The sequence below is a fragment of the Paralichthys olivaceus genome, chromosome 2 (assembly GCF_024713975.1).
Source record: "Paralichthys olivaceus isolate ysfri-2021 chromosome 2, ASM2471397v2, whole genome shotgun sequence".
Lineage (NCBI taxonomy): Eukaryota > Metazoa > Chordata > Actinopteri > Pleuronectiformes > Paralichthyidae > Paralichthys > Paralichthys olivaceus.
In genome coordinates this window covers 23,143,918-23,216,006 of record NC_091094.1, presented here as the reverse complement: position 1 = coordinate 23,216,006, position 72,089 = coordinate 23,143,918, and the positions used below count along the sequence as shown (strand labels likewise).

General features: G+C 40.1%; 1 protein-coding gene and 1 non-coding gene across 2 annotated transcripts; one reads left to right on the top strand and one right to left on the bottom strand.

Moving 5' to 3' along the window:
- Positions 1–32,752: 32,752 nt before the first annotated feature.
- Positions 32,753–32,824, bottom strand: trnae-cuc (transfer RNA glutamic acid (anticodon CUC)). The gene has a single exon. It is a non-coding gene; the product is annotated as a tRNA-Glu (tRNA).
- A 19,888-nt stretch (positions 32,825–52,712) lies between these two features.
- Positions 52,713–66,063, top strand: lrrn1 (leucine rich repeat neuronal 1). Its single transcript, XM_020087158.2, has 2 exons — positions 52,713–53,228; positions 62,919–66,063. The coding sequence occupies exon 2, from the start codon at positions 63,080–63,082 to the stop codon at positions 65,231–65,233; it is 2,154 nt and encodes a 717-aa protein (XP_019942717.1). The 5' UTR covers positions 52,713–53,228; positions 62,919–63,079; the 3' UTR covers positions 65,234–66,063.
- Positions 66,064–72,089: the final 6,026 nt, after the last annotated feature.

The following is a 72,089-nucleotide window of genomic DNA, read 5'->3' as shown; positions in this document are numbered from 1 at the left end:
TGTATCATGCAGACACTGAAACTAGCCTCTGGTTGTTTCTGATAACATGTTGAGCCATGTTAATTATAAGTGTCTGGAGACATTTTGCCTGAATTCAAAAGGGGACATTTTACTAGAAGGTTTTCTTGTGTAGCTTTAGTCAGGATACATTTATTGAATCTCTTGTTTTATATAGCACTAATTCATGTTCCTGTGTTTTTAAACTGAGCTTGATAAGGCTTCACCAAGCACCACTGCACATTGCATGGATTCTTGCCATTTCCTGTCAAGCCAGTCCTTGCAAAGGGATTTTGAGATTTCTCAAGCACAACTTCACCATAGAATTCACTTAATAAGATTAGAAAGGAAACAGTTACTAAATGGACACTGAATTTTTTTATAAAGTATAAGTAAATGTCATAAAACTTGACCAACCTAAAATGTCTTATCATTTTTATAATGTAATAAAATGCTGAACATATGACACAATTACATACAATAATGTAATAACAGGACATCCCTCACTAGCTTCCCTCTTAGCAATCAAGATGGGACAGGACTTTCTCCCATGACAGGGAACATACCTCTGTTTGGAGGAAACTGTTTTGTTGATCAGCTTCCAAGAGGTGAGACTTCAGGGCCCTTGATTTGATGAAACTCACCATCTGCACAGCCTCATGAGCACCTCAGGCAAAGTTCTGCTTTGTTATACACCTCACCTGCACAAAGCTTACCTCCATCAGCTCATCAGACACTTTCACAAAACCCAACAAACATTTTTGCTGCCTCTGGTTCAAATCCTGCAGTCTTTTGAAGTTTCTCTCAAGATGGGAGGGATTGTTTGGCTTCCTAGTATTTTCATCAGCACGCTTGGCACCATGTTAGCATTAGCCAACTTCTCTTAACACTCTGAGAGCTGTGGGATGTAGACATCCCAGGTCCAGCTGAAGCCTTAAGACAGCCTTTGTGATATTGTCTACTGAAAGTATTCTCTTTAGCTGCCTGCACTGGTGATTTCTACATGGATTTCGATTCATTTCATTGCTGTCATTCTGACCTTTTGATATGTGACAGGTTGAATGAATGTACTGATGTAGCAAATTAAAAATGCATCCATAACATTTTGAATAGCCGTATATTGCAATAACAACATCCCATAGTACACCTGTACTTACCCACCAGTGTATTGTGGCACACCATTTGGGAGCTACTGCTGTGTAGAGATGATCGAGGTCTGAAGCGATCAGTCTTGTTTTCAGAGCACAGAGAACATTGAGACAGTAATCAACTGGTCTCTCATGTCATGCGCTTCCACTTGGTTCAGTGATGCCATGAATGAACCAAAGCAGTCCTGCTGTGACATGCCTCCAGCTTTTGACGCGTGATAGTGTATGCACTTAAATGCTCAGAGCTACATAGGAACTTAATTGGCTCAGAAGCTGTGTTGTGTTCTTCATAGAAAATAGTTTTTTTTTTTTAAATTGCCCTCAAATGGCTGTAAGAGCACATGAAGTGTTCATTCTGTAGATACTTCCAAGCTCACATCCACCCCCCACAAAGCATATTGTACTCTTTGTTCTGGTCCACCATTTCTTCAACACAGACGTTGTTTACAAAGTCCCAGCACTGTGAAAATTGTATAATTTTAATCAATTATTTTCTAGTTCTGAAAGACATTAAGCAAGTATGCTAACAATGCAATTTAGCAATGCATCATCACCAGAGAGGAGAGAGACGGTTTCTTTTCTTGACTTGATTGGGGTCAAAATGTGAAAAAAAAAAAAAATCAATAATACAAATTATAATAACAAATGACTTTAACAAGTGCCTCTAGTTATTTTCTTTTCTTCCACAAAGAAAGAGTGCTTCAAAGTTGTCATATTGATGTGACTGAAGTGGAAGGGTGTAACATGGTGTGATTAAATGTCTTAGTAACTCATTGAGCACGTAATGATTAGAATCTTTACTTGACAGAGGAGAGGTACCTAATACTAAGTGCTTGGTTTCACAGATCTGACAACTAAACAGTAAAAGTTCTCATGTTGTTCTTAGCATTGCATTTAGTTTTACTCAGATTTTTCTCAGCGTGAGAAGACACCAGACAGTGAGACAAACATTCCCCAGTTTACAAACTCATCTGCTGATTCAAACCAGAGCAATCAAACTGTAGGAGTGAAAAATCAAAAAAATCAAAATCAAAAAATCAAAAATCAAAAAAAAAAATCCCTTTTACATAAAAAGACAACAACATTCAATGTATTTGTGTTTACCACTAATCACTTCCCTGTTTTATTGATCATTTCATGGTGTTTCCTCCAAACAAATCTCTTCTCTATTGGCTCCACATCAGTCTCACTCAGTGTGTTGTCTATTATGTATGTTTTACCTTGACACAAGGGGAACATGCAACACAAAATGTGAAACATGTTGCTCTTTGCATGAAAAGCCTCCTGGAAAGAGCAGCTTGGCTACAAAAATGGTAGATACACCAGAAAAGCTGTCAAATATACTTTAAAAATTACAAGTAGTGTGTATATACAAGTATATACATATGTGTGTTATGTGTTAAGTCTGAAAGGGCCTGTGAGATACGTAGCCTCACATAACATCATGATCTCAAACATACTTGACACAAATGCAACTATATACATTTACATTTACAGGCACTGTCATTTGGTCATTTTGTAGTTATCACACCTGCTACATGAAAACACAAACATCGCTGATGCAAATCACGGAGCGAATATTGCCAACGAGTTTTCAGCAGAGCAATGAAACAGTGAGTACTGATGATTCATTAATCCAGCAACTTAGAGAACAACACAGCAGCTGGAGTGAGTGAGAATAAACACATCCAACTAATTAAGATCCACATTAAGCTTCCGGTCTTTTCAGCCAATCATAAATGACAAACTGGCCGAGGATGTAGGAGACATAGGCAGTGTCAATGACTTGATTGTCCAAATGTGTATTTGGAAGTATTTCATATTAACAAACCTTTCATTTGTTGTTAATATGCTGTTATTGTTTTCTTAGATATGATTATAATTGTCCCCAGAATACGATAATTTAAAGCCTCTGGTTCTAGAACATTTTCCACCCACTAACATTTTTATCTTGTTGCTCAGGGCAGAGGATTTCAATTTTTATCTTATTGGGGGAGCTACCACATATATGTCCTTGACATGTAGCCATTTTTACACAACTAGTTACTTATATGAAAGAACAATACACAAGCAAGGTCTTAAAAAGATATTCAACATGAATTAAAAACATTTTCACTATGTCACACAGAATATCTCCATATCATAATCATTTTAATGGCCAAATGTGGAAACTTTTCATGGCCTCCCTGGCAATGTAACATGAACCCCCATTTGAGAACTGACATAGGGTCTGCGCAATGCCTTCTGCTGTGCAACTGATGGGGGACAATCTTCTTGTTATGAATGTAATTCAAGTGTTTTCATTTATAGAAATAAACCCAGGGGCAGCCTTTATGGTTGGAAACAACGTTAATCGTCTTTTGCAATAATATAACATGTATCTAAATATTGTAGTGTATTCAAGTATATATATATGAGAGTTTTACTCAAACACACAAAAACGTCTTGTTACTCTAAATTGTTTTTTGATTATCTTCAGCTTTACACCTCATGAACACCACCTTGATTCCTTCTGATAAACTGTACAGTATATATCTGCTGGATCAGGTGGAAGACACTGTTGTGTTAAACAAAAAAGACATATAGTGCCCTCTTGTGGAAATTGCTCATCAACACATCACAAATGAGCCACCATGAAGTGATGTATAAATTCTGTTTTGAAGATGAATCTTTTATCACCTCATATCTCTGACAAGACCACACCATAGTATATACTACTATTATTATTAAATGCATGAATATACACAAAACAAATATAGTAGGATAATCACTGACAAGAGATCTCACTCACAATGTGTATGTTTCTGATTGTGGCCTTGGGTTTATTTGTTCCCTCTTGCAGGGACACTCTGTCCAGGAGATGTCACCGCTGTCTTTTGGAACACATAATGTGTCACGCACTGGATGGTGATGAGGGTGATGATCATTTACATAGGAGCTGCGGATAGCTAATGAGAAAATTGATCAGTAAGTATAATAATCCCTCCTCAGCTTCTGTTATGGAAACAACAAATGATTCTGAGAAAAACCGAGCGACTTCAGTTTGATATCAAAATCCTGCCTCTGACAGACTCAGTAGAAAGCCGTTTGTAACCAGGTGTCCATTTATTATACATTACATAATGTGATTCTGCAGTGGCTCTGAAGAAAACACACACATCATCAACTACTGTAGTTTTCCAGTGGGAATGCAGTCTGCTCAGTTAAGACCTAATAAAACCACAGATAAACACAAACATAACGCAGAGTAACAAAACACAGTAATGTGATCTTAGGCTGGATCTGCACTGGGGATCAGGATGAAGGCTTGGTGAGTCCTTGTGATCGCTCCATCTTTGCTGTTCTTGGCATCTCTCTGTCATCAATCAGGCAGAGGTAGACACCTCCCAAGGTCAGAGCCCAGCTTGTCAATAAGAGACATGATTCATCACTTTGGCAACAGGCAGCACCAACATGTGTCTGTCACATGCCCATGTGTTATTATTTCAAAGTTTAGGTAAAACTAAACAACACTGTAGGATTACCTTAGTCCAGAAGTGGTGTGAAAGTACACACATTCTTTAATTAAGTAGAAGTACAGATTTACAAATCAGGTCAATAAACAGATTCAACCTCTTTACTCCTGTATACAGGAACAGACTGTGAAATGTACTCAAAGTATAAAAGTATAAAGTTCCCCTCAGTGGGTCATCTCTACTGAATGAATCTGAGACTTGTGTCACATTAATATGGTTTGAAGACTATTTCTTGCTTTAAATATAATAAACAAAATCAATTTACAAAACCAGGTTAAAACTATGAAAGATTTGTGAGCATGAAACCCCCCCCCCCCCCCCCCCCCCCCCCCCCAAGTGTACAAAGCACTGAATGAAGTATCTTTATTTAAATGAGGACATGTTTTTTGCTCTGCCTCATTGTTGACATTATAAGTGATGGTGGCTGATTCTTCACTTTCTTCCGTGTATTCCTTGTTATGGACATATGCGACCCTTCTTCTTGGTTGAGTCTTCCTCACTAGTCTGTGTTCTCTTTGGATGTTGGGAATGCAGCGCTTGATGAAACATAGAAATAAAAACTTCCCTGATAAAATGTTTCCCTCGAATGTAATAAAATGAAACTTATGTGCTTGTTTTGAAAATGATAATTGTGATATTTGTGTTTAAAATGTACAGAGTAAAAATAAATACTCAAGTAGATTTTTGAGGTATCTGTACCACTTAAGTACAGTAAGTACTTTTTGTAATTGCGCTTTGTTACTTTCTTCATCTGTTTAAGTCAGTGTGTGGACAGAGGCCCAGTGTGATCAGCTCCTTGGATGAATACAGAGGAGGATGTGCCACAGCTGGCAGGCAGCGGCTGCCACTTAGTGTGCATTATTTATCCAGATTATTCATAGGGCTGCTTTCAGCCTGCCACACATGTGAGTAACTTGTGCTGATCCTTTGCAGACAGAGCCAAATTCACAGTACACACAGACTAAACTAGTAAAAAGCTCCTTATCCAGCTCATGAAGTGGTTCTGTTTGGAGCATATGGAGGGCTACTGACAATTTATTTCTCTAATATATATATATATATATATATATATATATATATATACATATATTGTTTATTTAATTGAAAGTCCTTGCAAAAGCCACCATTCAATATGTATGAGGTTTATTATAGTAAATAAAGGGATTTGGAGGTAAAAGTAGGTGGATTTAGTTTAGTTTTCTTTATACACAGCCAGGATACTTGTTGCGCCTTGTTTTCAGTCTAAACAAAGCTATGCTAACTGGCTGAACTTAAATTGCAGCATGCTAAGTTTATCGTGCAGTCATGAGAATGGTATCTATCTTCTTCTTAAGCAAAAGCAAAAATAAACATTGAAATGCTCTGGATCTTTCTTTTACATTCAGTACAAAACACATAAAATAAGACTGCAGCACATGAGTCACATATGATGTGAATTTCCAAACCTTGTTGAGATCAGGACACAAAACCAGTATTAGAGTGGACCAGAGCCGGCTGCTCTTGATGGAGTTGTGAATGAAGGAGAAGAGCAAGTGGTGGAGCGAATGAAAATGACAACTTCATGCTTCCATCACCCAGACAGAGGGAGGAAAGATGAACCGCTTTTTTCCCCAGCAAACTCTGTCTCCATTCGTCATCTCGTTTTAAACAGATTTGCCTGGAGAGAGCATGTCTCTGTCATCAATTACAGGAGATTTTGCCACAACAAAGCTGATCAGATAAAAATACAGCAGAAGTTTGCTCTCCTCCACTGAACACGTCAAGCAGCGCTCCCTGCTGTGAAGCTGCATGAATAAACTGATTTCCAGGATTCTCCGAGTTGCCGCAGAGTTCACAAGCTGCCATTTCCTCCCTTACTGTAACACAGAGGCACTGATTTGTGCCAACATTAGCTACGTGTGTTAAATCAGCTCCAGCAGTTCTATCTTTTTTAAATATTGATAAGCCACTATCACAACCAATTACCTAAAGAGCTGATAATATAATTTGATTTCTGACTCAGGGTAAATGTACTGATATTTGTCATGGGTAATTTCTGAAAATGTCCTCATTGTGGGACTATTAAAAGACTTAATGGGTGATGTGACTTTAACAGACGAGTTAACGGAGATTAAGTTGTGGATGGCTGCTAAATGACTTTACTATGTTCCCAGTAGAGCTGTTGATTGCCACAGAAAAAGTGACTTACATCAGTTAGTGCTAATACCTCCTCCACGTCCCCTTTAATTCACACACTCATAAATATCAGTTTCTAAATCTGCCTTATCTAGATCCATGTTGAACAGCACCCTACTTTACGATGTTAAAGAATTTTAAAAGACAAACTCCTATATTGGCACTAAAATTTAACAGGTTCTTCCCTGACCCATAACACATTCTTCTATTAAATCTCATGGTAATCCCTGCACTTGTTTTTGTGTCATCTTGCTTACAAAAGACAAAACCAAAAGCTGGGGGTAATAATACAACTTGGACAGACATCACCATGAGCTTCATCAGCAGTTTGAATGGAGATTGTGGTTAAAGTAAAGGTTGAGTCATTATATGAGCAAAAAGCTGAAGGGATTTTTATAGAATCTCATAAAAATCCCTTTTACATTTTATGAGATTAAGCATTTTTCAACATTGGAGCTATCAAGTAATCTAAAGCAGTTGCTCCATCTTTACCAGCTCCAACATGATAACAATGTATTTATTAATAGATCACTTCTCATACTGATGTAATATAACATTCATTATTTTGAGATGGGCCATTATCAAAAAATGAGCGAAATAGATTTTAGATGTATAATAATTTTATGTTATTAATTTTTGATAATGTAATTTATTCTGGTAAGCCTTTGAATACTTGACTTGTTACTTTTTCAAAATGTGGTGTTGGTTCTTTTACTTTTGTAAAGGATGTTTTCAGAAGAATTCTGAATATGGTTAAAAGCTAAGGAAGGAGTAATTGGAGCTTGAGTTGAGAGGATGACCAGGGCAACAATATGAAATTAAATCAGTTGGACTCCTGTGTTCAATGTTATTTCTGGATGTTTGTAAATGTAAAAAATAATTGTTAAAATTATTCAAAGTTTTAATTTCCTGTTGCAGTTCGCAACAAATGAAAATGACTGATAGAGACAGACTGCAATGCAAAAATACATTTATTATTTGACAAATCAAGTGAAAACTGAAAACGGAGTGAAGCTCCGTGTCACACTGTCCAGGATTGACTGAACCAGTTTATCCCTGGTGGAGCGGATGAAGCTGACTTCATGGAGCAATGAGGTTTGGTCTTTGGGAACTTGAGGAACTGTCGTGCCTCAAACTCAATGTCCCTCTTCTTCAAACTGTTGCTCACCTCCCAGACCTGAAACAAGGAATGAGGATGTGAGGAGGATATTGGACGAATGTACAGATAAATCAAGAGTCATGCAACAATTGAAGCCAAACTCCTGAGACGTCCCCTCAGGACTGTGGACTCACCAGAATGAACAGTTTGAGCAGTGGGAGGAACTCAGGGTCTTTGTAGTCCTCCAGCTGATACTCCCAGAACCTTCACACAGAAAGAAGACACAAGCTTCATCTTTACTGCTCCTCTTCCTCATGGTGTGACATGAGCAGAGTTGAGGTCAAGTGTTGTGATTGTGTGTGTGTGTGTGTGTGTGTGTGTGTGTGTGTGTGTGTGTGTGTGTGTGTGTGTGTGTTAATAACTTACAGCACTCTCAGAGACGTTTTGCTCTCCTTCTCGATCAGGTTCATCATGTCTTCACCAGACACCGAAGACGGGAGCTGATTGTTCTCCTGAAGTCTCAGCAGCTGAGTCATAACTGCAGTCTACACAACAGACAATAGTTCAAACGTCTTTATACATAAATCTTTGTTTTATGTATAAATAAAGGACACTGTTTATTTTAGTGACTTCATTTTGATGCAGACTGGAAACTACAGTGGGTCTTACTCACCTGTCCCGTGTAGGAGATGGTGTGCCAGCAGCACTGCTGAGACGTCTCATAACATGGAGTTTGAAACAATTCCTGTCATGAAATAAGAGAATGTCATTCTACAGTTTCATATCCCATTATCTCCTCTTCTCCCAACCCCTTGTGTTCGAGGGTTATCTTGCCCCTTGAAACAGAGTTAAATTTAGTAACATGAAATTATACATGCTTGTAAAAATAATAAATAATAATAATAATAAATAATAATAAATAGTATTCGTAATATCTTAGTTTAATATCGTTTCAATGTGTTACGCTCTTTTCCCCCCACAACAACCTGGGGTATCCTCACTAACCCAATTAAACACATAGCACCAAGTGGTTGGCTTCACTTAAGTGTCACTTGCATCAATAGGTGTGAACCAGCCTGGCACTCATCTATAATCAAGGTTTTAGGAAGCATGTTGAGGCCTCATCTTCATTTAGGCTCATTTATACTCAACATTAGATTTGTGCACAGATATAGAAGAAGCTTCTGTTCTAGCTCTGCCTTCATTTTGTTTGTATTCATGTATGTCCTCTGAAAACATATGGATGCAGGTGAAAGAGACAAAACAAAGCAGTACCACAAGAAATGGTGGGTGGGCAGTGTTGCCATTAGTTCTTCACTTCTGGTGGAACTGATCTCGTTTTGAGTGGAATATAAATGTTAAGGCTTGTGGACACTTGGATGAAACCACACAAGCAGTATGTTGTGTTTTTTCTTTTGTTTTATTACTGAAGATTTGATCACTAGTTTCTTCAATTGTATTGGATTCTGCTGCAATAGTGTTTACCCCTGAGACTCCTAAACTGTTTTGTGGACTCAAACACTTCACCCACCCCTCCATCAGTATAGAGGTGAGTAGATAATGATTGAATTTTAATTTCTGGGTGAAATATCCTTTGAAAACATACATTATCACAACCTCCTCCACCATCGCCATATTTGTTGTTGTCAGAAACTCGCTGCACCACCCTCTAGTGGATGTGCTGCTTAACATGCATGCCAACATGGAGGACAAATAGAAATACATGGACAGTGACAGTTACATAGTTTGAAATGGACGTATCTCTTTTTGTATGTAGACAGACTGCATGAATGAACCTTTGGATGAACTGAGCAGAAGTCACTGGTAAACTAGATCAGCCTGACGATGATCAATAGACACACGAGGTTCAGTGACTGAGGCGGATCTGAGGACAGGGAAGCACACACCCTGTCTCAGACAGACAGCAGGGGGTCCCCCATCACCAGCGCCACACTGTGGCTCCTACTGTGTAAGATGTTCTTAATGAGAAATGGGTGGAGGGGTTGCTGCCTTGAGCTGATCAGGGTTGTCTGGGTACAGAACTAATTTGAAACAACAGTGAATTTCAGCTAAATCAACAACAATAGAGAACACAAGGTGCGGTTTGACGTGGCATGTTGAAGTGTTGCCATGAGAACATCTGCCTACTTGTTGCATCTCCATTAGTATGATTGGACGTTAGCATACTCTCACAGCCAGTGATTATAAAGCATAGAGGAAACAGCTGATGCCAATAACTGACTGAAGTGCAACATCACAGCTCTGCACAAACGTTAGCAACACAGCTCCAAGTTGAACCATGATCGAGTATGTAAACTGTGACAGGCTAGGCTAACGGTTGGTTTTAAACCATGATCATCATTTTATTCCAATAAGAATGACAGCCAAAAGCATATTTAATGAAACCAGCATTTCGTCAGTGTCCATGTGGAATCAGTTAAAATAGTTTTACAATTGCTGAACTTTGGATTCTTTACTTAAAGAAAACACTGGCTCCGGCTCTCAGCCTCTGACTGTTAGACACAAAGAAAGGCATGGACCTTCCTTTGGTGCCCATTTTTATATTCTTATATATATATTCTATTCTTTCATAGGGCCCAAACTTCTAGCGGTGCCCCTGCGCACCAACAAAAGACCAGTTATGACAAGAGACCATGAATAACATAATACATCAGCAATCAGTACTGGGCACAATAACACAAAAAGGGTAAATTTGGCAAATTCAATAAAGCAAAACAACACAAATTAAAATGAAAATAAAATCTCCAATCTGATTCTCTGGCTCGTTAATTTTCATTGATCATCATCTATTGCCTTTGATTATCACAATTACCAGCTATTGTTGCACAAAGAAAACCAGTTCATCATGAGCAACATGTCCATGAACTTTGTCAGAGCGACTAAATATGCCAATTGGATTTCTCCATTACATTTCAGATTCAATAATACAGGACGTACATGTAGAGTTGGGTAATGGTAAATGTACATTTCAACACTACTGAAATAGACAGTTATAAGATAAGAAACAGATCATGTAAAGCAAATCTACAAGCAATGATAGGAAGTCAGCATTGCAGTAGTTTATAGCAACATTATCTGGTTTCCTGGTATAATTTCCTTCATGAATACTGTAATTGTTCCGCCATGCTGTGATTTCACCCTCCTGCAACACTCCCTGCATGAATATTGATGAGTCCAGCAGTTTTCTTACCTTTTTCATGCTCCAACCTGCCTCAGGTCCAGAGGCAGGTGTACTGCGGCTTCCTGTTGGGATCATCGTGGAGGATCCCCTTCGGATGAGTAAAACAGAGCGCTTTCTGTCTTTTGGTGGAGCCATTGGGGATACAAGCTAAATTACACGTGGGCCAGAGATCACAGTGAATTATTTATGTGCTTCCTGCCCTGTGCCCTGCTGCACATCTCAGTATTGCATTGCAGGGGGAGCAGAGTCAGGCCAGGACATGCCTTCAAGCTATTATTACAACCTTGTATTCCTCAAGCAGCCATCATAGCAATCGATACAGTCTATCCCCTGCAGGGTTTTACTGGACTCAAAAAGCAATTCAGGGAGGATGAGTTGTGTAAAAAAGGATGTCCATAAAACATTTCAATGGTTGTAATACAAAGCATCTTTTTAGCAAAGAACAAGTGATGAACTAATCGTTTTCCTGCCGTTTACAGCCAAACAGTCAGATTAGCCATTTATATCACGCAGTTCAATTATTTCCTCCAAGCGATCCATTGCATTTTAAAGATCAGTGGACAACAGTTCCCCCCTCTCAGTGACACTGACACAGATACATTGTGGAAGTGATTGGATTGTCGGATGTGGCTAAATTGGTTTGGCTGCGAGTGTTGTGGCCTCGGAGCAGAGCTTGCGGACAGCCGCTGAGGGAGGGAGATAAGGGACAATGGCACCTGATGAAGATGATGGCTTAAGGGGGAAGTCTTGGGATGAGAGCAGAACATGTAATGTTTGTCTTCTCAAAACCACGGCTAATCCGATTACTGTCTCTATGCTCTGTGGGATGTCTTTTGAGTTGGGTGCAATAACAGAGCCCAGATGTACGTGACTCAGGCTCAGGGCTCTGTTTTGATGCCTGTATGATTTACGTCAAAGGGCTTTGGCTAATAACTTATTTTTGGTGCTGGGTATAAAGAGACAGAAGCGAACAAATAATAATACATGATGTTTTTATTTGCAGACAATAGAAAATATTCTGTTTATTTTACCTGTGACATCAGGTTAAAGGTTAAATAGGCAATAAATAATTAACAGGTGTCAACAAGTTTAAAATGCTTTTAGATAATAAAAACTTTTAGACAGTGCTCCTAGTAATAGACTATTGCAGGGTCTCCTGACAGCCAGCTCTATATGTCAAATATTGCTTCCACAGTACGTCCACCCTAGACTGAACTGACATTCCACTATCCTGCAACTTTGTTAAAGTTGTTTTAAAGTATATCTTTATATCAAAAGTGGATTATATGACATATGTGAAATGTGAATTAGGTCAGAGATGAACACACCACGAGTCTGCAGTTTCTCTCAGTACTACGGAGCATTTAAGTTTCTGTCAGCTAAAAGTTTTGGTTTGTATTACAGCTGAAATGAGATTGAATATTAGATTTGCATAAGTTGACCAATAACACAACTCCAAATAAATACTTGTTGCTGCATGTCTGCTAGAAGTGGCAACTACTGCAGACATGTCCACCACATCCTCAATGGTATGCAAGTGTGTAATAAATATTAAGTTATTGTACATATTCTTGCAGTCTGTTCGTTTTATCTTTCTCTTTATGTGGACAAGATTGACACAGTAAAGATGAGAATGTGAGCACACCACAGGTGATCTTTATTTTCACGTAACATTTTTATACCTTTGAAATAATCTGTCAGATTCACAACATAAAAGATGTCGTAACCCTCGAGCAGCAGCAGCTACAACTCAACTCTGCCTCAGCAAACACTGCAAACCTTGAGAAAAGCGACAACACAGACACAATAAGGCAACAGCTCCATGATTTCAGTTCCAAGGAGCCGACGGTTTGAATCGTGCGCTCTGACTGGCTGTCAGGGAAGTAGACATTTCTTTGACAATAGCTCACATTGTGTTGAAGGTGCAATCTTCTTTTTGATCACTAAATTGTGCAGAGAGCTTCCACACGCCTCCAGTAAAGTTAGCAAAACATTTATTAGAACAAAATAAGACAGAATAAGAAAGTCATGCATTGACTGATGTTAAACAGAAAGAGGAAGAGTTTTTAATGGTGTCTTAAGTGTGCAGGTAAACTTAATGAGTCATAGAGGGTGAAACGAGAGAAGAACACAGTGTGTGTATCACTTCTAATTATAGAAAGATTGGTGTTTCATTTTCACTTCTTTTCACATCTCTGCACAGAAACTCATGTTCAACACTTATTTATAATGAAGATTGTTTCAGCTGCTAGTGTATTTATCTTTAATTTATTATTCAAGTCAAATCCACGTTAGTGCACAAAGAATTCCAAGCAACAAAGTTAGATCTCATTAGACCTATTAACGACCCAGCAGCCCGCAAGAGAACACCTCCAACACAGATCACATCTGCTGAATGTATTCATCATCATTCATCTGATTATGAACGTATCCGCTCGTCTTCCACTGTTAACTGACTTGGTGAAGAACATCTGTGAAAGACCCTGAAATAAAACCTCACATTTAAAATTCACATTATTCAGTTCAAGGAAATTTAAGCCATGTTTAATGTTTTACAAAAATATAATGTGAAACAAAAACTTAAGATTTTTTTTAAGTGGACCGAGGATGGGCAGAGGGTATTTTGGTTTTAATAAAATTGCCAATTCCTGATTCCCACTGGCCCGAGGTTAAATTTAGTAATGACAGTGAGAAAAAGTCAGAATAAGGCTTTTACCCAAATTCATAAGATGGAATAGATTTATTTATTTATAAAAAGAAAAGTCAAATAATATAAATAAATAAAAACAGGACCTTTGGGGATGAAACCATCCTGACAGACATGAGTCATACCAGAGTTCACTCACTTGAACACTACATATGCTGTTTTTGGGGCATTTGTTTAAGTGACTAATGTTTGTTTTTCTTAAAGGAATAGTTTGGTGTTTACTTTATATGGCCAATAAGTGTGTGAATAATGTGCCTTGGGGATGATTAGTAATCTGCAACAGGATTTGAGACTAAACAAACAGACTGGACATCGGTTGTCAGGCTAGAATATTGAGGTCATGACCAATGAGAGCACAAGCCAGTGCTTGGGGCTGCTTTTATTGTGCATGATGATTAGAGAGAGAGGGAGTGAATTTTTCAATATTGTGATAAATAAGTAAGATGTGCATGGAGGCTGGAGAGATAGATGATGTTGCAGCAACTTTTTGTGGATTTATTTGATATTTTTAACATGAAACAACCTTCTCATGTTGGAATTCTGTGGACAGCAACCTCACTTCATGGAAAAACTACATTTTTCAGGAAGCCAGAGGGGAAAAAAGTTTCACACTCAAAACGTCTAGAAGTTAATTGGCTGTAAGAACCTACCAGGAATAATGAGTGTTATCAAACATGCATATTTTTATTTCTTTGTGTAGAATTGAATGACAAGATTGACTTAATCTCATCAGAGCAGCAACCTGTTATTTTAGCTTATATCAACTCAAAGGTTTACTAAGGAACATGTTATAGGGACATGTCGTTTGTTTAATTTAAAATTTAACCTAAAACATGGTACATATTTGCCAGTTTACAGAAAAAAACTAGCTACTAATATTCAAAATAGTTACAATCTCTGAGAATACCTTGACAATCATTAATACAGCATTGTAATACACAGTGCAGTGAATGTGCAGTGGTACCTTCACTCAGAAGCACATACAGTATTTGCCAAATACCGTGTGTGTCCGCACTCATACACACGTGTATCACACCTGCAGGTATATACAGGAAAACCCATCTCTTTTTGTGACGCCCCAGCTGACAGCTTATCCAATTACGGCTGCAGAAACACTGGTTACAAGGGAGTCAACTCTGAAATTGCCTGGTGTGATTCAATGTGGCCCACACGACGCACAAAATTGACAGTGTGATTTCTGACTGGCCTCCCAGCAGAGAGAGCAAAGAGATTACCTCCCCAGGATCCTGCTGTTTCACAAGCTGGGGCTGTGTGCCAGAGCAGGCAGGTGAATGTTGGAGGTGGTTTGCTCTTCCGGCAGAAACCTGCAGTAAAAGCCATTTAAAAGCAGAGGGAGTTATCCTTGATCCTTGAATGTAATCTTAAACATTTCAGGTTTATTAAAGATAAAGTAAAATTTGAATTCTAAGACGATTGAAATAAAAACTATGCAGCTTTGTGCACATTCTTACATAGGATAAAACCTTCTCTGGACATGTTTGTGGAAACAGTGTCTGATGGTGTGTTCAGGCTGAAAGTGCAGGTAAAAACTGATGCATCAGCCATGTGTTCAGGAGTGTGACAGTTTCTTGTGTTCGGCTCAGCCTCCGTCTGAACTCACCAGTTCTTTCTCTTCAGGCTCTTTCCCTTTTCCCCTGAATTCTGCATTCCCTCCAATTGCTTCTTTTTTGTTTATGAAGCAGATACATACAATCTCAGGGCAAATATTTATTTGAAGTGGGTGAATCTATTCATGCTCGTCTGAGTATTTCTACTCTGGACTCTGGATACAAATGTGTAGCCTCTGAAATTCTGACTGAACATACATTTAGTTTGTTCTATAATCATTTCTCACCATCTAGTTCTAAGATCTAAGCTTTGTCAACTTTACTGATTTTACAGTGAAAAGTGGAGGCTCTCTCTTTTTCATCATTTTTCGTTTTGTTGCCGCCTCACACACATATATTGCAGGAATAAATTACAGTCCCATATGGTCAGTCAGAATGAAAAATTCATGCCCCCTCTGGAACATTAGTATAGGCAGTGCTATGATCACAGATTAATACATAATTGATTAATGAATAATTTCCTCTTCTTGGAAATCACACTTTTGACCAGATAAGGAAAAGAAAAAAGAGAGAAAAACATGATTTCTTTATTTTCCTAAAATCATTGAACAATAAAAAGAATGTTTGTATTAATAAGTATTTTTAGCGTAATAAAAAAAACATATAGATCCATTCATTAGTAACAGATATATCCAGTAAAAACATAGAAGGTACCTTGTCTTTCTGCTGTGCATCACTGGTTCTAATGAAGTTGGGAGAAAGTTACAAGACAAATGAGGAGTCTGATTATTATGAAATGATGATGGTAAACTGGTGTATAAAAATTCAGCAGCACATGTTCTCTTAGCTTCTCTAAAATGCATGAGTAGCTGTTCCAGCAGGCTGAGACTCCTGTCTTCTTTGGTAACAAATGGAGATTGTGCTTTTCTGTGAAGCTATTTTTCTTTTTTTTTGCCTTTGTCAACGTCGCTGTTGCCGTGCAGAATATTCATCAGTTTGCCTCAAAATGACGTCCCTTTTGATGTGCCTGACGCTTACACTGATTCGCCGCAAAGACGCTCCTCTCATTAGTGATTCGTTAAACTCACAGCCTCAAATCGCATTAGGCGAGCATGGCAGGATCCCTGGTGATGCAACCTCACACAGCTACTGTATGAGTGCACCTACTGCGTTCAAGGGAAGAGCGATTTATCATCACACACCCATAGGAAAGCTTCTGTCCCGTCTGTTTACCCTCACAAGGTCGGGCGAGTCAGACATGCATATTGACTATAGAGACGATAGAGACGATAGAGTTGGATCTGCCCCCGAGCAAGTGGTAATCAATGCATGGAGGAAAACAAATTAGCTTGACAAAGTGTGTGGCAGTTCAAGGCAATCAAAGCCCACACTCTCGCACACTTGACCCCCTGAAACAATCTCCACAAACACGAGTGTCATACAAAGAAACACAAGTGCAATATCTGCAGGTTAGCGTTGTTTTCATCGGGCAAACATGGAAAACAAAGTCCCAATAAATGTTCCAGCTTGCAAAGTCAATAATGCATGGAGCCGGGTAAATAATGAATCACACACTTCATATAATTTCAGTTCTTCTCTGTGTTGAATAATTGAGATGGGAATTGTTATCTTCTGGGGTACCCCGTCGAGCACGCTTCCCCGCAGAGATGTTTTACATTTCCAAGTGCCAGTTACAACACGGAGCCCAGTGTTTGGGATTAGAGGGCACCTCCCATCTGAAAACAGCCACATCCCTGCTGCAGCAACAACAGCAGCACTGACATGAGCTGAGAATCAGATTGGGTCGAATAAGGTAACTCCTCATGAGAGGCTGACACCACATAGCACATCATTTACCCACTGGTAATAATACTTATTATCTTATTATCATTATGCAGCTGAATTTTTCCCCTCACATCTGGTTTCAATGAGCAGTTTACTCCACATATTGATAAGTGTACAACTCCTTATATGAAATTAAGATGATTAGCAAATTGAACCCCGAGATGATCAAACTCTGTCACTGCAGTGGTTTATCTTCTTCATGTAGTTTCCTGCTGTGTGCTTTGTAATGAGTGCCGGCTACATTATTCTGCTTTGTGAGTGTCTCTATTGTTGAAGATTCTGCATCTTCTCCAGATGCAGGGTATTAATTAGCTCACCCAAATACATTTCCCACAGTTGGGACATTAGTTTTTATTCCTCTGTTTGTTGTGTTGTGAGAACAACATGTCCTATATGTGCAGATCTTATTGTGTTTCCTTGTGTTGTGTGGTTTTTGTGTACCGTATTGTTACAGCTGATGGTAGGAAAACTATTATATATACCATATTATACATTTATATGTCTAGTCTCCTCTAGGACTTGTCATCGTCAACCTGTCCACCAGATTTTTCCCAACCTGCTTGTTCATGCACACTTGTCCCTCCTCATCCAGCCATACCTGTGCTTCATCAATATATGTACTGATCACTTTGCTTGTTACCAGTGGCTTCACTCACTACCTACTATAGTCCACTATAGTGACTTTTCCAATTTATGGTCCGAATGTTTGATGAAATTTTTTATATCCTATATTGTGGACTCATCAGCTGTGTCCCAATACACGGCCCATGAAGACAGCCTCCTTCGTGAAGGCTGAACTGGAACGAGACGGTTTGGTCTACAGAGGTTTTCACCAGCTTGGCCCGCCCTCACTGCTGTTGCCTAGCAACAGAGCTGAAGTTGGACACTAGCAGAAAGTTTTGATACCCCTTGGTTTTTTAATCTGTGTACCGTCAGCTGTTCGGTTGAGTTGAAGTGTGACACTAAAAACGTCTTGTTGCAACAACCTGCTTGAACACTTCGTCACTGAAGTGCAATGAAGCCAAAGGATCCACCCATTGGAGACATTGTGTCTCTGGGATGAAAGGACGGCTGCATGAACCACTGTGACGCAAATAGTCTTTTTGTTTTGTTGTTATCATGTTCCGCCTCTTTTACTCTGCTTCCTGTTCCTGTAAAATTGACAGTTCTCACTAATGCACCTGTGTCTTTCACCAGTTTCCTTCTTCTGCCGTGTTTGGATTTAAGATGTCAGCCTCTTTACTTCTTCATTGTCCCTCGTATTCAAACTGCTCTCTTCTCTTTTGCCCCGTACCTGAACTGTGACACGTGGTTCTGTGATGTGTTGAGATGGTCATGAATAATTGATCTGTTTCAGTCTCATACCCTGTTGGATGTTTCCATATATAATGTGTTATTTGTGGACATGTGAGAAATCTTCAGAGGCTATATTCTCTATTTCCATTTTGCAAAAAGGCATCATTTCATTCAGTGCACAAATCTCTGTGTCTCTGCTCTGTTTCTTATTAATTCTGTAAATGTTGGTTATGGTCAGAGTTTAATATTTGTTGAAAACATAGTGTTAATTCTTATTTAGTTCTCAATGTACTCAGTTTTTAGCTTATATTTTTTATCCTGCTATCTTTGGGCTTAACTCACGTGTTCCAGTATCACAAACCTAGCTCACTTTTACCCAGGGTGCATCACTTATGATACACAGCTAATGTTCAATGGAACAGTCTGACTTCACAGGTTCAGATTCCGACAGGAACCTGATGGGGAGAAACGAGTTATAGCTAATGTGAAGCGCAATAGACATATTTATAGATGAGTCAAAGTGTTCTGTTTCTGTTCCACCCTCTTTGTCTGAGCCTCTAAAACAAATGTCGAGAGCATTAACCACTAAATACATACTGACATTTATCGCTGCGCTTTATGCAAATATTCTTCAATCTGTGTTGATTTATTTTACTCCGTGATTCAATCACCACAGCTCAGAGTATCAAGAGGAGTCGGTGATTGTAATTGGAACTAAAACTACTGCCTTGTGATATTTTTTATGAGATAGACCTCATTAGACATGAACTACTTTTCTCCTCCTCTCTCCTCCGTCTCTTTGCTTGGCAGCAGAAACACCATCTGTTTCTTTTATATGCATCACATTGTCATAAGTTTGTTCATCAGCAGACAAATATAATCACTGTACTTTAAATGTAAAATATTAATAATAATAATTTCCTGAGTTATTCACAGCATTTAGAAATGATTCATTATGTATTTACTGTGTATAATTTTACTATTAAGTAATCGTACTGTTTACATTCCACCCAATGGAATGACACATTTTCAGAAATTAACTCTGGAAAATTTTCTGGAGTTTGCCTTTCAGTAATGAAGAAGATTGTCCAGGTCAGAAGCATTCACAACAACAGGGAATGATCTGGAACATTTAGTCGGGAATGACTCCTTGGTAGACATCTTCATTTGCGTCTTCTACAAGAAAATATTGTAATGTGGACATTAGCATTCTCACATACAGACCATCCAGATAAGATCAGGAGACGTTTAGACTTCAGCTTTGGTGTAGTGCTTAGGATTCAGCATTTTCACTGCCTGGGTTCGCTTCCCAGTCAGGGAACATAATTACCATTTATATCTGTCCATGTTCACATGGTTGGATGATTTGGTTATTGTTGGATTATTATAAGTGGGGGTACAGTGGGTTGTCCTCTAACCAGATTGCTGGTTTGATCCAACACTTCCCTATTCATGTGTCCTTGGGCAAGAAACTGAAACCCAAATTGCCGTTCTCATACGGAGAGCTGCCCATAGATGAACTGTAAGAATGTGTGTGGATGGCAAAAAACCTCTAGCACGTGAAGGTGCTCGCTTGATAGATAAACCCATAGTCATGATGACAATGTTCCAGGACAACTGATGTTTGAATCAATGGAGCCCGGCCTCTCGTTTTTTCCTGTGTGCTCTGATTTTTGTCTCTGTGTGTTGACGGACAGCAGCGTGAATGGAACAAGACAAAGTGATGGAGCTGAGTGACCACAGGGTTAAAGTTTTGGAGGATTAAAGCGCACAGGCACAGCTGCTTGTCACTGTGAGTAGGTTGTTATGGGGGATTTTCTTTGTGCCCAACTCTGAATGAATGAATAAAATATGATGTGGTCTGTTTTGAGGGTGTTTCTCTGACAGTGTGAGGGTTTCTCAGCGAGAAGGGGCATGTTTGTGTTGTAGCACTGTGTTTAGAGATAAACAGGAGATGGAGGAGACCATGACCAGGAAGCTGACCAGTTCTCACACAAACATTTGTACAATCCATTTCTTCTTCATGAAAGTGATTAAACTAGTGCAGTGCCTGTTCTTAACCTGGCTGTTTGGAGTGGACTGATCTCTTGCCTGTGTTGATGCTCTGGAGCTACTTCAGAATTGTTCCTCGTCATTAGCGAGTCCTCCTAAAACAGTTCTACAATATACTGTCATTGAGCTGGATGTTGTGTGCAGAGCAGTTTATGGTGCAGAGTGAAGTTAGAAAACTTTGTGTTCATCCCACCTGGTTCATTTGCAATAAAGATTTTATTGTCAGTGTTTTTCATAAAATGAAACAGTTTGCTTTAGTACAGTTCATTTGTGTAGTTTTTATAGAAGTCTGAATGATTTACTGAACTGATGTTATGTTTTCAAAGACTGCATATCAGTTATATCAGAGGTCTGTTATACAACCGACACAATCTTCAGACCCAAGTTCACATTTTGAAAATAAGGCACTGTGATTCAGCTCGACATAAAGCTTTACAGCAGCACAGCAAACATTGTGCTTTTACTTTATAGACACGCTGCTAAAGGTGATTCTATGAATATTGTGACATTAACAGAGATCAGAACCTGGGATACCTGTGAATGTCTGTGTCAGATCAATATGGTAAAATAAAAAGAATCAAATATTAAAATAATCTGGTGGGACAGATATTGGCTGCAGGCTGCCAGTTACCAACCGCTGCTATAATTTATCCGAGGACGTAAAAGAAGGCATGTTCAACTCGGTCTGCAGACTGAAGGCAAACTGCCCCACCTCCACTGGCTGCGTGTGTGTGAAGTCAATCAGATGACCTGACAGACAGATGTTGGTGGAAGTAGTAAGTAGGTGATACTAGCTGTGAAATTTGCTCACTGAGGTGTAGTCAGAGAGACGTTATGGCTACAATCTTGCAGCACCCATCAGCCCTTATTCTACAGGTACTTGAACGTCTTCCTGTTTCCTCCATCAGTCCCTCAAACAGCAGTGGCACTGCAGTAAAATTCTTTATGGGGCCATACTTGTCTGTAATGTGATGCATTTAGCCTGGCCCAACTCCAAACGAGTGACGCTAAAAGCTTTTTATACGAAGCCACATTTCTAGGCTGGGGATGTGTCTCTCTGTGTGTGTGTGTCTGTCTTTGTCATGGACTATGTTTGGGGACAAAGACCAGTCAATTTGGGACAAAAGCTGTGTCTCTCATTGGGATAAAGTACATTTTTGAGTCAGTGGTTAAGATTTGGTTTTGGTTAATGTTAGGGGTAGGCTTAGGAAAGTAGTGGTTATAGTTTGGGTTCGGGGTAAGACAACATTTGTGTGTGCCACAGTATTTTGATGATTCAGCAAGTGACGCAGTACAGATCATTTGTTGGCTCTCTAATCACGTTCACCTTCACATTCACAAATGCAACACTTAATTAATCACCCTGTTCTATGGTTTATGATTCAATAAAATTCTTCTAAAAGGGTGTAATCTATTTTCATGGCCACCCCGATGACCCACTGTTCCGCTGTGGGCCAGTCTGCCTGCGGACAATACAGTAAATCTGAATTCATTTTTTATGCACAAAAAATGTCCTTGGATCCTACAGATTTACAGTGATAAAGCTTTTTAAATGTACTGCTGCATTTTCCCCCCTTCATTTCCAAAAATAGATGAAGTGACGGCCTTGTTTTCTGGCTCCTGCATATGAACTGTGTTGCCCTTTGAATCATGTCCTGTGTTCTCTTTAAGAAACCATATATCCTGTCACTGAGAGAGAACATGTTTTTATTCAATCAGCTTTGAGATATAACACAACGCAAAGCCACCACTTTGTGAAAAGTGAGAACTGAGATGTAGTTTCACACAAAAGTAAACATGTTGAAGTGAAAGAGGAATGATGTCAGACCTGTGAAACAGAGGAAAGAATTTCAGGCTTTTCCAAGCACAAGACAGCCACTATCACACACACACAACTTTGAAGTCTGTTGCAAGCGCCTCCTTTTTGGTGACTTAACGCAGGTCATCAAACTGAGATTTGTCAGGGAGCAACATGCAGTCCGTCAGAGGGACATGTTGAATCTGAATGAGCTGTTTCACGTGTTTTTTATACACTTTGCTGAGATTCAACACACTTTCACTGCATTACAGCTGCTTCTGCTTTTCTGACTGTAAATGGGATCACTGGGGCAGGTGTGCTCTTCAATCTGAAAGAGAAAACTTCCTGTATGAACTGTATCAGCGAGCCAATCACAAACATGAGTAGAGTTGGGAAGTTACATTTTTCAGGTATCTGTACTGTACTGAAGTATTTATTTTTCTGACTTTTTACTTTTACTCAAAAAATTATTGAACTTCTTTCTCCTTACATTTTCAAAACAGGCTTGTTACTTTCATTTGAATGCATATCAGGGGAATTAACCAGTGTTTTCCTATTTGCAACATCAAGTGCTGTTTTCCCAACATCAAGAAAGATTTCAAAAGATTGGACAGTAACAGAGAAAAGAGGATTGCTTGTTGTTTATCTATCAGTGCATACATAACACGATGTAAAAGACGAAGAGACAAGAGAGGGAGACTCAACCGTTACGAGAAGTGCAGCACATACAGTGTTTTGAAACATAAGCACAAAGGAGTCACTGTTAACTTGGTGTGGAACTTTATTAAAAACATTTTTTTCCATAACCCCTTGCCTCTCTAACCTGTCTCTTATTGGTCCTTGAAATAGGGCTTCGTATTGCAACTTGCAAAACATATATAAACAGATGATACACCAACATTTATTCTTAACACTACTATATACATACGTGTTTGACAAGGAGTAACAACATAGAAGAAAGTGAAGAATCAGCCACCATCACTGATAACAACAAAACATTCCTCATCCCCGTCTTTATTTAATAGAGAATACTTCAATTCTGTACAGGTCCCCTTCGAATTTTTATGCTCACAGATCGTATTTTTGTTAAAGCTCTGTCTTCACTAAATTGTTTTAATTTCATTTGAAGTAATAGTGGTTTAATTTAAATAGTCACAATATGACATGAATCCCAGTTTGCTTTCAGAGGGACACTTTTTACTTTCATACTTTGAGTACATTTCAGAGCTTGTGCTTTTTACTTGAACCTATTTTATATAAAGTACTTATATTTCACTATGTGATTAGGGTTAGGGTTAGGGATGAAAACCTATACCGATCCATTGGTACCACCCCCGAGCTTCTACGACCTTTGGAAGGGGTAGGGTTAGGGTTGTGATTAGTGTTTGGTTTTTGGGTTGTGATTAGGGTTAGGGTTAGGGATGAAAACCTATAGGAGTTCAAGATATTCTTCAATAACTTTTTTTCTGAAGGTCATAGAGACTTGGAAGTTGGTTCCATCTCCACTAATGTGGGTATGCCCGATCCATTGGGACCATCCCGAGCTTCAACGACCTTCGGAAATGTTGAAACCACCAAATCTAAAAAAAAAGGACAAGATATTTTTGAATTACTTTTTTTCTGATATTTTGGGCATTTCATGATTAATAAAGGGTAGCCTGCTTCACAACCACACTGCATTTCAGCACGTTCGAGCAAGCAGCGCAGAGTTATTCACCCTATGGTGAATATGGGTTAGGGTTGCAATTAGGGTTAGAGATGAAAATCTATAGGAGATAAAGATATTCTTCAATAACTTTTTTTCTGTAAGTCATAGAGACTTGGAAGTTGGTTCCATCTATGGTGAATATGGGTTAGGGTTGCAATTAGGGTTAGGGTTGTGATTAGGAGTTCAGTTTACTTTAATATCTGCTCTTCTTCTTGAGTAAATCATGTGTGTATTTTTGTCATCTCTGAACAAAGGGGATCTTTGTGTATTTGGTAATGATGTGTGAGAGCTGTCAGCAACGACATGTGGCTCTTGAAAAGTACATATGGATGTGTAGTGTTTAAACCCACTGGATTTGCATGGTGGAATCTGCACGGAGGACATTTATTTCCCTCTTCACAGATGTGACACTTTAACCCAGTTCTCTCTCACAGCTTGTCTGACGTAACAACTCTTCAGTGTGTGCTGATTGCTCAGTGGGGCTGTATTCTGCAGCAGTCCTATGAATTGTGCTCGGTCTAATTGTTAGTCATTTAGGATCCATAAAGCTGCAATGTTTTCTTCTTTCAGATGTTAATGGCCTCTCAAATCCCTCAGAGTGAGCTCTATAAGAGGGATATATATATAAGCCTGTTCAGGGATATGGCCGTGTGGTCCGCCTGACAAACTGTGCACCAGTAGTAGCCACAGCGAGGGAGCTTCCAAGACACATGCTGCCTGCGTCCCTTTGCTCTCATCAGCAATGAGCAGCCACCATCTCTGAACCAAAGACTGAGAGCCAGGATTTTTCTTCATTAGTGAATGTCGAGACACACAGAGCAGTTCACAGAATACAGGACAGTGTCTCCCTGCTTGTCCCGTTCACAGTTGATGTCTCCATGAGCAGATGATCATCTTAATGACAACAGATGTCCGGTCACAAATCTGCCGACTTGTCATAAGTGCTTAAATGACCCCATCTGTTGTGGGTATGGCTCTTTATGCTCCACTTCAATGGCTGCATTTACTTTTCTCTGTTGTTTACAGAGAAAATCTTGGCTTTTTTAGCTGCTATATGATTATATGTATATGTTATACTTCAGGATCAATTATTTGGGCACCATGAATATAATTATATTTATATGTTTTTTTTATATCGATATGGACCTTTTGTGTCTGCAATAAAGTTGAATTGCTTGTAAATTGTAAGGTGACTACACAAACACTTGTGCTGCTTTCAGACATGCACTGAGCTCCACACAATTTCCTGAACTTTCCCAAGTACTGCAGGCCCCTGGACCACAAGGCATGTTTAACTTATCTGTCTCTCTGGATTTTACCTGGCTTCACTCAGCCTAACATCGGCTGTCCTGGATCACATGTATCATGAATTTGGTTAACAACCGGTCCAGTTATCTGTGGGAGAACCTATAGCTGCAACTTCCTGCAAGCTTGTTCATGTGAGATAAGCAGAGTTGTTTATTACAAACGGCATCGTTAGAACATGAATGCTACTATGGCGTGAATAAATGAAGTGGCAGAACCTGTAGGTCCATTCAGCTGCTTTCAGACATTTTCTAGAGGGGCTGTATATGAGATGGTTTGATTTGCTCACTGTAAATTTTCCAGAACTTTTCCTTGCCCAAATCAGGAGAGAAAAAGGTGCCACACATGTACAAAATACCAACAAAGATGTCAACTTAAACTTAGAATTGATTCAAGTCCTGCCTCCTCTATACAACTATTAACCCTCACCTGAATGTTCCAGACATTTTCCTGATATATTGAACATGTGTGACCTAAATCTCCTGTTATGTTCTTCATATGTGAAAGACAATCTCTAGAAAGTGTGTCCAAAATGTTAGAAATTGGCTTTTATAATGTCGAACATGTGTATTTGTGTCAGTTTTTTCAATCAAGCTGTAAAATAAAAAATAACAATGCTGTGAACTAGTTATGTGCAGCAATATGCAGCAGGCAGTGAAATGATTTAATATTTTGGACTAGATGAAGAATCAAATTGCATATTTTCCACTGAAAAGTTTTCTGCACTGGTAACTTCCGTCATACATCGTGGTTCTCACTGTAAAATTAAATAGAAAGGAATCAGGTCCTTTAGGATTTTATGATGCATGCACTCATGAGGTGGGTGTTCAGCTGTACAGATTGGTTTTCAGACTGTGAAAGTATAGTTTTATAAATTTACCAAAGCTGATGCGAGTTTTCACCCACACACTGAACTGAACAGAAACAAAAACACCCTGGAGCCACACATTTGAACATGATTATCCAGTGAGCACCAAACCACACACATCTTAAAATATACAGCCACAAAGTAATTATATAGATAATGACAGCTTATTTGCATTGAGGAAGGATCTCTCCATGCAGAGATGATGGGAGTACAAAACCTCATGGTATACACCAGTATCTCAGTTTGAACTCTCAGCTTCTCTCAGAGCAGATCAGCAGGATGACTGTTCTGCATAGAGCAGGAAACACACGTTTCAGTGAGGAGGAGGAGGAGTAGAGCAGACATTCACTTTGACTCAAGACCTGGGCTGCAGTTAAAAAGTTTTATACAATAATAAAAGTCCTGTCCTCAACACTTTTCTCTGAGCTCATGGGGAAACTTCATGTGGTCAAAGGAAGATGTGGAGAGTTCAAGTGAATAAGATAAGTTTTTCTGTCCGAAAAATAATCAAATCTCACCAGTAATAATGTTTTTAATAAGATACATTGAACCATCAGCTACTCAGGAAATAACAAATAGATACAAATAAACACGGCGCACATTTTTACTTTTAGAATATGAAAGGGATACAGAAGTAGAGACAGCAGTAATTACATAAAAATATGGAATTGTCACATTTTATCGGGCCTCAAGAAGGGAAACAAACACTGGCGAACATCAGCATGTTATCATTGTCACTGTGAAGCTGCTTTCAGAGATTGAACTCACTGAACTCTGGAGATCCTCCACAGTTTCTCCGGAGGAGGTGTTTGCATGAAATGTCCGAGTGAGAGGATTTTCTGCGGACCTTCTCCACCTGGGTCCCTAGCAGCGAGTCCGGGGAAAAAGTCCACAGAAAGTCCGGGGAGCCACAGAAGAAAATCTTTTGCAGACACGTTTGAGCAGAGCCTCTCCTGCTGTGTTGTTCAGACCAAAAGTCTGAACCCAATTCTCCACAGTTCCTTCACTGGTCACGTTTGAAAACGACTTGGCATGCTGATGTTAGCATTAAGCTCAAAACACTGCTGTGTACAGCTTCATAGAGCTGCTCGAATAGAGGAGCAGACTCTTTGTCTTATGTCTTCAGGTGCAAATGAAATGCAACAAGGTAACTAAATATAACTTATTTCCAGTACGTGCTGCTAAAACTGTCATGGATACTGTCTAAACTAAAACAAATGAATAAAAAGCTTCAAATCTATTATATGAAATATAATATTTCAAGCCATTTTGACACTCTGTGCACTCCTCTGAACAACTGTAAAATAGTCAGGTGACAGTGCTTCATATTAAAAATGGCAGCACCAGTGTTAAAATAACCACATTCCTATATATTTCACAACCTCAGAGGCACTATAGTCACGAAGCGTTTTGATTATCTATTTGTGTCTTCTCAGTTTGCGCTGACATCTATTTTGGGGACGGAGATGATTTTGTCTTTCTGTTCTTTGCCAGCTCGGTTGCATCTCTGTTGCTCTGCTTTCATGAGAACTTTCAAAGCCGTCAGTGGGACACGGAGTGGAACACATCATTTGAATTTCAAAGGCCTGACAGATCATATTGCCTCGATCAGCAGAGTAAAGGTCCTCTTGACAAGAAAGCGCCTTCAGAATTAATCATCCACACTGAGAGTCCTCGTGGACGCTGCTTCCTCCGCCGGCAGAGCGAGCAGCCAATTTGGTGGTTGGAGAGAGCAGGTAGTCGTCGCCAGTCTTCATAAAAAGAGCAGAGAACCTCCTGCCCTGCTGTAGCTGCCATTCTGACAAAGACCAAACATGTGCTTTTATGGGATGAGCAGCATGAGGTTATCTTGTTCTCATTTGTGCTCCCTGCTCACATCAGAGTATTTCAGTGTTTTGCAAAAACACATTTTAAACTGTGTCATTTTCAGTGCACCCCGGGGAGACGTAAAATGACCCATGAAAACACAAAGCTGGAGCTTCTCCTGAGCTGCCGCAGACACATGCAGCACCACCGAATGGCAGACGGCTCCCAGCCCTCAGTGCTATGAGCTAATTAGCCATCACTAATGTGAATCAGCTTCCATTTTTACTCTCTTTGATTTACAGGGCCAGTCCCCATTACATCTCCATGGAGACAATTCAGTCTTGATGGACTGTTGTGGGCTCCGCAGACTAAATGATCCCATAAAATCCCATTTATGGCCGCTTAGAATCACCATTTCCTCTTGGAGGAGAGCCTGGTGTCGGGATCAGATGTCCTCATCATCCAATAGATCTTTATCTGCCGGTTTGGGCTTTGGTTCAGAGGATGAGCACATGACTAAATGTATTGTTTTGAGCAGCAACAAACTTTCTGCTCAGGTGTGAGGGAAGGATATTTATATGAGGAAATTTACAAACATTTCAACTACGTGCACATGTTGCAGTGTTTCCTGTGGTCCTGTTATTAACCTGCAGCGACTGATACATGGAGACAAAGAAATTCAGAAGGCTGATGATTATTTGGATTTACTAGTATGTTTAACTTTTTGAAACTATTAGCTAAAATATGATTCTGAGTAGATGTTTTTAAATTGTGTTAGATTTCTGGAAATTTTCTTGCGACCCTCTTTCTGGGTCTCGCTGGAATAAACCACCACCTTCACATTAACAACAATAAATACAAGCGGCATGAGCTTTACAAAGGTGTGCTTCTTCACAGTGTGTTTTCAAAGCTGAGTATGTCTCAATGTGTGTGTGCTGACCTGAGCAAAAATATTGGGGTAGTGAAACAAACCAAGACAAATGTGAGGTTGGTGTGAAGGTAAATCATTTTGTGGCAGTCGAACATACAGCTGACTGCAAATAAAATCTCATCTTACCACTTGAAAAGTGTTTTTATTGTCCGAACTCAAAGGAAGGACAAAAACCCTGCTGCAATAAGCTCCTCCCGTGCCTCCCACTGTCTCCCTCATCTCTCTCCAGGAATTGTGTTTTGTGGATACTGTCCTCAGTAAAAGCCCGTATGTTGGTGTGTACAACTCATAGTTACATTTTAGTGCTATGCGACTTCCAGCAGCTGTAGCAGTTATGACACAAGGTGAGGAGGAAGACTTGGGATGTAGAATATAGAGAAACGAGGTCAGTGTTAGGAGGAGGATGGGTGGATGAGTGGATTGTGGTACGCACAATGAAGTAGTTGTGTGAAGTATGAAAAATGGAGCACAGGTTTAAATTCTGCCAGTGTTGCCATGCATGTAATGATTTTCTTTTGTAAAATAATGTCCCTCTAATAAAATGTATGGTCAATAAAATAAATAACATGCTTTGAATTTTGGATCATTTTGACATGTGATTGAAACATCTTAATGTCAAATAAAGTCCTTTAGCAAAACCCTTACAAATCATTAATTACAAATGAGATGAAACCATTCATCACATTTCTGAGCTGTAAGAGTAGAACAGGAGGTAGAACCTTCAGCTACCAGGCTCCTCTCCTGTGGAACCAGCTCCCACTCTGGGTTCAGGAGGCAGATACCATCTCTACATTTAAAGTTAAACTGAAAATGTTCCTTTCTGATAAAGCCTATAGTTAGTTCTGTATCAGGTGAGTCCTGAACCATCCCTTAGGGGAACTCCCATCGTGCACTGAGCACTGATCTCTCTCTGTCAATCTGTGCCCACATTTATTTTACTACACAAACTCAGTTAGATTTAGTTCCAGAGATCGTCAGACAAGATAACATCCTGTGGAACAACAGCTTTGAGCCTAATGAGCAGCAGCAAACAAAGGAAGCTGTTTGGACTGACATCGATTCTCTGTGTACTTTTATAAGCAGTGTGTTTTAGCGTCAAAGTGAATTTACAGAGCTGCATCGTTTTGCTTGCTAACTCACATCTTCAACTGTACAATGTCCCTGAATGAGTAGGTGTTTAGTGTGAAATGCAGATCTACACAGTCTCCTTAGGTTCTGACCCACACAACTAAAAAAATGCAGTCAAAACATTTTATTTAAGGCCATAATCGAAAGTTTCTCCAGCTGTGTATAACTCCTCAAATATCAAAGTCTGAACTGACTTTTCTTCTTCTTTGCCGGAGACACTTTCTTTGTATCTCTCTAATCATTCTCTCTTTCAATTTCTTGTGGGAGGGGAATGTGAGTTGGGTGGGGTGGGGGGGTCCTGTCAGAGGAATCAGTCTACAGGACCAGGCGATGGGAGGGATGACACAGCACCCTTCGCTCACCCACGCAGCCTCGTTCTGCTCTTGATGGTGAGTGCTGCCCTGATGGGACGAGTGTGTGACATATTAGGGAAGAGGAGTGATGGTGTCTCTCCATCCCAGCCAAGGCCCTGTCAGCACGTATCAACCCTTTATTTCTTATTCTAGCCTCAACCTTGTAAAATCCCATTCTCTCTAAAACAACTACAGCCATCCAGGTGTTCCACCTCTGTCTCTCTCTCTCTACGTCTATCCCTCGTTGTTAATGACAAAGCCGTTATTGGTGTAATCGTTCAGCACTGATAAAACCAGGCTGCCTGCTGAGATGTGCTGGTGGGGGGTCAGGAGGAAGCTGCTGATAATTCAGACAATATTCCTGCTATTAAGCAGACACATCCTCCTCGCCGCTGCCCTCATCATTGCACCCTAAATCTAATTTACCGTTTAATTACAATGAACTTTTACTACTCTTCAGGCAGAAACCATCCAACATGCGCAGTGTCCTGCACTAATCTATTGGAACAGATAATAATTTTAGAGGCATCATTTTTCAACATCTCCCCTTGGTGACTGTGGGAGGAGGATCTCCAAAATCACAAACCATCGGACTTGACGGCACTCCCCTCTTCACATATTTACATTTAAACTGTTGTTAAAGGGATAGTTCACCCAAAAATGTCCGGTGTTAACTTCCTCCAGAGTCGCGTTTGCACATGGATCAGAGCAGAGGCTGAAACCATGGTGTAAATGACCTATGTTTGATTCAGATTTGAATGGATGGGGCTTACAGACACTTGGTTGATACCATAAGAGGCATTTTATGTTTTTTAAACTATCCTTTTATGAAGACTGTTTTCACACTAGCCTGTTCATTTTTATATGGAGAGTCAAAGTGTAAAAAAACATGATGAATATTCTATTTCATGTGAAGCAACTTGCTGTTGATGTAATGCAAGTAATCAGAGAGCCGCCTTTGCCTGTGGGGGCTCCTCTGTATACGGGCAGGAGCAGCTGAATACTAAATGCTTCTCAGAGACGGTGGCGGGCAAAAAGGCCAGAAAGTAGCAGCTGTGTTTTTTTTCTCCATCAGGCCACAAAGATCCTCAGAGCTGCTGACTTCATATCTTCCCAAATCCACCACCACCAGTGCAGAGCACAGCATGTTCCTATGTACTGCCATTTCTCTTCATTATATCAGGCCACAGTCATTTATTGGCCCATGACAAAGAGACACCTTCACAGGAATCAAACATCAGAGGAGCCAGCCAGAGCATTGAAGTGTAAAAATAGAGCTGAAACACAGGCGGACATGTCTGAATATAGCTACTGATACTTATATCTACACAGTGTTCTTTTCATCAACAGCAACTGTGACGAAAATAAGCCTTGACAACCTATGCTTCTCCCTATGGCAAAAAAATATAAACATTTGAAAACAAAAACCAAGAGTTTCAAGTGAAATATTTATATTCTAAAGCAAAGGAGGTCAAGATTTTCACTAAAAATACTGGTGATTAGTTTATACACCTTAGTCCTGGGGTCAACTTCATCCTCCTGAATCAATATATATCAGTAATCAGCAGATGTTAACCATATCATGATTTAGTTCATGTAATTCCAGCACTTTGATGGCACTGGTTGGGAAGTCTGATCAAGAGCATGGGGTGATGCATCACAGCCTCAGTGTGATTGTGCAGGACACCCAGAAAATAGGGCTCATAAAGAATTTGCGTACATTGTCTGTGCCTCAACCCTGCTACCAAAAATGCTTGTCATGTGGTGATTCTATATTGTCAGCCCAATTAATAAGTACCAAGCTCTGAGGTGCCACAAACAAACGATGCATTTCCATGTTATGCAGACAGTGATCGGAAAGATACCTGTTGTTCATCGATACCTTTGATCTGGTATTTGTTTCAGATTATTGTCTCCCTCTATTATGTTTTTCCACTTTATCAAAGGAAAAAGCAATTACAAGGCAGCAAAAAATCTAAAGTAAATATGTAAAACACACAAGCAATTTCATCATATTAATGGTAACACCAATTTTAGGTTAGATTCATGCTAACTTTACACTGCCGCTTATAGGTTATTGACCAAGCACACCCCAACTCCTCACTCAATTGTGGGGTAGGTCTATGACTAACAGATATCAACAACCATTCATACCTTGACTCAGGAGACCCCAAAGTTTTTGTCTTGACTGACATGGATTGTGCAATATTCTCTATTTGACACTTTTTCTTGATAGTGATCAATAGTTTAGTTCCCTGACCGGGAATCGAACCCGGGCCGCGGCGGTGAGAGCGCCGAATCCTAGCCACTAGACCATCAGGGACAGCTGAGATGGTTTCAAAGGCGCCTCCTCACGAATTGATCAGCACGCTGACTTCAGTGGAATCCTGCAACACAATGACATAACATAAAAACTGTTACTTCTTCACGTTCTAATACTTTTTGAATCAGATCAATAAAATGTGACAAAAACTAAAGCAGATGTCAAAATTAATATTATATCCAAAGAAAAGGCACATCTGTATATAAACTCATCAGCAATGTAGTGCAGCATTACCTCAATGTCGAATGTAAAATCAATGAACGTATGTGATGCTTCTGTGGGCAAATTAGGCTTCATTCATCTTGAACCACCATCAAGAGCAGAAACACCATCACTTCACATGCAGAGGATGTCTTTGATATTACAATTTAAAAAGCCGGTGTAGTCTCACATGTTGTATTCAGATTTATTAATTTATTCTATCGAGGTTGTTCATACACAGTGATTCTCTTTCAAGGTAAATAATGCTGCATCAGCACTTAGGTGGTTGCTATGGAGGGCAGTATGTGACTGGTGGAGGCAAAGAGAGGAGGAGGTTGTAAGGAGGATTCAAGTCTCCAGGGATGTTTGAGGCTTCAGGTCATACACTGATGAAACTAAGCCTTAATAATAGTAGTCTTGTTTTGTGAAGGTAAAGAATGTGTTCAGCTTTTTTATTACAAATATAAGATACGGGTAAAAAATAGTATCATCAAAGAGTTTTTCTAAAGAATGTAATAGTAGAAAAAGATGGCCTTTGTTGAGTTATAGTTACCAGATGGAGTTTTCTGAAATTCGTAGAATAATGAATTTAAAGAGATCAGGAACATTCAGATTTTTCCCTCACTTATGTTTTTTTCTCTGCTATAGTGTCATACTAAGGAAATAAGAGTGCAGCATACCAGGTTACATGAAACAGTTTGTGTTTATTTCGAGAAATGTGGATGTAGTGGGTGGATTTACTCCCAGAGAGGAATCCTCATTCAACTCCCATCAAAGAGAAACTATCTGCTGAGGTCTGTTGTTTTCACCCTGTGAGTCTGTGACGATGGCTACATTCATCCTGCTATGATTTTGTTTTAAAATGACGTGCTCAACCAATAGTGAGTCAGTCTCAACTGTCAATCATGACATTTGACAGAAACCAGATATGACAGGAAATGTTATTTACTACTTTTACCTTTAAGTTTGGTCCATGGCCAGTCCACTAACATGAAGGGGGTGGGATTTATGATTTATACTGCAACCAGCCACCAACTGGCAATCAAGATGCTTTTGATTCACTTTATGGAGGCAGTCATGTCGTCCATTTATGCTGACATGATGAAAATATACTTAATACATGTCTAATATCTTTCTAAGGCCTTTCTGTTCAGTTGTTCTTTCTAATAACCAGGTAAAAGAGTAAAATATTGGCTATCTCAAATTGTACATTTAGGGGGACACCCCTCTGGTCTATGGTCGTGACTGATAAGAACCAATCAGGAGCAAAAACTCAGTGTAAAAAATAAATCAGGGCCAGCATTGTTGAAGACTCCAGAGTAGTGTGGGCACCAGGTGTAAATGTAATGATGTGTTAAAATACAAAAATCTGCATGGGTGTAGTTGAAACCAAAGACAATCCATGACACCTTCAGTGATGTAATGACTACTGCGACACATAGGTCAGACTCAGACGTGTTGACATGAGTCGCAGCTGGTGTGAGCCCATCACAAGATTGTCTCTAGTCACCAGGTATTTTTCCTCTAATTATCTGTTTCCCTTGACCACGCTCACACACTCCATTTCCAAGGCCAACAATATTGATTGATGCTTTTGTGCATTTCTCTTTTATTTGTGTGATTGTGGCGGCGTGGGCGATGGATATTAGACGCCTGCTTGACAAACACTGTAGGAGAAGGGTTGGGGGAGATGAGCTGAAGAGACTTGTCAGTCAATAACCTGGTTCTGGCTCAGAATAAAAATGAAGAGAATTGATACATAACCTGAGCTGCTTCCTGACATACACCAAACTCTGGATAACCCTCCTAACAATCTCTGGAGGGGCTGAATGTGAGAACCAAAATGTCAGAGTGAGAGCCTCTAGACTTTCTTTCTGTGCTCCATCCAGCCCTGTGGTAAAAACTCTGGATAATGTCCGAATGAGCTTGTGTGAGAACACAGCAAAAACAAAAAGAAAATATAGACGACACAGACAAAGATGTCACGAGAGCTCTTGGGGATAAGGGCAATGTAAACAAACTTTAAACATTAAGCCCTGCCTCTGCCTGCTGCAGGACCACTGACCTGAACACTGCAGATATTTCTGTGTTGTTGTGAATGCATCTGTCCTGGAAAATCTCCTGCTGCATCGTTCATGTGTAAAAGGCAAACTCCGTAGAATGTCCGGATCGAGTGGACATCCTCCGGAGTTCATGTCTGACGACGGTTATAAAGGAGGGAGAGAGTTGTCATCACAAACCAAATGAATATTCAGCATTTCTCACTTCAGTTCACTGTAGTCTTACCTACAAGGTAACAATGACTTTGGATGTGTAATGAAGGACTGGAACAGATGAGCAGCAGCTATGTGTCCTTCCCTCAGGTGAGGAGGAGCTGACAGTGATAGTATTGATTAACATTGAGCTTAGCTAGCGTGTCTCTGTGATGGAGCGATTGCTACCCTCAGTGCTAACGCAGCTCTCTTGTCTGTGTCCTTGCATGCGGCTGTCACAATATCTGCTGCATGAATGACACTGTAACACAGATGAGATAGAGGGTTCAAATAACCAATGTCAATAACAAACAATAGGTCAGTGCCATTTCTCATCTATCGATAGAGGGACCTATCACCAGAGTTTTCAGTTAACTGTCAGCAAGATTTCTGTCTTCCCTCTGGTACAATGGAGTCTAACGATTTGTGCTTTAAATGACATTTACACAATTGAACAGCCATGTAGGAGACTGGGCTGACAGTGTTGAATCTTTATATGTAATCAAACACACTTCAGTCTGGCTTTGCATTACACAATTGTAGGACCGTTATTTACTTTCTCTTATGCATGTTGGAAAATATTTTGCTCCCTCGTTGATTTAATTTGCCATCATATCATTTTTAAATGTACTTTATGAGTTCTATGTCTATATTTCTTAGCTTTTTATTTCTCATGTTCATTAGCCTCAAACTGTTTTGCTGTTGAACTGAAAATGGTTTAAGAAAGTGCAGAAAAAGTCTAAGATCGGCCCCCTGTTATGGATCTGCGTCAAAATTCTGTTTTTATAGTTGATGTTATGATGTTCAACACATTTTGTATAGACTACAGTACACCTGCTCACAGAGGTTTATGGGATAGTGAAGGCTCCCAACCTGTATGATGTATTTGTTCCATATGGTGTTACTTAGTACTGTGTGTGTGTGTGTGTGTGTGCGTGTGTGTGTGTGTGTGTGTGTGTGTGTGTGTGTGTGCACGCTTTTTCTCCAGACTCTCCCCTCCCACCTGCATCCACTCACTTCATCAGGACCTGGAGTATAAAAGCCTGCACTTTGGCTCTTTTCTGGCCATTTGACAGCTGGTGCGTTGATGGTTGCTCCATTTTGAGATAGAGGTTGATTGTTCTGTTTAGCTTTGGCCTGGACTTTAGTTAACAAGGTTGTTTTAGTTTTGTGATCGGCCTCTGCCTTCTCAGAAGCTTATTTTAAGTTGAAGTGTGAAGTGTTTTCTTTAACTGCCAATACAATTGCTGTGCATATTTCCCTCAATTCTTTTTTGCTCATTTTTACATTCAATATTACTCCTGCATCTCCTCCTGGACTTCACGTGAACACAACAAAGGGGACCAACCCAATATTAGGCCACATTTACTACGTCAAACTTTCAGCTATGTGCGCTAAGATACTAGCACTCTGTGACCCTAATCTACATAGGTCTAAAGAATGGAGGCTTGGATGTTTATCAGCTTTAAAGCTGACTCTGGGTACTGACAAGAGGAACTGTTATGTGGTGCACAATCTAAAGTGTAGTGACAGGCTGGTGAAAACTGATCCTACACAACTTGTGTTACGGCTGCGTTAGCATCTCAAAATGACTGTAGCAACAGTTTAATTAGATCAGTGTTTTTAATTAAATTTCTGACAGGCAGCATTTTCCACTAATTAGATTGTGGCCAGTAAGTGAAAAATATCAATATTCCCCTTTTGATGGTCCTATTCAATATTTTCATTATGCAGAGACACCTGAGGCCGTGGTGAGAGATGAGCTGCATGAGCAACGGTCCTGTGAGGTGTTGTGACAACAGTAGTGCGCACACACACACACACACTCAGACCTCCCGCTGAAGGCAGACACTGAAAATCCTATTTGTCACAGAACTAAGTGGGGGCTTTAATTAATAAGGCTTGTGCTGGTAGAAAATTAGATGATTGCAATTAACAATGTGCCGGTGATTCCAGGAATTAAATTGTGTTTGGGATCCTAGTATATCTGCAACTACATTAATGGTGGAAAAATGCACTATAATCTGTTACCATCATACACCAATAGTCGACCTGTCCCGATTATGAACCAAGGAGACGCATTTACTGAATGAATAATCTCCCAAGATGGAGGTGCTATAAATTCAGTCATATCATAGCTTTCCTTTGTTTCTTCTACACATAGACACATGTGTGTCTGTACATATGTAGAGGCACAATTCTCAGCGTCATCTCCCTGCTGGTTGTCTCTTTGTTCTGCTTGCCTCAGCAATGTGACTCTTCAAGGAGACACACTCCAGCTCTCTCCTCACACACAGAACTTCTCCCCCTCACTCCCTGAGAGGCAACCTTCTTGTTTTGCTGTGCATGACAATGGCACCATGCCCTCCTTTCCCCAGCCAAGGATGCACCTACATGCACAGCCTGAGCAGGAACACTCTCTCCTTTCACATGGGAATCCCTCCGTTACTGTGACTAATGTGTTGTTGGTTTGTGCACTGGGAATACTGACAAACACAGTCAAAAAAGTGATGTAGTGCAGCAGTTAAATAAAGTTAAGGGAATGAATCAGAAGGGGAGCTTATATCCCATATGAGTGTCTCTGAGGTAATGTATAGGTCTTCATAAATCACTGCAGATCTCTGGAGGACTGTTATATAATAATATGTACAATGACCCATATGGACATGAGTCGTATTGTGTTTGTTTTACACAGCTCTGGATATTTCTGAACTTGTCACAGATTGCAGATTTCACATCCGCTCTTGTAAAATGAGACATGACCTAGTTATTGCAAAAGGGTTTAGTAAGTAGACATTTAAACAAAATAAACAGGTTGCACCAAATATAATAATTTATATTTAGAAATTAGAGAGATTTTAAGAAGAAAGTCACAATATTATAGGATCAAAGTCATATTAAAAATAAAGTCCAAACATTCCTCTTCCGCAAAAAACTCAGAAAACACTCAGTCCCTTGCACAATCTTTGTCATTCTTGGGCCAAAAATTATCATTAAATTATTGTAGCATTATGACTTTATTTGCATAAATGTATGATTTAATTTTCAAATGTATTATTTTAATATAACAACTTTATTCTTGTAAATTAACGAGGTTACTCTCGTAATATTTAGGTGGCCTAAATATAATAATAAAAGGTGGTCCTAATACTCCATATAATTCAAATGTAACGGCCGTGTGAACTCAGAAGTCTAAAAGCTATGTTATAAATTATGGTTGACATACTGACACTTGATAAAATGCTGTTATAATAAACTGTTGTAATAATGATACCTCACACTAGAGGGTTATGCTAGTAGCTTTTTTCCTAAATGACCTATGCTAGGTTAACAGATATTGCATTTTACATTCACTCAAAACTGCAGGAGTCCTAACGTTACTCTAAAACACATAGTTCTCCATTTATGTGGATACAAATAAACAAAGCAAACACTGTTTCCCCCCTTTATTCTTTTGTATTAAATCTTAAATTTGAACAGCACAACCTGATAAGCTACTTGTTTGTTATAGCGAAGATCTTAATTTAGTCCTGGATTTAGAGTAGGCAGTGCCAACCATCCTGGTCTGTGCTGCGTGGTTTCCTGTAGCACTGGTTAAATGCTAATTTTTTATCATCAGTTGCCATGTTTTGATAGATGTCATTCATCTCCCCACTGTATCATCATGAATTGGTCATTGTCTTTTTTTATGCAAAGGTCGACTCTATGGGCATTCGGAGGCAGAAGGACCTTTGAAAATGTGAAATTAAATTCTCCTCATGGTGAGACAAATAGAAGCAACCAAACAGCACCGAGACAGTCCTGTGAAAAGTTCATTAAAGTTATGGATCGCATTGTCCCCGAAACAGTGTAAAGGTTAATTGAATAATTGAGTGGATGTTGCTGCCTTTGCTTTTGTCCGTACTTCGGCCCAAATAATAAGAAAGTGTTTCTCTGTTCTACTCCAAGTAAATGTAAGTGACAGGTGACGTAAAGAACCGAAAATACATTTTCAAAAACATAAAAGTTCCTGTTGTTATACAGACATGATAATTAGCTTTCTTTCTTTCTTCATGCATCAAAAATGGTCAAAGTCACCAAAATTAACTCTTCACCATTTTCATAAAAACAGCAAGTGAAAGCAAAATGAACAAGTCTGAGGCCATTCTCACAACTACAGACACAACTACATTCTCACAACTACAGACAAATGAAAAATTGTCTGAAGCTCTTGAATCCAAACGTTTTCACATGTTCTGATGCTTGGTCCTATGCTTGTAATCAGCTACATGAAATCCTACAAAAATCAGTTTACACCATCTAGAATAATGAGTCAGTTGAGGTCATGGGTTGCGTTGGAATCATGAGGAGGGCAAACTTGCCAACAATTTAGCAAATGATGCATGCAGTATCCAAATGCACACAAGCTGCCTGTGGCTATTTGTGTATGGAAGTTACTTTTTGTACACCCCATCCCTCGCTGAGAGCTGTTCTCCTTTCCGAGGCATCTGCCTTAGCTACAGAAGTGTCTTTGTCGCATTTCCCTCGTTTCTCCTCCCCTTCCATCCATCATTTACTAACATGAATTGCATGATACCAGGCAAGTGTTGGGGGAGTGCAGCGGCATTCCTCCACTGACTCAATCATGGCCTCAACCTCGACCGGATCAGCCACTTTTCCCAGCCACAATATAAAGCCTTAACACCACGGCTCAGACTGGTTCCATTCTCTTCCATTGAGTCCCAAGGTCAGAGTCCCATAGCAAGGGTCAAGGTGATAGGCTGGCAGCCGCCTGCCTCATGCATATGGATGACAGACGCTCCATCTGCTCCACTGCAGAATGCAAATACACAAGCTTCTTTCTCTGCTCTCTTTTTCTGCCTCAAAGGGCAACCCTGCCAGACCTTACATGGCATCAGTTCCACTTGCTGGCCGCAGAGTGCCGATTTATGCTAAACCTTAATAAAAATGCAAGTCATCGCCGCAGAAAGTCCCCAAACCCAAATCCCCCCCCCCCACCACGTCTTCCTCTCCTGCCTGATAAAATGTAGTCATCCCTGAAATTTAAACCTCAACCACATAATTTGTATGCTGCTTGTGTGCTGTTGCTACATCCATTCTCAAAAAAAGTCTGTAATGTATTGTTGCATATTTATGTTCTGTTACCTATTCCTGCGACATATTCCAAAGCTGAGGAAGATGAAGTGAAGAGCTTCAAGCCAGATTCTTAATGAGCACAGTTGCTCTTTTCTCTGAGCACTCTGCTTCACGCTCGCAGTTGAACACATTCACACTTGGAAGTTGCCCAGTACAAACACAGTCAGATCTCTTTTCCACTGAGTAGATACTTCAATACACCAGAGTAGTTGGAGGTTAAGTGAAAGACTCAGCGGCACCTCCGATTTTTACTTACACCACCAGTCAAATGTTTCAAAGTTTTACAAGTCCTCTATTCAATTCAATTCAATACAATTTTATTTATATAGTGCCAATTCATAATTTACATTATCTCAAGGCACTTTACATTTAAAGGTCAAGACCTTAAAACAATATTAACATAGAGAAACCCAACAGTTCCCACAATGAGCAAGCACAGGCGACTGTGGAGAGGAAAAACTCCCTCATTAACAGGGAGAAACCTTTGGCAGAATCAGGCTCAATGTGGGCGGTCATCTGCCTCGACCGGTTGGGGTGAGGAAAGAAAAGTAAGGGGGGAGGAAAGGAGAGATGGGTGGAAAGCTGGGGAGAGAAGAGAGATCTATTTGTCCAGTTGTTAAACATGATGTCTTCCTCTATTCAGGAATTAAAACACACAACATAGAAACAGAAGATTTTGATAAAGGAATTCTAATCCAATGTTTATGAATAATTCAGGAGTCAAACACACTTGAAATCATGTTATTTCTGTCACGTTAATGGAAATTAAACCTTATTCAAAAGGTTATATGCAGTACATGATTTACCACTTTCCACAATTTAAGGATGTTCACTGGACTTAAACTCTTCAAATGTCAAGTTGTGAATACTTAAACTTTTCACTGGCAGTGTATCAATAAAAAACAGGTAAAAACTATGTCTGCTTTCAATTATCATCGTAAAAAGATTTCAAGATAGTCCTTACTGGAGAAGAGCTTGACAAAACCACACCTGTTACTTTTCTGCGTAAAACATTGTGAGCTACTGACAGGAATCCAAACAGAATCACATTTTGTGCTGCTGGGTTGTTTTTAAAGTCTGGCAGCATGAAACAGTTCCACAGCTGCACTTTTGAACATGCTGGTGCTGGGTGAGGTTTCTTTGCACAGAGTTGGTCAGGCAGTAAGTCAACAAATTTCCACAACTATTGAATGGATCGGCATCAAAGTTCATACATCACATGGTGATCCCCTGACTCTTCCTCTGGTACCAATATCTCAACAACTGTGTGATGACTTTTTCCTGTAAAGCTATTATTGGCATTCTCACCAGCCTCTGCAGTTTGTGCTAACCAGCAAATGCTAACATGCTGAGTTAAAACGATGGAGATGGAAAACATAACATCTGCCAAACATCAACATGTTTGCTTTTTCATTGTGCATTGTAGTATGCTGAGATTAGCATTTGGCATTTGGTTCTTTCCAATGAACCTTGAATGTTATTATATAGACAGACAGGAGAACAATAAAGTGAATTGACATCTTTCTGTAACAGTCTGACTTTGTCATTAAACTACACTGTGTTTAATAGACAAAGCCACTCACGGCGACACTGGTGAGATCCCATGCTGTTAGCTCCGCTGCTACTTGGGCGTCGGATGCTTGAATCTCCATGAGGTCTGCCTTTAAGCTCCTTCTGTCTGAAGTGCCAGTCATGGAAGGGAGGGGGGGTGAACACATACATAATCCTTTTACAAATGTCACACAGATTTTTTGTCTTTTAAAGAGCTGCATTGTGCTCCACCCATGGAGGACCAGCAGGTGTAATCACCACTTTTGTGTAACATGTACAGCCTGCTTAATGGCAGCAGGCGTTTGCTATTCATCTAACACAATAAGAAACCTGACACTCTCTGGTACCCAAAGTGGGCTGAGCATGCTTAGTGGTCCAGTGAACAGTTGAGGTTGTTTTTTGTTTTTTTGGTGATGATGGGGAGGCGTGAACACACTCAGTCGTGAGGATTGATTCTTTGGCCTGAATAATTCTGTGTTGTCTTTTTGGAAAAATTGCTCTTCAATTCAGAGATTTTGTAAAGACCATGTCCAAGTAAAATATATGAAATGTGCAACAGAGGAGAAAATTACAATAAAGTTGTGTTCACTGCTCAATGACAGTCACCAGCAAACATGATCAGTGACGTCCAGGCCTCAATAGAAACCAAATATTCTAGGTGTGAGGGTACACAAAGGCAGATAAGCCTTTTTACTTCAACAGACTTTTATTTTAAGTGTAAGTCTAGATGTTTTGTTGATAGTCATTCTTAAACTGACTCTATTAAAGTGACAGTTCATTCATTCACTACAGTTGGCACAATTTCAATCTCCCAATCCCACCCCATATAACCCCCTACTGTAGCAATCCACAGACAGAAAAGAAATAACAGTGAAGTAGGGACAGTCAATGAGAGAAAGAAGCTGTTCCCACTTATCCTGTCCTACTGATGTGAGTGATTCTTATGAATCATAAGCCATTTCCAGGTATGACCATGGGCCAATGTCTGGAGTTAGAATATCACCTATAAAATGACATCTTCTCCAGCTCCCTCTATGTGTATAACAACTTATTTTGGTATCCTGATATATTTGTATTCTTTTTGCTTTTTCAATTTTGCATCTTTCCTGTGTTCTCTTGTGGTGAATCCTCCAGATAATCTCCTGCTGTGTTCTCACATGAGCTCACTCAGACATTATTCAGAGTTTTGACAAGAAAGCTGGCAGGAAAAACTCTGGAGATTGTCTGGAGCCTCTTATATTTACGCGCTCACATACAGCCCCTCCTGATAATTTCACGAGATTATCCAGAGGTTAGTGCATGACTGGAAGCAGATATATAGATGTGTCTATCAATGGCAAAGGAAGAAATACACCACTTGTGGCGAGGTCTAGCTACCCATCAAAAACATTCTTTCAAATGTAATTCTTCACCAGCACCATCTATTTGCCTCCATCATTTAGGGGTGTATGACAGCATGCGGTTGCTGCACATGGAATACATTTGTGCTTTGGTTTTCTGGCAAAACACATCAGAAACAACAATGAAGAAAAAAACAGAAGGTAATAAATTGAATGAGTCAGTCTGAGTTTGACCCGTTCATCTACCATGGCCTGCTTTGTCTGCAGACTCTGTTGCTATTTATATTCCCTCACCATCTTTGCAACTTCTTTATGAAATAATATTTCGTATCATTATCACAAATTTGTGTGTTGCCCATGGAACACTAGTTCTCTCCAGGGTGGTGAGGGTGAGAACATCAGCGCTCAGAAGAAATGGTTTATCTGTTCCAACATAAGCTTCACACCCAACCCCTATACCCTGCAGGTGCTCCTTGATCATGAGACGATTTCCACTTCTGTACGTATTAGGGGGAATATATGAATTTCATCGGTGGTGCTTTTTTGACATTTTCCCTCCATTAAATTGAGCGAGCAGCTGACCTCTCTCTCAGGCTTGACGTGTCTTCCCTGCTCTGTGGGCGCTAGCTGGAGAGCATCCCGTGGAGAGCTCACGTTTGGTTACTAGGCAGATGTTATAAATATTTAAAGAGTTTGCATGTTGTGGTGTAAATTCACTTCTTCAGTGGTGCAAAGGCAGTGTGCTCTCTTGGGAGGAGATGGGGGAGACTACTCTGGATGCGGGATTGTTCCTCTGCCACAGTCACACACAGTTGACACAGAACAGAGAAACCCTCTTATTGGATGTTTGCTTATTCATATTCTAAAGCTCCCATCTCTTACTCAGTAGAAGTATGGTATGTTTTAGCTTTTGGCAGTACATGTAGTTTTATATACGTAGGTGGGAAGTCTGAATTTGTGTTGATACGTTGAGCTGCATGGATGCATATGTGTGCTTTATTGCTGGGATGCGTGACTGAAGATAGTGAAGGAAGTGAGTGAGTAATGAAACACCTCTAAAATCTGTTACATGGGGAGAAGGTTGCTACACGGAGGTGGAAAAAAAACAGGATAAAAAAAGAACAGGTGAGAAAGTGATCAAGCTGTCTAACCACATGCCCAATCTGCCCGGCAACCATAGTTAGTTAAGCAACCATCGTGGCAAACTGTGCTTGGATCCTCCCTTTAACTTTTTGTACATTCATTTAAACCCAGTTATTGTGTTGCTGGTAAAAGCTGAGTTACAATGTGATCTGATCATTAACAAATTGTAAGGGTACTTATACAAGGCAGGAGGAAAGTTGTTGATAATTGACAGCAAATAAATGCAGAAAAAGTAAATGGCATTCAGATTGGCTGTAGCTGTTGCAGATCTGTCTATATATATTTAGTCTGTGTGAAAACTTGTTGGATGAGGCAATGTGTTGATGAGCCTCTTAAATAGCATCTGTGAAGAGTTCCCACACAGCGATTGGCAAATGCCGATCAAAACAGATTTGGCTCCAATCTGTGGATTTTGTCAGCGAGTTCCAAAAGTTGTTGGCAAGAGGAAAATGGTGAACTATGTATAACAGCATATACAGAGGGTCTTTCACGATTTTGATATGAGTAAACAACTCAAACTGAGAAATCATCTTTAACATTATCTCATAATCTTTCTTTAGAAAGTTTCCCTCCTTGTAATCTCTTTCCCTATTTTGGTCAAAATATTATGGTTGAATGTGACTTGGATCAACTCATTACCTTTTGTGGTTGTGCTGCCGAGTGAGCAGGCACAACTTTTAACAGATGTGTTCAGCAATCAGTTACTCTGTTCTGACGGGTAAAATATCTAAATATCCCAATAGGATGCTCATGTTTTAGACTTCAGATCATGTCTCACTTGCCTATTATTTGTCAATATTCCTTAGTAACTTCAAACTTGGAGCTCTTGAATCCATTATGCTTTGACCATTGACCAACCTGTACCAAGAAACAATTCCAATACGACTCATTCTATTTAACACTGCTACACCTGTCTTGGAGAGCTGCTCCCCATTTTTCTAAGATTAGCTCCAACCAAAGGAAACAAAAAATAATGGCATTGTACTGTACTAGCTGTAGCATTATAGCCCATACAAAATCTCATATCTGCTGTTGTTTTCATAACGTTACCCTTTAGTCTGAAATGAAATGAAATGAAATCAGTCAGTGAGCTGCATTCTTTAACCTCTGTGTTGGTGCATTATGAAGGAGAAATCCATGCTAAGCAGAAAAGCAGACACTTGGATAAGCCCTGGGAGAATAGTTTGCCGGAGGAAACAACAACATGAGCTGTGAGACTAACAGGAGATAAACAGAACAGAGAGGGGGAGAGGGAAGCAGAGCTGGGCAGCCGATGAAGAGATCACGATCTTGAGACAGATGTTTTATAAACGAATTCAGTCTCAGGAACATACCGTAACTGCTGACATCCTATGAGGGGAAATGCAAACACTGTGTGGGCTATAAGTACAGAATATTTCATACCATTTTTAGTTTTGCAACTGGATATGAATTTGGCTGGCGTGTCCCGTTTCTTTCTCCAGACCTGCATCACAATGAGTCACAGTAAATGAGAGCTGGGATTGTGGCACGCCGAGGCTCCAGCCAGCCAGCGTCTCCGTCTGCTCCTGCTTCCTCCGCCGCAGCTGCAGCAGCAGCATCGCTTGGCTTCTGCTCAGCTGACTGTCAGTCGTCCTGACAGCCTGACCTCCCGGAGGCACGCCAGCCAAATGCCCCGTCACATCGAGCTCAGCTTTGCCCGGGCCTGGCCCTCAATCATTTTCACACCCACATCCACCTCTCACACCCCGCTCCCTCCCTCCACTTGACACTACCTGAAAATGAGAACCATTTGTTTGTTTCTTTCTATTTATAGCCCTCTGTTTCTGCAGTGCTGGCTGGGAAGACTTGCTTGGTATTGTAGTTTGGGCGAATGGAAACACCAATATTAAACAATGCAGTGCCATTAATGCGTGCCCTGGGAGGCATAAGTAGTATATTTGTTCCCTGCTAGAACCTCCACATCTGCATATTCTTATCACACGGGCTGGTTTAATTGAAGTTTCTCTTTCCTTGCCTCCAAGTGGCTGTAAAACCATTGTTTGATTGCACCTGGCAGTTATGAGAACAAAAAACTTTTAGTTCAGTGCAGCTCTTGAGAGATTAAAGTTTTCTGTCAAACTGAGACACAAAGCGTGTCTGTTGCTGGCTGCGCTCTTTTGAAGCCTGTTGTGTTATCCAAAGCTTAGCATACACTGTGTCTCATCCTGTGAGAAGATGACAAGGCCTGATAAACCACAGTGTTTACAGCACAAGTTAACAGAGGCGATCAATAGCAGCACTTGATACCCTGAATACAGAGAGGCTGAAGCAAGAGTGTGGTGATGGAGAAGAAGCATAGTGAGGATGAGTCTTCATTAGAAAAAACGTCTCATACTGAACAGAGGCTTTTCAGAATAATTGAAAATAATATTTCATTATATCCTGTAACATTGTGTGATAGATCTGCCAGGCCACCAGTTAATGTGGATGCAGAGCAGAAAAATGAAGATGGTTATGAGGACACAGACATTGTTAGTCCACTCATGGCCCTCACGCCAGCAGGCCTGATAATCACATCATGAATAACTCCAGTGAAAAACTTCACATGGGCAAAACCAATACAGGAACAGGTATAAACACAGTGTGTCACAGAGTATATGACGCCCATGAAGCCCAACAGTAAACACAAGTGAGGGTAACGTTTTGGAGTGTGTGATGGTACAAGCCTCACATCGGGCCAGGGCTTCTTCGAAAGTGCGCGTTCATAGACTGATGCAGACGTGTTCTCTGACACTCTGGAGATGTTATACAGGCTCTCATCTCCACGGACATAAACCTCTGAAGAGCAGCACTTCAAACGCCTTCTAGTGCTTGATGAGAAAAAGTGCTGGACCTCCAGGATGTAGGTCATGGAGGATGTGTGCTATAGCCTCTTTGCAGTATATTTTGAATTTTTGTTTATTCTCGCACAGTTAGTACCACCTCTTCCAACCACCCCTTCCTTTAAGAGCAGGGCATTGTAGTTTGTATTAATTGTTTTTCTCAAACTTGATGATATGGGAGCTCTGTATGACACATAATACATAAATATATATATTATATTATTTTAAGAATATGCCTCAAGGGGCACGATAAAAGCAATGTGGTTATCATGTTTATTACAAAGAAAAAGAAATGGACATAATGTGTATTTGCACTTTTTAATCTGTGATGTTGTATTTTCACACAGCCTCAGGTGAGACACTGAGCTGTCCGTGGTGCTGAGGTTGCTGTTGATACAAATAAACACTTCACTCTAAAAACACAAGTGGGGCCGATTTCACAAACACATTTTAGATTGGCCTTGATCATGACTTTGTTTTTAATATGTCTTGTAAAAATAAAAATCAGTTCCAAAAAATAAAAGTTGATTTATTCCAAACTGAAAATCTCCTCCATCCTGTCCCCAGGCTCAGTCTGAGCATTGAGCCACGTCTCCATGGTGACAGTCAGTGACACCTGCTGACCAGAGGTATAGAATGGCAGAAACTGAGGATAACACGGTTCATAAATGTGGTTTGTTAACACTATGGCGTGTTTTTACACCCTGTAACCTGCTATAAATATATAACACTTCTGTTGTCACCTGTTTTATGGTTGTGTTTATCCTGATGAGTTAATTCTGCCACAGTGAGAGCACACAGGTTCTCAGCTACAGGTCTCTGCTACACTGAGATTTTATACCACCTGAAGTCATATCCACTTTAACTGAATGAATGGGTTTGTATAGGTCCAGCTGCACACAGCCTGTTTCCACACCCTGCTTCCTCTGACAGAGCAGACCATCTGTCTTCCTCTCTCTGTGGATAAGAAGCTGAGAGGAGGTGCACAGATAAGAACTTCTCCCCCAACCTGCCTCTTTCCCACCCACATTTCCCCTCACCTCACCAAGGGTGGCTTTAAGTATATGCTCCTGTTCATCCAGCAAGATACACCCCCTGGCAGATAATTGTTTCAAAATCAACCCAACAAAGTGTTCAAACTAACTTCTAACAGTTCTACAATAAACTGTCACGTTTTATTGTTTGTGCCCTGGACGTTGTGTGCAGAGCTTTTTATTACTGTTCACATATATGGTATAAATATTTAAATTTGAAAGATTTACTAAACTGGTGTTAGTTTTTCATACATTGCATGTCGACTATTTCAGTAAATAAAAGTTCTGTAATGCAGCTAGATATAAATCATCGCAGCAACAAAACTAGCATTATGCTTTTACTTTGGAGACAACTTGCCAAAGATGAAGTGAGTCTGTGAATGTAGTTGTCGTGACATAGATTGCCAGTGAGTGTCTGTGTCAGTCCGATATAGTAAAAATGAGAATAATCACGTTATCAATATGATTTGTGGACCTAGTTGAACATGTCTTCTTCCACAGACTGAAAGCATGCTGCCCTGCCCCCACTGACTGCTACAGAGCACTGTTCACCTGTTAATTCACTTGTTTAATAATATTGAAGGCAGTTCAAGTCCAAACTCAATTCAGCATTACACTTCCCTGGGACACAAACAATACACATGCCAGGTGAGAGGTCAGTAAGTTGAAGGGTTTGCGTTCCACATACAGGTAGATGTGTGAATGTTTTGCAGTGGCCAAGATTCACAAGATTTCAGGATGAGTCTCTCATGTAGAGGAGTGCATTAGGATGTTGTTGCTTCAAAGTGAAGGACACTCATGGACCAAATTTATTCTAGAGGACAGTACACAGCTTTCAAAGAGGGCTGCACTGAGAAAGAGATGAAAAAAAATTTTTCTGACCAAAACAAAACACATACGAAAATGTTTTTGAGAAATTTCTACACTGATAAGATGATGTTATTAAAATGGGAGGTTCAAGGGGAGGCAGATTAGAGGGGAGGACCGGGTTTTGATGCATTGGTCCGAAAAGCAATAATTCATTCAGGGGGCTCCACTTCAGTCTCCCCACATCTAATTTTTGCTTTGCTGCAGTTGCCATGCACTTTGGGGACATGGCAACAGGCCTGAGCAGCTGAGCAGTCGGATCAAATTCAGCCACCGCACGTACAGCTGTGTACATAATCATTCAAAAAAACAATAATAGTGGGTCCATAATCTTTTGTCTCACTGCAACTGTGAGCGAATGGATTCTTCAAATCACGGTAATGCTTTACTGCAAATGCTAGTGGAGCATTGAATGCTTTTCTGCCTGAGCGCCAGTTTAATGTGATCCCGTATTCAGCTGAATTTACTGTGTACTTAAAGATCACTGCATGCTATTACTCTGACTGTGGCATCATCACACATGTGCAAAATGCATGCCTGGTTTGAATATTACATTAATTAGGCATAAGGAACCTAATATAATTACATTATGCACAAGCAACTACTTTGTTAGCCAATAAAATCCAAATGCAGTGAGGTAAGTGAGTACGTTATGTTGGGAAGAAACTTACTCATCTACCAAGAAGCAAATGACATACCATAGAAAATCTGCCAAGATTCAAATGCTATGCTGGTCCAGACTTCACATTCTGGATATATCAACTTTTACCTGTCAGAAATTTTAAGTGGAAGACATCCTGAGGTAACATTTACCTATAAGTGAAAGAAGGAACTCACACTCCATACAGCTCAGTTAGCTCTCCAAGGAGAAAAATGAAGAGAGGGAGATATGGTACTAATAAATATAAACTCTGGTTTCTCAAATATTTACAGTAAATGAGCACACAAATGTAATGGTAATTAGTATTCACAAAGCGCTTCATCACACATTCACAGCAGTGTTGGGTGAAGTATCTGAAAGCCACACTTGAAGCAGAGTTATGTCCCCGGAAAAACAAAGATGTGACTCTCACGACCTCTTACTCATTGGATCTGTTCGGTCACAATGTAGCCTTCATTGTTTCATCAGGTTTCTATCACATGACCCCCTTCCAGTGTAGAACACAACTTGGAAAATCTATTTTTCATTTTGTGGGGATTTGTCAACAAGACAATAACAGCTGCCTAGAAGTTTTAAGGCTTCATTGTGTTTGAGTTGTTCCAGTTTGAGATGCTCCTGTTACCACCTCTTACTCAGAGATGATATTGAGGCCTGCTGGGCCGTCCAAAATACCACTGGCTTTGAAATATTCAAAATATATCATTGTGCCTAGATTTGGCTGCATCATCCACTAAATCTATTCCTGCAAGACTTTTGGATTAAGCTTGATGGGCACTTTCAGCTGCAGTCGTGCAGACTGCACACAACATAAAATCGTATATTAAATTCCATTTTATCTGTTTCTTTATTACTGCCACCTTATAGATCTGATGTCATGTGACAGTAAGTCTTATATTAGACTGTACCAGTAATTCTATTATCCAAATGTTTTATTATTTCTCACTACAGGACATTTACTGGACTGATTTCACTGACACTCTGCTCACTCAGTAGATTGTGTTGCATTGATGAGTCGTTGTGATTTTACACATTGAGTTCAGTTTACTCATGAGAAGTGCAATCAGTGCGTCGCCAGGTCTTTCTCCTTAGCCCTGTGTCAGCTCGAGATCATGGTCCAGCTACACACATTATTATTCTGCTAAAGGGGAATGAAAACACTCTCTGACTTAATTGTATTTCTTTTACTAATCACAATCATCTTGGACGGTGCAAAGCTCGGGGACATGGTGACAGTGCCCCAGCAGTGTGAGGGTGAACTTGCAGAGAAAGCGCTCCAAAAAAACCAAATGGTAAAAGACGTATGTCAGCTGTGTGATTGCATGATACAAATCTTCATCAAAGCATCGTGTTGGCTCCTAGATCAGGTCTTACTTTCAAAGGGGGGGGTTGAAAATGATAGTAGACCGGAAGCAGTAGAGGAAGAAGATGGCAGGGTTTGATACCTACAAATTACATCTGGAGAATCTGACAGTTCTGTGGATCATCTGAGGAAATAACTCTGGTGTTGTCAAAGTTAGATATTAGCTTGAGGCTTTAGATTAATAACAAAAAGCCTGTGCCCCTTACCGGAGGTGAGGAGGTTAGAAGATGTATCTTTCACTATATTGTGTTGCATTGTAGGAAATGCAGGATCCAGCATTTTTGAAGTTGTGCCTATACTAAGATCTAAAAGTCAAAATATCATGGACTTTTTTTCCTTAATATTAATGTTTCCTTGTACCCTAACCTCATGTGATTGCAGTGCCCCTGTACAAAATAAGATATAGCTCAAGCACCACACTTAAGCCTTACACATTTGATTGATTTGAAAAATATCTATCAATTATTCAGAAATCTCAAGAGCCACCCATTTTATTGGCTTCACACTTGACATGTGTATTACAATTCGTACAATAAGGACATGGGATACTTCAATATTAATAAACTTTGAATAAGCAGTGCTGGTACTTGTCAACATAAGTGAGCATTGCCACTGATTCTCTCTACGTGCTGAGTTGAGCTTCACCTAACTTTGAATTAACCGGTGAATGGCACAGAAAGAAAGCTGCATCCAGCATTACCACAGGTGAAGCACACAGCCCACTCCACCAAACGCATGTTTAGAACAGAGACTGCACTAAGGACATTGAGGATACATCATATGGGTTTTACCATTAGAAGAACAGAGCCTGTCACATACTCCCCTCTATATAGCAATACTCAAGGCCAGGTTATTGATAATGGCCAGACCAGTGTTAAATTGGCACATTTGAAGTAGAAATGAAAGACAGACGGTTGGACATGTGATTTTGGTCCTCGTGCTTTAGGTCTAAGTATCAAATAGGATGTGAACACATAGACACAGACAACATGTTGGAATGGTTGATGCGAGGTGGGAGGGTAGGGTTAAGTTGGGGTGCTGTGTGAGACATCTTCAGACATGGGGGGGACAATTGCTCATGTTGCTCTGTTACCATTGATATTGTTCGATGCATCAAGTCTACGTAAAAATCTTCTGCATAAGATATCAGCTGCTGGCTGAGTTCTCCTTTCACCAGCTTCCAGAAAACTTCCATCGAAATGGATGAAATTAATTTTCCCCAACATGGAGACCAGGCTACTGAGCCTCAACAGCCTGTCCTGTAATAAGAATGAAGCACTCAGAGATCACACTGATTGACCTCAAACTTTTTGCTGCTTCAGTCTCACAAAGTGTCACAGTGCCAGTCTACACTATCCCTAACGTGTGTGTATGTAGGGGAGGGGTCACATTCAGAGGGGAGATTTTTTTTTCAGCAGTAATGCCATGTGCCGTCACCCCCAACCTCCCCCCACGCACACATCCCCCCACGTCGCCCCGTGCCCCGTCGCCCTCTCCAGCCTTTGTTCTCGCCACAAGCCCCGGAGCAGATGGTGCTCTGCGCTCTGCTTGTGCCGACAGTGACAGACAGCCGCTCTCAGCCAATGGCCTGCTGGGGAATCAGCTGACTGCCCCGCACAGCGCCAGGTGTTTTCATCATTTTTCTCTTTCTCCATCCGTGGGAGGAGCAGGCGGCGGCAGCAGAGCAGGGGGAGATTTCTGAGGCGACAGACCGGTCTGTTAGTGGTGGTGGTGGGTTGCAGCAGCAGCAGCAGCAGCAGGTTGGAGATCTCACACCGCACCATGCCTCTTCTCCAAGGCGCCCTGGGACAGATCGGATACACAGGCGACAGATCGCTGTAAACAGCCGCCAGCTGAAGCCGCCGGGATACAGGAATATATGTGTGTGTGTGTGGCATCACGCCGCTTGATGAGCACTTGGCACAATAACATTTGTCGTATTCATCGCTGCGCATCGACGCGTATCTGGATGAAGGAGCTGTGCGCATGGGAACATCGGACCGGAATGCAAACAAGGTGAGAGCCCTCAGGAAAGGAGAGGAGAGGTTTCTTTTTCTGTGAGGAAAACATGTTTCCACGTTGTCTGATCCCTAAATTACACCTCGTGCTAAATCAGTGCTGTGTGCACGTGCCTGTAAAAGCATGCACACTTTAGATATGTTTCCATTCATAACATTTCTCTGCAAGGGCAATGCAACGAGTTTGGGATGCAGACTCACTCAAGGGCATACTCTTTTTTTCAATATAAATGCAGTCTGGCTCAAGCTGCACTTCCAGTCTCATAAGAAATCAACATTACAGCATCATGAAACCTGCTGTGAATATAGAAGTGATCGTGTGTATGAGCTGTGTCCAATGCGTCAAATGATGTTGCACAGAAACAAACTTTGATCTCGTTGCGGTACTCAGGGTGCCAGCAGCAGCAGCAGGAGATGCGTGCAGCCTGGTGTAAATGTGATTTGCATATTAATGTTAAAGTATGTCGGCAGATGTCTCGATTCCTCCCTTCTAGAAGCAAAGCAACAAAAAAAGTGGTAGAGTCTTCCTCGGGGATAAAGACAAGGCCCTCAGTGAGAGGTGTACGCTGAGAATGGGGTTGCGTTGGCAGGGGGTCCATTGTGATTCTCTGACGCTGCTTCTGTCGCTGCAGCTGTTGCGCTTTTGTTGGTGGAGGCTGCTGACTACAGCATCACTCAACTTTAGAGGATGGAGCAGAGGAGACTGTGTAAAGGTTAAGATGATAAAACGCATTCATGATTTTGTTATCATAGTGTGTAATGTTGCTGCAGTGCCAGGTCTGTTTGGGCTCACTGGACTCTGTTTATGGCCTCTTTAAAAACCCAAAGTGCTGACTTAGATCTTTTCTCTGTGGACCTCTGGGTCAAATAAGTCAGTGTTGGTTCAGCGACCTTATACAGTTTAACGACACAGACGTAAAAAGCAAAGCCAAGTCACCAAAACACAAACATATTAGTTTCATTATGTGTAAACATAATATACTATACATTTATATATATTTTAATATAAAGACTGTTGCTGGACATTTCATTTTTAAAGAAAAACTCTTCTGTTATTATCCTTATTATTATTGCAATTGTTTGCTGCTGTGGGAGGATTTCTAAACAAGCAGAAGGCTATTACTTTTTATTTTCTTCCCCAGGGGGCATCCTGTCTCACATGGACACAGAGTACGCACACACACACACACACACACACACTGTACAACAATAGCAGACTAAAGAGAGTGTGTGTCGCAGGTGTCTGTGTGGTGGGCACGGTTGTTAGGGAGACAACAGAGCTTATGGGAGGGGGATAAATGGCTTCACCCCCCACCCACTGACAACATTTAGGTCCCCGGGGGCATAAAGCAGGGTGCAGAGGGGGGAGTTGGGTTATTGAGCTCAAGCCTTTATTCCTGTAAGAAGGACTAAGGCATCATTAACCCTGAGCTGTCTGTGGCCAACAGACACAGTAACAGTTCAACTCACCCTGATCTGAAAGTGTGTCAGAGACAGACGTTTGTCTAGAGGCAGACGTTAGTGCACAATATGTGCCATCGTTTCGCCCTGGGGAACAGGTGTGAGTGTGCGTGCATGTGTGTGTGACAGCAGGAGTCCTTGGTGGGCAGCCTTCCGTCGTCTAATCGTCTTTTCCACTCGCTCAGGTGCAGGGCATGAAAGAGTGGTTGGACCCAGCTGGCTGTATGCCTCACATATGAAAGATTCATTTAAGAAAGAATAATTAAAGCATCACATTTATGATTGTGTTAGATCGGCAGTTTAGTGAACTCTGTTATGATGTAGTTAGTTTGAATGGCAGGTGGTTCACCTGACTGAGGTAGGATGGAGGCGGCCTGTAGATATAGCAATAAAAACCTGGCAGCTGTGGCTCAGGTGGTTGAGAATGTGTAGGTTGGCTAATTGTTGGTGGTTTGATCCGCAGCTCCTCTCACACTGAACCCTGATGTTTTGTTTCAAACCCAAGTAGATTAGTTAAAGAGGCTCTATACAATCAATGTGGGTGCACTGAGCTGTATTCATAATACATATATATATATGTATGCGCTTTTGTATTTCAGTTTTAATGGAAATAAATTAGACTGTGTTGCACTGTTTTGTTACTCACCCCTTGTTCTGCTTTGTAAGGAATACAACCTTGTGTTTCACAGTCAGACCACAGGTTTCTCTTCTTGTCAGTATAGACGTTATGAGCATCTGCTCTGCTCAACTATGAATCAGTGTGTCCTGCACAAATCTAATCAGTCAGCTTGAGGAGCTGAGGATCTCCAAACAAATGTCTGTTCAGATTTTGCCCATTGTGTCTGAAGGTGAAGCTGCTGTACAATCAATACCTTGAGTGCTGCTGATGACAAAGTGGCCCAGGGGTCTCTAGACAGGTGAGACGCAACATGAGCAGGGAGCACATACAGTGTGTCAGCTTGTACACTGCTGCACTCATATACGAGCAAACACCCACCTTGTTTGGGCTGGACCATTCAGACTTTTCACCTCGAACCTAAGTCCAGACCAACGAATACGAATTTAGCTCAATCAGAGGATGTGGTCTTGGTCTGGATTACTACCTGCAAACCGGTTTGCAGGTAGTAATACCATAATGATATAACAGTAGCAACAAAATGAATGAAGTTAACTGGATCATTCATTTTCTCTACTAAAACAGAAAGACTGCTTTTATCTATGCACTTTATTCAAAACAGCTAGCCAATACAAAAGCCGAACATGTCAATGTCAGATACATGCCCGTCTATACACAATCAATGTCAAGCATAGTTCGGCGCAGCTTTTTGAGCGCCATTTAAATGCAATGTGAAACCAGAACTAACCTGATCAATGTAAACAATGTAAAAAGAAGCATGCTTCAGACGATGGTCCTGACTTTCAGATGTGAAAATGCCATGACATGAACACAAATGTGGTTTTGTTTCCTCTTTTCTGTGCCCTGGACAGATGACTACAATTCTACAGGAACAATTAAACCTGCTATACATGCAGTGTTTGCAGTAAAGAGAAAAGTACTTATTCTCTCATTAATTGAAAAAAAAAATCTCTCATGGAGGTGTCGACCAAAGTTTCCCAGGTGCCTGTGATATTTATTTATTTATTTTTTGTTCTGGGGTTCAGAAAAGAAAGTTGGTTTTTCACTTCTGATCAGATGTATCTTTCATTTCATTTATTTCTCTTGTCACAGCGCAGTTCTTCTCTGGATATAAATAATACAATCCTCCTTGTTTCCTTGTCGCTCAACTTCTGTTGTCTAATTCAGGAGTGTTTCTGTCACCTCGGTTTTGCTTTGTTCCATTTGAGACAAGATGTGTTTGTAGGTTCCCTTGGGTTGTTTATCTCACCCGCTCCCACCTGTAATTTGCTTTCCCTCATTTTTACTTTTTTTATTCTTTCAAACGTGTGCAAATGAATAAACCGAAAAGCTCAAGGGTAAAAGCCGGGGCCTGCAGGGGGCATACAGTATGTGCATCTCCTAAGAGAGAGAGAGAGCCTTAATGCAAGACTGTTGTTATCCAGTTTAAATCACATTTTCATTTTCTCATGTCACTCTCAATCCTTATCGCACTGAAGGAAGAATTTCCTTGACGATGAGCTTGAGTGTGTTCAGACAGAATTTTGACAAGTGAGCCCATAGGACTGACAATGGTTCAGAGGGGGCCTTATCTACTTTTTGGAGATACATATGAGGACTTTCAAATTGTCCATCACACGCACACACACATCCGCCGTGATTACTCAGCCGACTCACAGGACTAGGAAAGTAAACTTTGAAGCATAGAAGAAAAAAATATGTTTCCCCTCATCAGTGCTCATCACGCTTTCTACAGATCCTGTTTATGAGACAGATTTAATGTTTGAGCCCCCTTCCTGTGGAAAAAATTGATGGAAAACCTGGATGAGTGAAATTAGCTTCATTATTGGTATATTATCCTCTCAATAGGTCAAATGGGGCTCAACTGTCATTAATGAGAGAACGATTTGTACTGATGCATCGACTGAGGCATTCTGTCACATCTCTGAACCGTATGACTTATGTAAATGGCGTTTGTCAGGATGCCAATTAACAAGTTCCGTTTCAGGTTCGCTCTTTAAGTGACGTCTCTCAAATGGAAATGACAGGGATCTAATTCCATGGCATCGGATGAAGCTGATCGAAAGTGTGGCTGCATTTCTCGTGAAATTATTTTGACACCGTTACGTGCAGCAAATGTCCGAGCAACAGCCAAGAATCAGGTCCTGGGAGTTTCAACGTGTAGAATTGGTGGCGGTATGCATCTTTGTTGTTTGTGAATCACCACTAAACTGAGAGGAGAAGGAAAGGAGGAACATGACAAACTTCAGGAAGTATCTGGCGACGCACAGGATACATTTAATAGCAGAGGGATGCTCCTTGTTTGACGATGTTTGTGTGACCCCATGCCGAGCACATCAGCTGCAGTGTGGACGTCCCTGGTCCTGGTGGTCGGGGGACAATTGATGATGAGTTTGGAGCAGGAGTACTTTGCTGTGTTAAGCACTTAAACTGTTATTTAATTTTATATTATTGTGAGTGTGGTGGAAATTTATCTCGAGATGTGAAATAAAGAGTTTCTCAGACCGGAATTATGTTTGGGTCTTTAATAGAGCTCTGCAGAGGGTTTCACACTCAACACGAATGCTCAGAGTGGAACAACCCCGAATAGGGAAAGAAGAAGGTTTTATACAGTCAGGTAAACAGGAAACATAAGAGACAACTGTTTCTGAGTAATGGCATGAAAAACCGAAGCCACCGGTAGTCTGGTTAACTCAGGAAGCTGTCTGCTCTTGCTTCTGCAAGAAAGAAAAGGTTTGCTACTGCAAAGATCAGGGTCAACAAGAGGATCATCATCTAATTTGGATCGGTTCTTGCATCGTTAAGGCAACAGAAAAAAGTATTGATATTGTAAAAAATCCAAAAGATACCCAACCCTTGTGGTAATAATGAGATGAAACAGCAAAGGCCTGAAACTTTAACACAGGCCTGTCCTGCACTGTTGGAACCCCTTGAGGGGATCTGACCCCCAAGTTGGAAACCACAGTGTTAGATAATTAATTAATGAAATATAGGACAACAGGAAAAATCATTTCTGTCGCGCCAATTAAAATGTCTTTCGATGTCTTCTCTTTAATCTTTTTTCCTTGTTTATTACTGGATAATTTTACCTCTTAATATTGCTTGATTAAAATAAAAACATCTGTTCCAGTTGTTTTACCCTCCCACACAAAGTCATCACCTCATAACAGACACAGTATCACATATGTATGTTGTGACTCTCACACTATAGTTAGGGGGTTGTGATGACCGTGACACCCGGTGCCATGGTAACATATTTATGTGTTTTCAACCCAGTTTACATTTTACATAGTCCAATAAGTTGACCTAATGATCCTATTAGCAACTTATTTTACTATAAATGTAGACATTAGAAATTCAAAACATAGTAAGAGTCAATCCTTCTCAATGCTGTAGTGAGCTTTGCATGAAGATTTAATGCAGCAGGTGCAGGACCCAGACACTGAGGTTAATTAACCAATGAGCAGCCTAATGTCTTAATCACTGTGGAAACATAATGTAAATCAACATGAATAAATAGTCTAAATTGTCTTTGGTGTCACATTGGCCTTCATGATGTGCAGCTGTTGTGCACAGTTGACAATTAAAATGCTCTTTAAGTTAATTATGGTCAAGCATTGGTTGCATTACAGTCATCGTAAACAGAATGACCATAATGCCTTTTATCATTAGCATGAATCATTGAAGGGCCAACTTCTGAAATGAATGACTAACATTAGCAGTAATAAGTTCACCCATCATTTCTCTGATGGCAACTTCGACAACCACCTTTTTTGTAATCAGTGTTTTTCTTTGCTCCATTAACTTTGTATCATTTGTTTTATTAATAATAATAATATATTAATGTGCAAACCTACACTTCAGAACCTGACAGAGAAAATGATCTGACTGAAGGACAGTGTGAAATTCTAAGGATAATTTTTACAACATTTAGATATTTTAAGTAACACAGTGAAATGATTATCTGTATGGATGGGATTATTAGGTTAGTGTAGGTAGAGGCTGGTAAAGGCAAGTGGGAATGAGAAATATTAAGTGGTCGTTATAAAAAAATACATGTTTAACCTCATCTGCTAGAGATTCGTGATCCATGAGAGTTTTGTGATAAACTCCTGCCTCACTTGTCAGTTGTGTATCTTTGTCCTGATAAAAGCTGTGTGAGACTTTATGTCTGAAGTTGCTGGTATTTATTTCTAGTCTCTTATTCACAGGTTCAGAGGTGGCTGTGTTTAAAGCCTCAGGGTTTTCCGCTTCCTGCCTTCTTGCCTTTGGTGCAGTTGAGTGTTTTTCCACCTGCTGTGTGTTTTATGCTTTCCTGTGGCTTCAGAATCACAATAGACCTGTAAAGCGTGTGTCAAGTGTCCCAGGCTGCCCTTTGTTGTTGTTGAAAAACCAACAGGATGTTGACACAGATTTAGTTTCAGTCCTTTAAGTGCATTTTCAAATTTTTAGCTAACCCACTTTTTTGCAATGACAACTGTGCCAGATTGTCTATGTCCAGCATTAAATAGGATCAGAAACTTTTTAATCTGATGTTGCACAAAGGGCGGCACAGACAAAACTGTCAGCATTTACTGAATGAAGAGAATCTAAGATTAACCCATTTGTGGTAAATAGAGGAGAGATGATATATCACTAAACCTGCCTGAGAGTCTTGACGCAGATTATGTCATAGCAATATGTCGTTGATATGCTCCAATGACAGTAACACATGTAAAGGCTATGTGGAGACCAGGTTTTTTTGCTTTTACCTCTTAAAAAGTAATATTAGATTTTCAAGGTTCAAGACTACCCATTCAAAAAAGAGTCAAAGAGAACAACTCCATTTTTTTAATGGTATTAAACCTTTTAATGAAAACAGAATTTTTTCCTTTGAATATGGATTTAATTTCTGTCCTGAAGCTGCATTCCTGTTAGACTTTATTCAGCAAAAAATTTACATTATTATCAGTGAACACACAATTATCTTATTCGTTCTGTTTAGATTTTTGACAAAATGTAGCCAGAAACTATTTATTAGCATTTGTTTTACATTGTTGTCAATACATTAATTAAATCATTTTAATGAGAGATAATATGTAGTAATTCACAAAATCACAAACAAGTGTTAAATATGCTTATTTTTCTAATGAGATTAACAAAGCATTAACGCTCTTCTAGGTCTATGCTGTAGATTTTGCTTTTTAATTAAAGTGCTAAGTGACCTGTTTGTCTCCTCTGGGTTGTAGTACATTACCCCCAGCTAATCTGCACTTCAGCATCTCCATCCACTAATCCTGACTGGTGCAGCACTCGTCACAATATATACGCTGTTTTAGCCTAAAGACGAGATACAGTACTATCCCTGTTTCACCCATGCTCCGCCCTGTCCCATGAGAAATCCCCAGTATAGGAGGAGCAGAGATGTGTTCCTGTCTCCCTGGTGCTGTTGCCAGGCAGTTTGCATTCAGATGAATTAGTCAGCTCTCTTGTTTGAAAGCCTCTTAAGTGCTATCTTCTTAAGCTGGTGTTGACCATAAAGCGTTTGGCAGAATAGGCTGTGGTTCTGTGGTGCTGCCTTATGGCACTTGGCTGGGTAGGATGGTTCCTTTCGTAAATAGAATCAATTTTGTAATGTGATCTCAGTGCTGCTGTAAGACACTGGAGGAGCACAGGCTTGTTAAAGACGTTCTGGCAACCTAATCCAGTTAACAAGAAAAGGTGAAGAAATAAACAGTTGCAGTACAATATGTCTTTATATGGAAGAGCTGCCACACCATCGAGGGCTTGCCTCATCTACAGCGGCCCTGGTTCGATTCCCACACTCTCTCTCTCTCTGCCCCCTTTCACAGCTAGCTCTCTGTCCTGTCCAAAATGAGCCAAAAAAGAAAAGAAAGTAATGTTTTATACTGCGATTACAAAGTCTAAAGACAATGTCACATCTGTGGTTCGACTGCTCAGGTCTGAATCAGTCGATGATTTTGTAAATTCAGGGGATTTTCTTGAATTGCTTTGTACACGGTGAAAAATTAACCAAAATGCATCATAACCAACCTCATCATTTACTTATTTATCAGATCTGTAAGTAAATGCAGCAATAGCACAGTTTTCTTTTAGAGAAACATTCCTATGAAATTAAACATGTAGCTGCCACTATTACTGCACAAGCTGCTACAGTTTGCCTGCTCTGCTGTATCCCAGAAACCAAAGCACACCTGGCAACAGTAGCAGTCAATCTTAAACCTGTGGACAAGCTTAAGTACCTGGTGGATAAGGTCAGATCAACAGCAAATCAGATGTCATCACAAACAAACCATTTGAGTTAAAACAAACTCAAATGGTTGTATGCAGGATTAAAGTTATTGCAATGAATCCTGCATTAGGTGCCATGGCTGTCCATGTGATAGTTGTTCGGATAAATTCTCTTAAAACCACAAATGTGAACCTTTTGATGGTGCTAGAGATAAAAACAATACTTTTTTATCTTTTGTGGAGAGTAAATATGTTTAAAATATTGACATAGACAAATAGACTCCAGACCATGAGATTATTTAAAATGCTTGTCTTGGTTGGACCTTGTCAAAGCAGTCACCATGCCCATATGCAGGTATCTGTAATGCACAGTAAGGGATTTGCATTGAGTAAAATAATACTGTTGTTTTCCAGAGTGACTGGAAAAGTCTTACATGACTTTCGGACCAATAGCAACTGCCATGGCCTGATCAGAGTCTCTTGTCCTCTCACAACCCTCCAGTCTCTATTTGCAGTTTTTATCAAATTAAAGAATGCTTCTCAAAGTTTTGACAATCTTCCTTCTGTTCTCTATCATCTCAGAAAAATTCCTAGGCCTTCTGAAAACTTTTTTTTTCATGTTTGCCCTAAATTCAGAATGCCTTAGACGTTGCATTAAAAATTAAGATGTGCATCTTTTTTCTGCTGTCTTTGAGGCATGGCACACACCAATATCTCATAGTGTTTAATGATGTTCGGGTAAGCTAATGATCAAGTCCTTATGGGCCTGTTGGATAGATGAAAGCCCACAACGGAATTTGATGTGTTTCCAAGTAGTTCAGAACAGTGTTTTGTGAATACATTGTAATGAGCTGAAATTGCATTTTCTCAAAACTGTTGATGCTGCACATAACTGGCAGTCTCACAAGGATAATGGAGGAAGCAGTTGTTGTTCTTAGCCAGTCTGTTGTCTTTAAAAGCAATTTACCCACAAATAAGTGATGATCAACATAATGGTATTACATTTACTAATTAGCTCTAAACACTAAACTCAGGCTGATTGTATTAGATAAATTAAAAAATGCACCTGATAGTGACACCACATTTCATGTCAATCCAGCCAATAATGGTTGAGATATTTCACTACAACCTCACGTTGCTCCTAGAGACAAGAATCACCAACGTCTTTAGGATTCATCCTATTGGGACTATGCATGTGGAAAAAATCTCACAAAGCACAGTGGTCAAACCATCAAATCACAGACTGCTATTGCCATCCTTAGAGCCATACCACTAGTGTTGCTGAAAACATTTATTTATTATGAACATGGCGGCAACTGTTTTATATTAAAACTTACATGCTTTTTCTTTCTTTTCCAGATCATCTTGCAGCTCCTAGATCTTCCTATAAAATTCTACTGTTGACTTCAACCAATGACCAATTTACTGGACTAAAAGACCTAATCAGAACCAAGTGTGGTTGATGACTGCAACGCACCCTTTCCCAAAGACATCTGACCCTCCACCTGTCCCTCCCCAGCATGGCTAGACGGAGGTTAGACTGTTTTCTTCTAGGCCAGGTGCTTTCTGGCCTGATCCTGGTATCTATAGGCCTATCCTTCGTCCAAAGCAATGACTGCCCCCAGCTATGTGTGTGCGAGATCCGACCATGGTTTACTCCCCAGTCCACCTACAGAGAAGCAATCACAGTAGACTGCAATGACCTACGTTTAACGCGCATCCCTGGGAACCTCTCCAGTGAAACTCAGGTGCTCCTCCTACAGAGCAACTATATTGCCAGGACAAGTGAGGAGCTGGAGCAGCTCTTCAACCTGACTGAGCTGGACTTGTCCCAGAATAACTTCAGTAGCATTCAGGATGTTGGCCTCACCAATATGTCGCAGCTCACCACACTTCATCTGGAAGAGAATCAGATAAGAGAAATGCCAGATTACTGTCTGCAGGATCTCAGCAACCTACAGGAGCTCTACATCAACCACAATCAGATCAACACCATCTCTGCCAATGCCTTTTCTGGGCTCCACAACCTGCTCAGGCTTCACCTCAACTCCAACAAGCTGAAAACCATTAAAAGCCAGTGGTTCGAATCTACACCCAATCTAGAGATTCTCATGATCGGAGAGAACCCCGTTGTTGGAATAATGGACTTTAATTTTAAGCCCCTGGGCAACCTGAGAAGCCTGGTTTTGGCAGGAATGGATTTGATAGACATCCCTGGAAATGCCTTTGTTGGACTTGACAATCTTGAAAGCCTCTCTTTTTATGACAATAAATTGGTCAGAGTTCCTCAGAGAGCTCTTCAGAAGTTACCTAACCTCAAGTTCTTGGATTTAAATAAAAACCCTGTGCACAAGATTCAGGAAGGGGATTTCAAGAACATGCTGAGGCTGAAGGAGCTGGGAATAAACAACATGGGAGAGCTGGTTTCTATTGATCGTTATGCTTTGGACAACCTTCCTGAACTCACTAAGCTGGAGGCTACAAACAACCCCAAGTTCTCCTACATCAACCATCTGGCCTTTCGTGATGTCCCTGCCTTGGAGAGTCTAATGCTTAACAATAACGCCCTGAACGCCCTCTATCAGTCCACAGTGGATTCCCTCCAGAACATACGTGAGATCAGCATTCACAGTAACCCTCTTCGCTGTGACTGCGTTATCCAGTGGATGAGCTCCAACAAGACCACCGTCCGCTTTATGGAACCTCTGTCCATGCTGTGTGCCATGCCAACAGAGGTCAGGGGTATGCGTGTGAGGGAGGTGCTACAGAAGAACTTAGCAAACCAGTGCTTGCCCATGATTTCTCACGACACCTTCCCCAGCCACCTCAATTTGGACATTGGCATGACCGTGGACTTGGACTGCAGAGCCATGTCCGAGCCTGAGCCTGAAATCTACTGGGTGACGCCTATGGGGAACAAGGTAATGATGGACACCCCATCTGACAAGTACAGCCTCAGCAGTGAAGGGACATTGAGAATTTCTCATATCCAAGTAGAAGACTCAGGCAGATACACCTGTGTGGCTCAAAACTCAGAGGGAGCTGACACAAGAGTGATAGCGATACGGGTAAATGGAACTCTTTTAGACAGCACTCAACTTATGAAGATATACGTCAAACAGACAGAATCTCACTCAATCCTCGTTTCCTGGAAAATAAACTCAAACATTATGACCTCTAATCTCAAGTGGTCCTCTGCCACCATGAAAATAGACAACCCACATATTACTTACACTGCCAAAGTACCTGTGGATGTCCATGAGTACAACCTTACGCATTTACAACCAGCAACTGACTACGAAGTGTGCCTCACGGTCTCCAACATTCATCAACAAACGCAGAAGTCTTGCGTGAATGTGACGACAAAGCAAGCCGCCTTTGCCGTGGAAATATCTGACCAAGGGACCAACACTGCTCTTGCAGCGGTCATGGGAACAATGTTTGCAATCGTCAGTCTGGCCTCTCTGGGTGTGTACATTGCTAAAAGATGGAAAAGGAAAAACTATCACCATTCGCTGAAAAAATACATGCAGAAAACCTCATCAATACCGCTAAATGAGTTATACCCTCCTCTCATCAACTTGTGGGAGGCGGACAGTGAGAAGGAAAAAGAGGGCTCCTCTGAGACCAAACCTAGCCAGGTGGACACCACGCGCAGCTATTACATGTGGTGAAACCTTACCAACTATCCAGTCGGAGATACAGAGACATTTTTATTTCAGGAGCACAAATACATATATACATATTTGCTTCTTTGTGAAAACGTGGACTGAGTAGTTTTTTTTCTTTCTTGTTTCCACTTTTCATTGGTTCTCTCAGACTTTCTCTTCGAAGCGAAATAAAACGAACCAATGTTTTTAGATCTTTAGTTCAGCACATTGTCTTTTTACCTTTCGCTCATTTTGACACACAATATGGCAGCTTTGTTAGCTTCCTGGACTTAGTAGTCACTGTGCTTTATTTTTAGTACTTGTTTTGATGAACACAGCATGAGCATTGTCACAGATTCAGTTTGCGTGAGCAGAGGAAATCTGACCCATTTTTGACATGTTTTCTCTAGCAGAACTGTTAGAGACTGCAATCATTCTTTCTCTTGTAAAACAGTTTCACTGTTGACTGTTGTGCACTGAAATATATATACGAATTTGTCTATCAACTGGAATATAAGCTGACAAAGTAAGTTTAGACTTGATATACTGTCTATTGAATAATGTTAGCAATTCTTCTGTAATGTTGTATCAGCTATGATTAAATTTGTGTACATTGAATAACAGTATGTTTGATTTAGACTTTAAGTTTGCAGAGCAACTACTGTAAACCAGCAATAGAAATATGAATGTTATAAACTAGGTAGATGTAAGGCTTTTTAAATTTCTTAAATATTTCTTTTCTTATTTTGCTAGAATATGTCTACAATCACTGGTTTTGTTGTGGTTTCCACACACAAACATGTTGTTTATTGAAAAGCAAGTTCAATAAAATCTTCTTTACTCATATTTTTTAACCATGATTTCAACACCAAGTGTTATTTTGTCGAACATACATGTATCCTATTATGTTATACTGTTCATTTAATCGAGGTATTTGTGAGAAACAGATATTTACAGGTTAACTGTAAGGGTGTAAAAGCTGAAATTGTTCGTGCATCTCATATTAACATTAACGTTTTATTATTTTAAGAAGTGTTGACGGAAGCAGAGAGAGAATAAGAGATGCAGACTTCATTGTGTTTGCAAAAGCAATTATCAGTGAATAATTAAAATTCCTGTCCTTACTTTACAAGTTGCCTTAAATTAAATACAGTACATTCAACAACAAAGAAATTAGTCAGTCTACACCAAGACAGCAGATATTATTGTGCCTGCATTTTTGTTCAGTGTCTCTTTTCATTATACTAAGCATAACTGCATCTCCACAGCTTTAGAAAGGAAGCAACATAGGGACTGTAATGCAACTGAGGCAAGATTGAAGGAGATGGTGATCAAAGATAATAATGGTTACAACAAGTACATACTGCAGAGTTATTTAGCACCAAGCAACCTGCTGTAGTCATTTTAAAATCTCTGCATTTTCTGCTGTATTGTATTTACAGCCCATTTACATCATTGTGTCTGTTTGAATTTTCTTTTGATGTAACATAGGTAGCTTTTTTACAACTATGTCAGAACAGTCCCAAAAACTCTTATCTTATCTTTTCTGCAGAAGCCATTGAGACAGTAATGTGTCGAGTTACCGTCAGTGTCTCTGCATAGGTCTATAACTCCACCGCAATGCAAATCCCAATCTCAGTGGCTCGCTGTATATAAAAGTGGATTTCCACTGGGAGCACAGAAACTCTGTTTGTTTCTGAAGTATGACTGACAGCTTTGAGCTTTGTGGTGCAATCAAACCATCTCCGCCGAGGCTCCCCTGACAACACGCTCGCTCCCCTGCTTGGTCTCTCTGCCCCTCTTTTCCTCAATTATAGCAGGGATGGAGACAAATATTCTTCAGGGCAAAGGAAACATCGGACAGTTCATCAGCCATTCAAAACCTTGTCTCTGTGTAGAAACTGTGAGTTTACAGTTTTGTAGAACAGTAATCAAATTAAGAGTTTTGTAAAGTAATATATTTTAAATATGTGGGCGTTATAAGGCCATGATATCTGGGCAGAGATGGAGAAAAATGCAAATTTAGAAATTCTATGTTTATAGTACTTAAGATATAAAACATTCCATTGTTTATTCATGTATTTTATTAACATAGTGAAGGCATTCACAATATGTAATTAAATGTAAATATATGACTGGCAATATAATACAATGTATTTGTTATCATATTTTAGTTGATAACCATAAATATGTATAATTTATTTGTATAATAATAATAATTTATTTATCATTTCCTCACTTTAATGTCAACAAAATTTTTTCCATCATCTTATGAAGGCCATGATGTGCAGCTGATATCTCTGGACTAAATCCACAAGTCGATCTTGAAGGATTTTGGATATAAAACAAATAATTTCAAACCTGTCCATGTGTCTATAAATGTTATATGATAACATTGTATATGTTTGTGACATATATGTGTTATCAATACACCTGCTCTTTAAATCCCATTAAAATCCTCCCTTAATAGCTGCTTAAAGCCAGATGATAGTCAGATGTATCTGTTCATAAATTGCTTGTAAATGCTAAAGGTTGAAATGTTACTCACACACATAATATATCTTGGATAAAGTCCCTTCACTCTAATATTTATCACCCTAATGCCAATTATAACATTGATTCGACTCTCTCTCAGTCTGCTGCTTTTCTTCATGTACAGAGATGTCAGTAGACGCTACAAGAGAAATGTCAGTGAATGCCACTGCCTCTTCAGGGAGACCTGTGTCCTGTGCTGTGGATGATGGACAGAGGAGGGCCAACCAGCTGTCATCTGTCGGCATTTGTTCAACTAACACATTGAAAGTGATACTCTGAGAAATCCTCTGCGTCTTTTTATCTGCACAGAGCGAACAAACCGTTATATTAACTCAGCGTGCAGCCTAGTAACAGACCAGAAATCAGCTCATTGGGACAGCTATCAATGAAAGCATTTCAAAGCGTGTGCCGGAGCCGGCACTGTGTCCCATCCCGGTGGCTTGTTTCCATGACAACCCCTCCCTCCATCCACCTGCAGGTGCTGGCAGCCAAGTGAGAGAAGTCCCCCGAGCCTGAAATACCACTGACAAGGTCAACACCCTGCAGGTGGGAAAGCACAAAAACACCATGTGCACTTTTAAAGGTGTGGAGCGGAAAAGCTCCGTCTTTGCAGTAAAGGTGAAGTAGAATGGCACAGAGAGCGTCTCTGCCAGGCTACACGCTCCTTTTTCCTCTGTCAGGAGAAAATGCAGCTGAAAAGAGGCAGTGTGATGTAAGAAATACATTTTCATCTCCATTTCAAAGCTTAAACGTGTCTAATTTTTTTGACTGACAGACAGAAGACAAGGTCAGCTTTCAAGAATGCAAACTGACAAAAACCCACATTGAGTTTGGGTTGAGTAAGTTTCGTTTCACTGATGCGGTGTTGTGGTTGTGAGCTGCCTCTTACTGCCCTCCACTCACTCACCTCCATTAATCAAAATGTAATCTAAGCCCAGAGGGCAGAAGGCAAGTCTGAGCCAGGCCCTGAAGCTGAGCAGCCACTTAAAGCCTAAAAGATTGAGCGCCTGCTTTGAATGAAGTGGATCAACTGAAAAGAGGCTAAATAAAAAACACAAATGGACACGGACACCAATATTCCCATATCAACCAGTTTAAGTCTGAATGAGACAATGCTATGTAAACACCATTTTCTAATAACCTCAATCTAAATGAGATCATACTTGGAATAAGCAATAAGCAAATTAAGACGTGGAGCATTACGACCTTAGTTGATTCATGGAGACATGTATAATCATATCATCTAATTGTACAAACATGTAAGAGTGGAGTTTTGACAACATTTTGCAACATCTTCATTAGACAGTTACCAACTGTTTGACGACTCACGTCCTGCTCCTGGGTATAAACCAGATGCTAAAATAAGAAAACACCCAAAAGGGTTTATGATAGCATCGTACATTAAACGGTTTCAGGTTGGGGTTTTAAAGTAATAACGTTTTGAAAGTAATGATATTATAGACTCAACTCATATTAAAGACCATAATCGATCTAACAGAGGAAAGCAAAAGAAGACAGTTTCTCAAATTTAGAGAATTTGTGCACAGTGTTGTGGTTTTTAAATAAAGGTCTGAGGGTGAATTTTCCAGGGGATGTAATGTTTATGCTCCTCCTGAGTGCCTCAATGCTCCCAATCCCCTACAGCACTGACAGTCTTATCTTAGATATGGAGTTAACACCATCAAAGAATCCCAGCGCAACACAAACTCCACACAAGCACAAAAAACTGTTTTATCTCATGAAGCTTGTCACTGTTTTGTCCCATGCACAGGATATTCCCTCCTTAGCAAGTGAGTATGCTGACTCGAGTTGAGTTATGACCAGTGGATTCATGAATTTTACATCAGGTGATGAGAGCATGCTGATTATTTCCACAGGTGTCTGGAGATCACTGGCTCTGGTTTTCACTTGCACCTCCAGGATAAAAGTTAAAATTGTATCTATTGCCTCTATTTTCTAATTATTCATGATCATTATGGATGAATATAAAGTCCAAGTCTTGTTATGGAAGTTTTCTGGAAGCTGGTGAAAGGAAAATTCAGGCAGCAGCTGATGTCTTATACAGAAGATTTTAATATAGACTTGATGCATCAAGGAGACCAGAAGGTGCAACAATATACAAACTTTAACAGAGTAACATGAGACATTGTCACCCCCCAAGTCTGAAGATGTCTCCCACAGCATCACCATATATCTTCCTCTACTTGTGTCACCATTCTAACAGCACATCCATGAATGGCTAGAATTGCTGTCACTCTCTATGTTACATGTAGGTGTTCACATCCAAATGGATAGTTAAGCCTAAAGTTTACATTCCTAAATCACATTGTGTCATTACATCTTGCCACTGATGAAATACGCAAAAGAGTTAGAGGTGGTGTCTCTGTCTGAGGCATCTGAGTTAGATATGAAAGTCCCTCAATGTACTGTTGGTCCTTTATCTATAACCTGACCTTGGGGACTGCTTTGAGAGAAGGGAGTATCTGTGAAACGAGGCAGGCACTATTCCCCTTTACAGATATAGTGTAATATACTATATACATAATAAACAGTGGCATATACAGTAATGTATGAGGATGGTCTCATGACTAATAGTTGAGAAATGTAGGAATCTACTAAACAGTGACTTACACTTCAATCAGGTTCTTGTCATGTGATGTAAATGAGAATGAACTGCAAAACCACACATGCAATTTCCAGAGCTATGTTTAGCTGAAGAGAAAATTGACAGTGTCAGTGCAGAGCAGCACATTGACATGTTAAGTGCTGTTGTTTATAACCAACCAGTGTGTTTCTAGAGTGAGAGTTTCCTGTCGGGCAAACGATCCATAAGTAAGACAGACATTTGTCGGACAGTGGTAAATAACTCAGTAACAGGTTAAAGCTACTGTATTTGAAACTGCTGGATCTGTTTTTACAGAGCTTTATTTCTTAGAAGAAAAAATCTAAAACTGAAAGATTTGAGATCAATATAAACCCTTTCATATGTTATTAGATTAGCAGATATTGGCCTCTTTATTATTACATAAAAAAGTAATGAAGTTGTCCATTAGTCTGTTATCTTTGTTTCCCACATATCGTTTCTCATAAATCTCATAAAAATTACAAGAGCCTCCTTCAAAGCTGAAGCTGGTTGCAGGTGCAGGCTGTTAAGTACACTACATGCAACTGGAATAAAAAAAAGCTGAAATCATTCCTCTCCGGGCTGCGCTCGGCTTTTGATGGTTCAGTCCCTGGCTCCTATAGTAACCTGGATCTGAGCAATGAGGTGAGCTCCACTCTAACAGAAGGTTCAAGATCACGTTGATGTTTTTTTATACAAGAATGAAAAAACAAGCATCGGCAAAGTTGTCATGGATCCTTGTTGGATGCAGCAATCACGCTCGGTTATCTTTGTTGTTGTGGAGGAGAATGTGAGTGTGACTTCACAGCTCTTCCCTGCAGAGGCAGCACCTGTGAGCCTGTTCTCTTATTAGTACACAACTCTCACACATGCAAACTTTCATACCAGCAATGATCTTGTCCCCCACCAAACATCTGATGAATGATGTCATGCAGAAGAAATGAAAGTTGAGTTGGTATCTTCTCATTCGCAGGTTTGCAGTAGCTCATCTCAAGTAATCTGATTACATATGGACACCTTGCAACATGCATTGAGGAAACATCAGAGATCAGATCTAGGTCACATGCTTTTCGTTAGGAGCCATTTTTCTAACAGACATGAAGTACTTGTGAATTTGCATATAGAGCAGGTTAGTAAGATGCAACCACTTATATATAACATATATGGATTGCATTCTAAAGCCAAGTGAGAACTGGTGAAATAAACGCTGTCAGTTCATTCAAGAACAATGTTGATAATTCATTAATGTTTGCTCTTTTATTATTATTATATATTATTTGAAGGCATACAAAGCACATTCTAGAAAGGCAAACTCAACTCAACAGCATCCAAAGCTATGTGCATAGGGCACCTTCATCATTTTCATATTAGCTTTTCTATTAGAATGCAAATAGACAATACCAGGAACATTCAATGAACAGTGGAACAGTGGAACAGTGGAAATTGATGGTAAAACAAATGCAGTCTCTGCAGTATGAGAGTTATGAGGACAAAAGTTCCACCAGTGTCAACAAAATAGGAGAAATGTCCTATTGAAGCCCTCCTCGTGTTTGAATCATGTTCTACAGACTGTGCAGAGATGACAGCGTTCAAGAGGGTTGGATGAATTTTCATAAATATATGTGATTAAGCTGTTATTTTACCATTTATTGTGATAAAAAATGTTTTTTAATAATGTGGAATACAAGCACCAGCACAGGAGGAGGTCAATTTCATTTGTTG

Excerpts from the sequence above, each read along its gene's own strand:
- lrrn1 (XM_020087158.2), top strand. The coding sequence starts at position 63,080 with ATGGCTAGACGGAGGTTAGACTGTTTTCTTCTAGGCCAGGTGCTTTCT.